A 52,798-nucleotide genomic window follows, 5' to 3' on the forward strand; every position below is an offset into this window, starting at 1 on the left:
GTTTACCAGCTCCTTGTTAGAATAATCCAGAATTAATTTCACTACCTTTCCCCACAATTTTCCCTTAAAAGATGTAATGATCTCAGCTTCAACTATTCCTGTGGCAAACCTTCCATGCTCCAACATCAGATGCTGCAACAACCTGAGGTGCAGAGAAATCTCTCCTAATCTTTCTCCTCACTTTTATTATCAATGTTATATTGATGCTCCCCTCACCACTGACCCTCCAAACAGAAATAATAGTCTTTTTTCTATTCATTGTATCAAATATTCCTATTTTCAAAAAATAATGCATCAGTTGATGACATTGTTTCTTCTTTTGTATGGACCTATTGAAGGGGAAGGTGTAGTTGGACACCAGTCACCCAGCATTTTGATTTGAAAGTGTAATTTGATCCAGTCAGGCTGAAAACAAACCGAGGAGCCTTCATGCAGAGACAGTTAAAGAAAGACTTAGATTCATATAGTGCCTTTCATAACCACTGGATGTTCCAAAGCATGTTACAGACAATCACAGAATCACAGTGCAGAAGAGGCCCTTTGGCCCATCGAGTCTGCACCGACACGTGAGAAACACCTGACCTACCTACCTAATCCCATTTACCAGCACTTGGCCCATAGCCTTGGCGTGCCAAGTGCTCATCCAGGTACTTTTTAAAGGATGTGAGGCAACCTGCCTCCACTACCCTCCCAGGCAGCGCATTCCAGACCGTCACCACCCTCTGGGTAAAAAAGTTTTTCCTCACATCCCCCCAAACCTCCTGCCCCCCTCACCTTGAACTTATGCCCCCTTGTGACTGACCCTTCAACTAAAGGGGACAGCTGCTCCCTATCCACCCTGTCCATGCCTCTCATAATCTTGTACACAATTGTACAACAATGGAGTGTCTTTTGAAGTGTGGTCACTATTGTGTTGTAGGAAAAATGGCACAGTTTGCGCACAGCAAGGTCCCCCAAACAGCAATGTGATAATGGGCGGATAATCTGTTTTTGTGATGTTAATTGATGGATAAATATTGATCAGGACAATGGGAATAACTCCTAGGGTCTTCTCTGAAATAGTGCCATGGAACTATTACACCCACTTGAGAGAGCAGATGGGCCTCGGTTTAATGTCTAATCCAAAGCACACCACCTCCGACAGTGCAGCACTCCCCTACTACTGCAGTGGAGTATCAGTCTTGATTTTTGTGCTCAAGTCCTGCATAGACCAGTGGGCCAAATGGCTTATTTCAGTGTTGTTGAGTTAATATAAAATGCACCTCTTTGTTTAAACATTTGATCAACGATTCTAACAGACCCTTCTTTGGTTCAGCATCCATTTTTTGTTTATGCGTCTTTGCAAAAAGTACTATACACATTATTTTTGTTGATAATTACAATCCTGTTCCTAGGCACATTTGAAGCAGATTTTCTTGTAAATAGCTATATTCGATGCTGCATTGATAATTTACCCAGGATTTACCTTACATGAGGGATATGGAATTGGGGAAAGTATTGGATCAAAAACTGATTAGAAGAGAAGAAAGAGTGTAGAAGTAAAAGGGAGTTCCTCAGGGTAGTTCAATGTGGCAGCTTCCTATAGGAATCCTTTCTGGCATCATTTCTGCTGAGTGTACATCAATGATTTGGATATAAGACATGAGAGAATGGTGTGCAAATGTACAGAGCAAACAATAAGGTACCCCATAAAAGGGTACTGCACAAGAGCTATGGTGTTGGGACTGAAATGTTTACAAGAATAGAGAGTTGGCTAACTAACAGGAAATAGAGAGTCAAGATAAATGAATCATTTTCAGGTTTGCAAACGGTAACAAGTGGAGTGACACATGGATCAGTGCTGGACCTCAACTATTTACGATCTATATTAATTACTTGGATGGGCCGACTGTATTGTAGCCAAATCTAGATATAGTGGGCACAGTTTAAAAATAAGGTGTCTCCCATTCAAGATGAACATGAGAAAGAATTTCTTCTCTCGGAGGGTCGTTAGTCTTTGGGATTTTCTTCCACAAAGTGTAGTGCAGATTGGATCATTGAATATATTCAAGGCTGAATTAGATTTTTGAACTACATGGGAGCTAAAGATTATAGGGGGCAAACAACAAAGAGAAGTTAAGGCCACAATCAAGTTAGCCATGATCTTATTGAATGACAGAGTAGGCTTGATGGGCCAAATGGCCTGCTCCTGCTCCTAGTTCTTATGATCTTAGATCAAAGGAAGCGACAAGATGGTGGAACAAGCAAAAAAAGTAACAGATAGAATTCAATGATAGGAAACATAAGCTGGTAAAATTTGATGGAAGAATAAACTTTGAATGAGGAAAAATTACATGATGTGTAAAACCAGAGGGATTTCTGGTTCATGAGGCACTAAATGCAGCACATCAAGTGGATAAGGACATAATAAAACTTAATGGGATACAAAGTTTTATTGCAAGAGTTGTAAGAATATTAAGGTCGAAGTGTAATGGTGAAATTATATAAAGCCTTAGTAAACCCACATTTGGATAACTGCATGCAGTTTTGGTTTCCACATTATGGGAAGAATATTGAGGTGCTAGGAAGGGTATAGTGAAGATCCACTCAAATGTTGCCAGGTATGAAATACAAAGAAAGATTTTTTTTTTAAATGGGGCTGTTCTCATTACACAAAGCAGCTCGTAGGGTGATTTAATTAAAGCATTTAAAATAATGAAAACATGGAACTGTGTAAATGGAAACAGGATGCTTTCAATTATTGAGGAGTTGAGAAGGCAAGATTAAAGGTAAATGGGCAAAATGCTTTTGTTTTACACAGAGGCTCAAGAGGCTGCCAAATACACAACTAGAGTTTGTGAATGAAGCAGAGACCGTAACAACATTTAAAAATAGCCGATTGAAAAAAAGCGTAGAGAGACATAGGAATTGGACATGTACAGGGATTGGGACTACTACTATCGCATTGCAAGATAAACACTAGGCTGAATAACTTGATTTCATGTTGTAATTTCTATGCAATATTGACAAATGTACAAAAAATAAAAATTTAATTTCAAGACATGCTGGAAGCTCACTTCCATGCCAGATAGCATTTTTACCTTTGCAATATTTATTATGCAAAACTAGATCATGACTCCTCTCAATCATCTATTCGCTGTTGAAATTTCAGTTCTGTGAATATCTCTTCCTGTAAGCCCAAGAATCACCTTTTAATTTTCTCAGAACCCTCTCAAATAGATAATGGTATCCATGGACTGTGACACTCTATGCTAAGCACATTGCCCTGATGACGTAGTCTTATACTGGCCCCTAAACTTCTATCATCCCACAAATAAATTTTGGCCTTGAAAGGAATTAATATCCACCTTATACATAAGCAGAGATGTAGCCACAAATATATGGGTGTATATTTAGATAGATACAAATATAGATACATATATGCGAATATAGCTATGGGTACAAATATAGAGTTTGCAAAGCCGAAGATATGAACAGACAGTGCAGCTCAGCTATAGACTCTAATTAATATAATGGATAAGGATTGCACCATGATGGGTATAGATTTCTTTATTGATTTACGCAAAAGGTTTAGATGAGGGACATCCATTTCTTCACTTATATAATGACATTGGGTAAGGAATATGGATATTTTAGTACATTCAATTAATTTTAAATATTTATTTTATCTTTAAGCAATGTCAAGGAACGTGAACTTGTAGCTTCAGATGCAAATATATTCTCTGATATAAGAAATACAGTCAGTCAATATCACTGTCACAGAAAGACTAAACATGGGGATTTGCAAATAGTTAAGCTACATCTGTAACTGCCAACATTTTCGGACACATTGTTTATCCAGCAGCTTTCCTTAAATTTAAGGAATTGGTGGTTCCCATGTGGTAGCGCTGTGCAAGCCACAGTTTCCACTTCAGTCTACAAGGCAGGCCTGTGCTGCTGAATGAAAAGGTACCAATTGATCAAAAGTCCAAGATTATTTTCTATATAAAATAAGTATTTTATAGTCAAATGGGTCACAATTTTGAAAAACTAAATTTATATTATGCAGTGAGAATAGAGAAACTATCATGAAAAGGTTTTTGGCAGCAAATCTTCCCTCAGATCCTCAATTTTCCTCCCTCTCCTGAAGGCATTGGTTTATTAGGGATTATGGGACCTTCAATTGTTAACATTTGAAGCCAGGAATTTGCACTTTGATGGTATATTATGAATTGATGTATCATAAATGTTATGTTAGCTGTTTGCATTGACCTGAAAAATGGTCAATCAAAACAAACTGAAGAAATAATTTAGGGTAATAAAATTTTATAGCACAGAAAAATAGGCCAATAAAGTGTGTGCAGATGTATTTTATCTACAAAATCACAATTGGCTGGCAAAGCTCAGTTTCTGCTCAGTTGCTGATCAAAAGTATTTGAAGAAATTATCTGAAGAGGAAACATTTGCAGCATTACCAAAATAAGGCCAGGTAGTGGGACTAGCAGAGAACCAGCACAGACACGACATGCTAAATGGCCTCCTTCTGTGCTATAACCATACTATGATTCTAATCTATGATTCCAAAAAGGCTAGAGGACAAAATTCAAAGGTTTTGTTCAGGTACGTAAAATATCATGGATGTACTTTAAAAAGTTCTAGTGTTAGTGAAGGAAAGACTAATGAAAAACTGTAGTTTTTGATCTGAGTTCTAAAAATTTCAGAAAATGCATTTAAAATCACAGCCAATTTGTCTGTTCAAAGAGCCATGGGGTTGGGTCCTGGTGCAGGCAGGATTTGAAAATTGCAGTCTCAGAAGTTATTTCAGGATCCTGATACCTCCAGGAGCCTTAAGGAGCTCGTTAAGGGACCTGACCGGAACAGAATGCAATTTTCAAAACATTTTTCACCGAGCCCGAACGATCCTGTGCCCGTCAGTCGGGTTTGCCGAGCGGCCCAAATAAATTTCTTTGGAGTTGTTTTTAAGAGATATCTGTTGGGTCAACTACTGCTGGCACAAGCACTGGTCCTTACCCTGTTACGCAAGACCATCATCCACCTCGTTTAACCTCCATAACCTTTCCAGGAGCTGCCTGCTCAAATTGGTAAGGCAGAGGCAGCTCCCAACCAGATTGTCAACTACCTTTGGCTCTGGTGCCAGGCAGGCATCTCCCACCTTCTGTGTGCCCTCAGTGCTTCAGATTGGATGCCAAGCTTGCCTCCTGGCCAATTAGCCATTTACATTTGAAGAAGTAACATATGCTGTGGATAAAGGAGAACCGATGGATGCACTATACTTAAATTTCCAGAAGGCATTTGATATGGTGTCACATCAAAGGTCACTGCAGAAAATAAAAGCTCGTAGAACCATAGAAAAGTTACAGCACAGAAAGAGGCCATTGAGCCCTTTGTGCCTGTGCCGGCCAAAAGAAGAGAAAAAAACGAAACTAGCTACTCATTTTAATTCCACTTTCCAGCACCTGGTCCATAGCCTTGCAGGTTACAGTACTTGAGGTGCAGATCCAGGTACCTTTTAAATAAGTTGAGCTTTTCCGCCTCAACCACCTACTTGGGCAGTGAATTCCAGAAGCCCACCATCCTCCGGGTGAAAAAGTTTTTCCTCATGTCCCCTCTAATCCTTCTACCAATCACCTTAAATATATGCCCTTGGTAATTGATCCCTCAGCTAGGGAAAACAGAGTTTTCCTGTCTATCCCATCTAGGTCTCAATTGTACACCTCAATTAGATCACTCCTCAGCCTCCTCTGTTCTAAGGAAAACAACCCTAGTGTATCCAATCTTTCCTGATAGCTGCAATTTTCCAGCCCCAGCAAAGTTATTGTAAACCTCCTCTGCACTCTCTCCAAAGCAATTATGTCCTATATGTAAAGTGTACACAAAACGTGTACACAAAATTCCAGCTGTGGCCTAACCAACATTTTATACAGTTCCATCATTACTTAACTGCTTTTGTATTCAATACCTCATCCAATAAAGGAAAGCATTCCATATGTTTTCTTTACCAGCTTATCCAACTGCTCTGTCACCTTCAGGGACCTGTGGACATGCACTCCAAGGTCTCTCACTTCTTCAACCCTCAAAATCCTCCCTTTTATTCAGTATTCCCTTGCTTTGTTTGCCCTTCCCAAATGCATTACCTCACACTTTTCTGGATAGAATTCCATTTGCCATTTTTCTGCCCACTCAAGCAAACCATTGATATCTTTCTGGAGACAACTATCAACTGCATGGACAATTTTTGCATGATCGACAAATTTTCCAATCACGCCTCCCAAATCATTAATATATACAACAAGTAGCAAGGACCCAAACACTGTGCCCTGTGGAACACCACTAGAAACCGCTTTCCATTCACAAAAACATCCATTGACCTTTGTTTCCTTTTGCTGAGCCAATTTTGGATCCAACTCACCACCTTCCCTTGTATCGCATGTGCTCTCACTTTTCTGACCAGTCTGCCATGTGGGACTTCGCAAATGCCTTACTAAAATCCATGTAGGCAACATCCACTGTAGTACCCTCATTAATCCTCCTTGTTACTTCCTCAAAAAATTCTATTAAGTTAGTAAGACACGATCTTGCCCTAACAGAACCATGCTGACTATCCCTGATCAACCCATGCCCTTCTAAGGGACAGTTTATCCTGTCTCTCAAAATTGATTCCAATAATTTGCCCACCATCTAAATCAGAATGACCAACCTGTCCCTCCCCCATTTTTAAAACATTGGTACAATGTTCACAGACCTCCAATCCTCTGGTATTTATCTAGTGAAGATTGGAAAATGATCCTCAGAGCATCCGTTATTTCCTCCCTAGTTTTCTTTAACAATCTGGGATACAATCCATCTAGCCCTGGATGTCAGTTCCTCCAATACTCCCTCTCTCATTATGCTTATTGTATCTAATATTTCACACTCTTTAACTAAAATATCTGCATCATCCTTCTCCTTAGTGAAGCCAGAGACAAAGTACTCATTGAGAACCCTGCCCACATCTTCTGCATCAACACACAAGTTATCATATACATCTCTGTTAGGCATTATTCCATTTCCTTAGATATTGTCTTGCTCTTTATGTACTGGTTTAACATCTTTGTGTTTTCCTTGATTTTACTTGTCAATATTTTTTTGTATCTTCTCTTTGTTTCTTAATTGCCTTTTTTATTTCACCCCCATTTCTGTACTCCTCTAGGCTTTCTACAGTATTAAGCTTTTTGTGACTGTTGTAAGCTTTCTTTTTCTGCTTTATTTTACCCTGTATGCTACTGGATAACCAGGGGGTTCGAGATTTGGTAATACCACCCTTTTTCTTTGAGGGGACATGTCTACACTGAGCCTGTAGAATCTCACTTTTGAATACCTTCCACTAATTTGATACAGCTTTCCCTTCTAGTAGCTGCATCCAGTCCTCTTTTGCCTGTTCACCTCTCAGATTTGTAAAATTTGTCTTTCCAAAATTCAGAACTTTACTCCAGTTCAATCTTTGTCCTTTTCCATAGTGACCATATTAAAGTTAGATTTAGCATCATGATCTCCAAAATGGTCACCCACAGCTACTTCATCCACTTGCTCAGCTTCATTTCCTAAGACTAAATCTCTCATTGGGCTTACCAGTTGAAAAAGGTTCTCTTGAATGCAGTTCAAGAATTTTGTGCCCTCTGTGCCCTTCACACAAGAGCAGGTCAGAGGCTAGGAATCCTATGACGAATAACTCATCTTCTGACTCTCCAAAGCCTGTCCGCCATCTACAAGGCACAAGTTAAGAATGTGATGGAATACTCAGCACTTGCCTGGATGAGTGCAGCTTCTACGACACTCAAGAAGCTTGACACCATTTAGGACAAAGCAGCCCAGTTGATTGGCACCACATCCACAAACATTCACTTCCTCCACCACCCAAGCACAGTAGCAGCAGTGTGTACCGTCTACAAGGTGCATTGTAGGAATTCACCAAGGCTCCTTAGACAGCATCTTCCAAACCCATGACCACTATCATCTAGAAGGACAAGGGCAGCAGATAAATGGCAATAACACCACCTGGAAGTTCCCCTCCAAGTCACTCACCATCCTGACTTGGAAATATAGCTGTTCCTTCACTGTCGCTGGGTGACAGTTGATATTAGGGTAGTTGAAGTCTCCAACTATTACTGCCCTATTGTTTTTGCACTTGAAAATTTTCCCACATATTTGCTCTTCTAAATCCCTTCCACTATTTGGGGGCTTATAGTACACTCCTAGCAATGTGGCTGCCCCTTCTTTATTTCTGAGGTCAATCCATATGGCCTTATTAATTTTTTATTCATTCACGGGATGTGGTCTTCACTGGCTGGGCCAGCATTTATTGCTCATCCCTAGTTGCTCTTGAGAAGGTGGTGGTGAGCTGCCTTCTTGAAACACTGCAGCCCCTGTGGTGTAGGTACACCCACAGTGCTGTTAGGAAGGGAATTCCAGGATTTTGACCCAGTGACAGTGAAGGAACAGCTATATTTCCAAGTCAGGATGGTGAGTGACTTGGAGGGGAACTTCCAGGTGGTGGTATTGCCATTTATCTGCTGCCCTTGTCTTTCTAGATGATAGTGGTCATGGGTTTGGAAGATGCTGTCTAAGGAGCCTTGGTGAATTCCTACAATGCACCTTGTAGACAGTACACACTGCTGCTACTGTGCTTGGGTGGTGGAGGAAGTGAATGTTTGTGGATGTGGTGCCAATCAACTGGGCTGCTTTGTCCTGATGGTGTCAAGCTTCTTGAGTGTCGTAGAAGCTGCACTCATCCAGGCAAGTGGAGAGTATTCCATCACATTCCTAACTTGTGCCTTGTAGATGGCGGACAGGCTTTGGAGAGTCAGAAGATGAGTTATTCATCACAGGATTCCTAGCCTCTGACCTGCTGTTGTAGCCAAAGTATTTATATGGCTGGACCAGTTCAGTTTCCGGTCAATGGTAACCCCCCCAGGATGTTGATGGTGGGGGATTCTGTGATGATAATGCCATTAAATGTCAAATGGCACCAGTTAGATTCTCTCTTGTTGGAGATGATCATTACCTGGGACTTGTGTGGCACAAATGTTACTTGCTGCTTGTCAGCCCAAGCCTGCATATTGTTCAGGGCTTGCTGCATTTGAACTTGGACTGCTTCAGTATCTGAGGTGTCACAAATGGTGCTGAACATGGTGCAATCATCAGCGAACATCCTCACTTCTGACCTTATGGAAGGAAGGTCATTGATGAAGCAGCTGAAAATGGTTAGGTCTAGGACGCTACCCTGAGGAACTCCTGCAATGATGCCCTGGAGCTGAGTTGACTGACCTCCAACAACCACAATCATCTTCCTTTGTGCTAGGTATGACTCCAACAAGCAGAGAGTTTTTGCTGATTCCCATTTATCCCCATTTTGCTAGGGCTCCTTGATGCCACGCTTGGTCAAATTCGACCTTGACTTCAAGGGCAGTCACTCTCACCTCACCTCGGGTGTTCAGCTTTTTTTGTCCATGTTTGATCCAAGGCTGTAATGAGGTCAGGAGCTGAGTGGCACTGGTGGAACCCAAACTGGGCGTCAGTAAGCAGGTTATTGCTAAGCAAGTGCCGCTTGGTAGCACTGTTGATGACTCCTTCTGTTACTTTACTGATGATGGAGAGTAGACTGATGGTGTGGTAATTGGTTGGGTTGGATTTGTCCTGCTTTTTGTGTACAGGACATACCTGGGCAATTTTCCACATAGCTGGGTAGATGCCAGTGGTGTAGCTGTACTGGAACAGCTTGGCTAGGGGCGCGACAAGTTCTGGAGCACAAGACTTCAGTACCATTGCCGGAATATTGTCAGGCCCCATAGCCTTTGCCCTAACCAGTGCCTTCATACATTTTTTGATATCACATGGAGAGAATCAAATTGGCTGAAGACTGGCATCTGTGATGCTGGGGACCTTAGGAGGATCATTCATTCGGCACTTCTGGCAAATGCTTCAACCTTATCTTTTGCATTGATGTGCTGGGCTCCCCCATCATTGAGGATGGGGATATTTGTGGAGCCTCCTCCTCCAGTGAGTTGTTTAATTGTCCACCACCATTCATGACTGGGTGTGGCAGGACTGCAGAGCTTAGATCTGATCTGTTGGTTGTGTGATCGCTTAGCACTGTCTATCGCTTACTGCTTATGCTGTTGGGCATGCAAGTAGTCCTGTGGTATAGCTTCACCTCATTTTTAGATATGCCTGGTGCTGCTCCTGGCATGCCCTCCTGCACTCATCGTTGGACCAGGGTTTATCCCCTGGCTTGATGGTAAAGGTAGAATGGGGGATATTTGATGCTCCATTTAATATATCAACCCTCCTTGCAGCTGTAATTGTTTCTTTAATGAAGTGTTTTTCCCCCACATTTTTTTTTATCCCTCTCTCTATCCTGCCTAAAATCTCCATATCCAAAAATATTGAGCTGCCATTTTTGCCCCTCTTTAAGCCTAGTTTCCATTATAGTGATGGCATCATACTGCCATGTATTTATCTGTGCCCTCAGCTCATTGGCTTTATTTGCTATACTCCTAGCATTTACATATAAACCTTTTAACACTGGCAAATTCCTGTGCTGTACACTTTTTAACCTGTGCTCCTTCTGTCTTTCAGAGTCACTCACTAATTTTCCAACTCCTCTTTCCTGCTCTGAATTTGCCTTCAGGTTCCCAGCCCCTTTCCAATCAAGTTTAAACCCTACCCAACAGCACTAGTAAATCTCCCTGTGAGGATATTCATCCCAGTCCTGTTCAAGTGTAGACCATCTAGCTTGTACAGGTCCTACCTTCCCCAGAACCGATCCTAATGCCTCAGAAACCAGATACCCTCTCTCCTTCACTAGCTTTCCAGCCACACACTCAATAGTTCTCCTATTTCTATACTCACTTGCACGTGGGGCTGGGAATAATCCTGAGATTGCTGCTTTAGATGTCCTGCTTTTCAATCTCCTTCCTAGCTCCCTGAAATTTGCTTTCTGGACTTCATCCCCTTTCCTACCTAAGTCATTGGTACCAACATGGATCATGACTTCTGGTTGATCACCTCCCCAGAATAATGTCCTGCAACTACTCCATGACATCCTTGACCCTGGCACCAGGGAAGCAACATACCATCCTGGAGTCATGTCTACAGCCACAGAAACACCTATCTATTCTCCTAACGAATCCCCTATCACTACTGCTCTTCTCCTCTTCCTTCCCTCTTGTACAGCAGAGGTGCCTATGGTGCAGTCAGAGCCAAGTTTGTGGCACCCCTCCAAGGAACCAACACCTTCACCAGTATCCAAAATGGAAAACTGATTGGTGAGTGCGATTCGTGCACTACTTAGGGGACATCCAGGACAGTAGTGGGGTCTGAGACTTCCCACATATTACAGGACACGCATTCATGGTGTAGGGGGTAACATATTGGCATGGATAGAAGATTAGCTAGCTAACAAGAAACAGAGAGTAGGCATAAATGGGTCATTTTCTGGTTGACAAGATGGTGTGTCACAGGGATCAGTGTTGGGACCTCAACTTTTAACAATTTATATAAATGACTTGGATGAAGGGACTGAAGGCATGGTTGTTAAATTTGCTGTTGACACAAAGATAAGTAAGAAAGTAAGTTGTGAAGGGAACATAAGGAGGTTACAAAGGGATGTAGATAGATTAAGTGAGTGGGCAAAGATCTGGCAAATAGAGTATATTTTGGCAGGAAGAATAAAAAAAAATTATCTAAATGGTGAAAGATTGTAGAGCGCTTAGATGCAGAGGGATCTGGCTGTCCTAATGTATGAATCGGAAAAGGTTAGTAAGCAGGTACAGCAGGAAAGCTAATAGAATGTTATTGTTTATTGTGAGAGGAATTGAAAATAAAAATAGGAAAGTTATGCTTAAGTTATACAGAATATTAATGAGACCACATCTGGAGTACTGTGTACCATTTGGCCTCCTTATTTAGAGAAGGATGTGAACATGCTGGAAGCAGTTCAGAGGTTTACTAGACTAATAACTGGAATGGGAGGGTTGTCTCAAGGAAAGGTTGGACAAGCTAAGCTTGTATCTATTTAGAGGAAACTTGATTGATTATCATACAAGGTCCTGAAGGGTATTGACAGGGTGAATGTAGAAAGGATGTTTCCTCTTATCACAGAGCAGAAGAGGCCCTTTGGTCCATCGCGTCTGTACCAACACATGAGAAACACCTGACCTACCTACCTAATCCCATTTATCAGCACTTGGTCCATAGCTTTATGGGAGAATCTAGAACTAGGGGTCACCCATTTAAGACAAGGATGAGAATATTTTTCTCGGAGGGTCAAGTATCTCTGGAACTCTTCCTGAAAAGGTGGTGGAAGCACAGTCTTTGAATATTTTTAAGGCAGAACTAGATAGATTCTTGATAAGCAAGGGAGTGAAAGATTATCAGGGGTGGGTGGGAATGTGGAGTCAAGGTTACTATCAGATCAGCCAAGATCTTATTGAATGATGGAGCAGGCTCAAGGGGCTAAGTGGCCTACTCATGCTCCTAATTTGAATGTTCATATGTATGAAAAACTTGGGTTGTGAGAGCAATGCAGCCTGGAAGCAGGGCCAGGACCCAGACATTGTCCAGGTTGTCAGGTTACCAACTCCATATTGAAAATCTGGCCCAATGTGCCTTCACCATAATTTGAATTTGCTTTTCCAAAGGTAGCTAGGTAACTGATGAAACAAGCAACAATATCAATAAGCATGGTACAAGATTTTTATACAGGTTACATAGAATTTACAATACAGAAATAGCCCATTTGGCCCAATTGGTCTGTGCTGTGTTTATGCTCCCCATGAGCCTTCTCCCACCCCTCTTCATTTTCACACTTATCTACCATACTCCTAAATGAATTTATGCTACTTACCTACTATTCACTGCCAGAGAAGTTGAAGGACTTCTACATTCTAACCACTCTCTGAGAAAAGAGGTTCCTCAGGAATTCCTCATTGGATTATTCTTGACTACCTTGTATTTATGGCCCCTAATTTTGAACTTGATCACCAAAGTAGTTATATCCATGATCTCTTCATCTTATTAAGTATGTATTTTCATAGGTTACAATCTCATTGATGTATGTCACCCGGAGATTTATTCTGAGACTGAACTGCAGTTGTTTAAACCCCTTACATACTGTGACTTGACTTAAAAGGGCAGTCATTAAAAAGACAAAATACCTTACCTTCTCCCAGATTGATTCAGATATATCTCAGAATTCCCTGGAGTACAAGGATCTGAATATATTAATTGATTGATGGAAGTTGTTTCTTGCTTGTCTTGGCTATGGCTTGACCAGTTAACTGTCAGGGAATTGTAACCCATGGGTGATACCATAAGCTCAATCTATTCATAAAAATACTTCTGCACATGCTTCTCTTTTCTATTATTTAAGTTGCTACACATGTTTATAACGCAACCGCTCACTTCAATTGTGACCTTTTGGCAATTGTGATTCTGCAGTGGCACCACTGGTAAAAGGATTTGATTACAGCATGAGTTATCATTTTAAAGGTGATTATTTGAATTTATATGAATGCAAATAAAAAACGGATAATGCATCTTCTGATCATAATTACACCCATCCTCTTAATTCCCTTCATCCGAGAACTATATTTGGTCTCCATGCCTTAATAAAAGCTACAAGTTTGCAAAGATCCCTGGGAACTGAAACTAGATCCAATATAGTACTTTTCCAATTAGCATATACTAACCAAACAAAAACCTCAAAATGATTGATGGCTAATTGGAGATTCCAATAGCTTGCAACCAGTCTACTGGAAGTACCAACATAATCTTGAGCAGCATTACCATCATACATTTAGTTGAATTAGTTAAGCTTAAAGGTCAGTGATTGGCTAACACTCTTTTTTAGAAGCATGTAAGCCTGATTAATTTCATTCTATTGTTGCTGTTCAAATAATCTTTGTCAGGTATGTACCCTTAGAGCCAAGCATAATTGGTATATTCTGCTACCTTTCTTCAGATTATTCATATATGTAACAATATATATGGGTGAGGCGCAGCAGCGGGAAAGAGAGAGAATGCCACCAGACCAGAAGTTAACTACTACAAGAATTCATGAGTTCTTGATATGTTGGTAGACAAAATTTTTCCCCTCTTGGTTGGGCTGTTAAATTTCTTCTAGATACAACTAGTGAATGCATACCTGGATAGTATGCAAGCATAACTTTATTCAGGATTTTTATTCAGATTCATAGAATGGGAGGCTGCCATTTGGTCCACTCAACAAATCCCATCGCCAAACTACACCCACCCACCACCCTTCAGGTGTTTAGTCAAACCCCTTTTAAAAGTCACAATTGAATCTGTTCCCATTATATTTTTAGGCAGCATGTTTCATTTTTGGAGGCCAAAACCTTAGTGCTTGAGTGTGCTCACCAACACCCTGTACAGTTGTAGCAAATGCAGTGCCCAGAATTGGACACAATACTTCAGTTGAGGCCTAACCAATGTTTTATAAAGGTTCACAGGAATTCCTCACCTTTGTACTCTATGCCTATATTTATGTCTTTTTAACAATTTTCTCAACTGCTTTACCACCTTCCAACAATTTACAGCACAAATACCCACAGGTCTCTTTTCCTGTAACCTTTTTAGAATTGCACCCTTTATTTTACACCCTCACTCATTCTTCCTACCAAAATGTATCAGTTCACACTTCTTCACAAATTTCATCTGGCATGTGCCCACCCATTCCACCAGCCTATGTCTTGAAGTCTATCACTATCCTTCTCACAATTCACAATATTTCCAATTTTGTCTTCTGCAAATTTTGAAATTATGCCCTTTAAATCCAAATCTAGGTTATTAATATTTATCACTAAAAGCAGTGGGCCAATACTGACCATGGGGAATCCCACTCTATACCTGTCTCTTTTACTTAATGAGCTACAACTTTGTTGACAAACCTATTATGTGGAATTTTATGAAACTTTTGGAAATCCATGTACACATCAACTGCAATACCCTCATCATCTCTCACTCCTCCATTAATAGATTCAATCAAGTTTGCCTTTAGCAAATTCCTGCTGGCCTTCCTTAATTAATCCACAGTTGTGACTGGATTATCACTTCTAAATACCAATGTATAAGATTATACAATTGTTGGTTTGATATCATGGATTCAGGTGCAGGATTGAACAAAGGATTAGAAAATAAGTTTATAATTTCCACCCTCAATGGAACTGTAGAATTTCCTGCAATGAAAATGGTGACAATTAAGAAAGCTTTCAGGTGGCTGCCTCAAGGATTCTTCCTGCTCAATTAATCTTGGCAAATAAGATGTATTTAGTCACTATCCTCCATCCTTCAATTCACCAGGAGTCATTTTCATACTCAGGTAGGCCTAGCCAGAGATATTTCCATTAACAGTAAAACCAATCTTTCATGTCAGTTTAGTTGCATTCACAACAATGTGTGGTATCTAGCCTACCAGATTACAACATGCACACACAAAAACTTTGTCTACTTTTTTTTATTTGTTCAAATTTCAGTTATATAGTTCCACAGCAATGAAAACTGCAAATTATCACTGACCAAATGCTGTAAAAAGGATGGCCACCATGTTGAAAAGCAACTAACAACATTTCTGGAATTCTGGTAAAGCTTAGTCATGAAAATTTGCAGTAATGACATAACGCACAACTTCTGGTTGAAGGGTTGGTTAGGTCATTTGACCTTTATAATCATGTTCCTTCACATGTAGAGGAGTTCATAGTCTATTTTTAATACACAACTACATAATAACTGGAATGTATCACGACTGGAGTTGGCTAAGCTTCCAGAATACAAGTTTGTGGGGGCACCATTCAGTCACAAGAACTGAAGAATGTACGAATGACATGGCCTGATCAAAGAAGACTGGTTTCTGCTTATGTCCAACCAGTGACAGTAAAATAAACCAAGTCCAGAATTGCGTATGACAGTTGAAGTTATCAAAGGTCATTATTACAGGATACAATTCACAACCATCTGTTGGAACATTACTTAGTCCAACCTGGGAACATAATGGTTTCTTTTCAGCATTCACTCTCAAATGATGTTCTGGTCTTTGCACCTATCAACTTATTACAAACCATCCTGTGCCTAATATTAATAAATGAAAATGGTTAACATGCTTCTGCCATCCCTTAATATTCAATATTAAGATCAAAGCTGGTCCAGGTATGACATCCTTATATTAGCAGAATATTCAAGTACTGTTCCTTCAACTGGTCTGTTTTATATCTCCAGTGCCACTTTGTGGGTAAGACGGTATTGATATACTTACACTAGAGAAAACGAGGCTAGTCAACATAGTGGCCTAGTACAATTACATGCCTCCAGGACCATCTAAACTTGGGTAATTTCTGTTACTGTTATATAAACCATATATTAAGCTGTACAGTAAATAAATCAAAGATCTGATCTTTGAAGGATGCCAGGACATGTCAAATACTTAAACCAATCTTCCCATCTTTAATTAAAACTACTGAAGTTGGCTATATTTCTAGAATACAAGTTTGTAGGCACACCATTCAGTTACAAGAACTGAAGAATGTATGAATTATGCAGCCTGATCAAAGGAAAGCTTGATTTCATCTTACATTCAACTAGTAACTTTACTATTATTCATTCATGCAGTAAAACTTACTTCCTTGCTCTCCAATTTATTTTTTCTTATTAGAAAATGAACTGATGGATTTAGTGGTCTACAAAGAATTCATTCCTCATTATTCATGCAGAATTGAGCTATTCCATCAGAACTGAGCCCAAACATAATTTGTGCTGGCCGATTTCACCCTCAGTGATCCAGATGCTGAGGCCATCATCAGTGTCCCAATTGCTGTTCCATTTGAAAGTTAACAGCACAAAGCAGCCATCAATTCTGATCTTGCAACCCAGTTAAACACAGTGATTTACATAAAATTTACAAAAAGAGGCCACTGGTCTATTAGCATAACCTTCTATTCCTTTTCCCCATTTGTTTACCTAGCTTCCCCTTCCATATTTATCCACCCAAATGTGTGTGTGAGACAGACAGACATGCGCACACAACAGAACAAGAGAATGCGTACATGCAGAGAATGGCTGGTGTGCACACACACAACACACACATGAAGAATAAAACCAAATATTGGGCCAGCGACTAATAAAACCTCCAGAAAGTCAGCATTGTAGGATATGGCAACTTAACCAAAATTCCATGGTCCCACGAATAAATGAATTACCTGCCAAAGCAAAAAAAAAGCCTTGTTCTGCCTAACTAGAATACAGTTATGAACAAAGCCCCAGGAAAAGAAAAACCTGGCAGAACTACTCAAAACAGGCAGAGGCAAACATTTTATTTGCGAATTTTTGTTGAGATTGCATTGTGCTGGAATTAACTTAATTTAAAATAATAATTGAATATTCTGTCTTTGGAAGTCAGGGCTACAATCCTTTTGATAAATTACCACCAAAAAATTATTTGATAAAGGATTCGCTTTTGGAAACCATGAGGAAGTATAATACTGATTGTGGTCTTGGTGCTTCAAATCTAATTACAACACGTGCAAGAGCATATACAGTAGTCAATGGACAGTGAACTTACATAACTTTACATTGGATACTTATGTGCCATGTTATCCATTTTCATCCTAAACTACAATCATGTTTCATTTGGAAACTGAAGAGATGCAAATGGGTCTGGTTAGCCTGCTCTCAAATGCACAAACATACCCTGTAGGAGTAATTTTAGTCTTTATTTTAACCTGGAGCCTTCAATACACATACACTTTTATAAACTCAAATGTGTTAGTGTAGCATTTTACATAAAGGCATTATGTCTTCGATCCCACATACAATTAAAATCTGAAATATTTCAATTCTTAGGTCACAAGTTTATTATGAAAAACAGCAAGTAGCGGAGCTCTGCCACAATTCTGTAAAGAGAAAAGAATGATTTGTTCCTTACAACTAATCAGATATGGACATTATGACAAAGTAAGTGGAAAAACAGTAGAGACAGAATTAAATTAAACAGTATTCCCTGAAACAAGATTTCAGTACTCTCACAAATAAAGAGGCCTTTGTACTTTCAAATGTTCTTTTAAGCTCCATTGATTGTTTACTGCTATTTTTTATCTACAAGTCATGCTTAGTAACGCTATAGCTAAATGAAAAATTATCACGAGGTGCAGGTTTTAATGTTTACATCTTTATCGCTGCAATCTCTGGAAAAAAGCAAAAGTAACTACAAACAGGTCTAGGCTCAAACCATGGCTCTCAACCCATAACTTTCACACATCAGCATGCATTGATGAACTGGTGCTCAAAAAGAACAATGTGATATTTGCAGACTGAGGCTTGTATTTATTATGGCACGTCTTTTGGTCCGTGAAGACAGCGGGTTTCTGAATGTTCGAGACTTTTTCTTGTAAGTTACTGTTGCTCTTCCAATTTTGTCAGGCCAACTTTTAATCCATGGCAATACTGTACATAAAAGATTTTACAGGAAGTAATCTGGGGTGCGACGGGTAACATGTGGTTCACCTCTGCGAGGCGCTGGATCAAACTGCAGGCTATTGAAGTGGGAAAAACAAACATTTTATTGTTCAAATATGTAATCTGAAAGCACAATTTAAAATCAATTGTCACATAAATTCTACTCAAGGACACTGATGCAAATGCTTGGGTGAATGGACACAAACAGCAAACAAATCTGGTCATGTGGCATTCTGACAGTTGGAATTAAGTTGAAAAACAAGCAAACACAGTAAACAAACATGCCTTATTCCTTCCATCCTAAAAGCAATAGCTAAATATATATGCAAGTATATGTACTCTTAAAACTAACACAAACAACAACTTCTAGTCATACAGGCGGTTAAGTTAAAAGTGCCGCTGATCCAAGTACTGAGAAATATCCCACTTAAGTTGGAAGATTGGGGTTCAGGAAGAAAGAAGAACTAGGGACTGGCGGGGATGGTGGGGAGAAGTTGGGTGGGCATGGAGCTGCAGGATCAACATAGCTAGTGGGAGCAGCCAGTAAAGGGGCGAGTCAAAGCTTAAGTCTTTACCTTTACTGTGGGTAAAGTGAAATACTTCTTTTCACCCACCAATGAGCGAATGAGCAACAAAGGCAGGAGTCACAACTCACAGGAAAAGATCAACTGAAGTATTTCAAACTGTAAAAATCACAAACCTGTACCCTCAATGCTATGATTTGGGGAACTCATCAAAAAAAAAGTTATGGGTCTGACTTAACAGAATTAAAACTGGAAGATCACTGATAGGGTTGGCAGGTCTTCAATTTTCTCATTTCAAAACGTTACATTTGTTCAACTCTCACCCAGGCATCATCAATTCTCTCACCCAACTTCCCATGATGTCAGAGCTTACCGTTTAATAAGAATCTTTCTTAAAAACATCAAAAAACTGATTACTAGTCTTAATACAGCTTCAACAAACAGCAATATACAACCTTCTAAGTACTTACAAAGAATATTTAAGGGTATCATCAAGTTCCATTATTGCAGCTTGATTGCCACAACGGTAACAGTAGTTTGGAGCACTGAAGATGGTTACTACATTGCGATCATGACACCAATTGTAACCCTATTAACACAAATTCAATTATTAATATTTTGCAACAAAACTGATAGTCTATTGTAACACTGAAAAAAGCACACTGAACACATGAAGGTTCTAGCTCAGTGACTCTTTATTCCACTGGCACCAAACTTAAGTACATAAATGTAAAAACTTAAAGAAACAAGCTCCATACAGTGGACGACCATTGCTCAGCACTCCAAATCAAAAAGAGAGCAAGTGCACTCGTGACATTTCTGTTGCTAATTCCACTCGAACCCATGAAGCACTAATTACCTTGCCATCCAAAGCATGAATGACACTTTCAACATCTCAAGGCTTCTTGAACTCAAGGGGGTTCCTTGCTAAGTCTGTCCTCATTGGTCCATAGTAGCTGACTGCATACTCCAGTTCCCTATTACTAGCACTGATATAGACCTTGTGCTGCACACCATGCTCCCCCTGCTGCCCACAGTTCAACCCATTGCTTGTGGTCCCTGACCCTGCCATTAAAACCACCCCCTACCCAAAGGGACCCCCAGGCACTGAAAAATTCCCCAACTCTGTGCTCTCTGCCCCCACCTGCTGGCAGGGACCCAACCGACAGCCACCACAGCAACCGTGGGACTCCATGTCAGGGAGACAGCATGACCTTCTCACTACACCATAGGTACTGCCTAATTCCAAGCTGCGGCCAACATGACAAGCCTCAGACTTTATCCATCTTGTTTCCAGGCCGAGTGCCAGCCATCTCAATTGCGGCAGAAGAATAAAATGCATTTTCATACAAGGAGAAAAGTTATTGCAACACAGCATGGGTCAATCAACAGTAAATGAGACAATAAGTTAAGGTGTTTAGTTGCTGAAGGAAGCATGGAGGAAATGTTACTCCTTGCTCTGGAGAGATCACCGATGTTGCAAAATTTCGATCCCAATGCTCTATCACTTTCCTTTGCTTTCCCCACCTCTCCAAAATAAATTCTTCCCAATCCATTCCATTGCCAACAAACAAGCAACACACGAGTACCAAGGAGGTAATAATAAGACATGGTGTAAAATTCCTCTCCCATAAGAAAGACATCTAAGAATTTCCTGTCAGTTGTAAACATTGTAGAAACATCTGCGGTCACAAAAACAGCACTGCAACCCTTTGTAGTTAATTGCTATTAATGTGCTCATAGGCAGCCTGAAATGGGCTATCAGCTGATCACCTCCTATTGAATGAATAACAGGACAGAATCATTTTGATGTTACATAGATCACTAAAGATTCACAAGCAATGCAGCAAAGATGTAATTAAAGCAAACAGGTTATATATAGGGTTGCATTAATGGAAACATTCGGTTCAAATCAAACAGGCACCACTCAGCCATTTGCAGATCATTGGCTATGCTGTATCTGGAGAACTGTGCCAAGTTTTGGTGCCCTTACATGGCAGGTAATAGTTCGAAAAAGTTCAGAGGAGAGCTAAGAGAATGATTTCTAGCTTAAATAATCTTTCTCAGATGGGCTTAAAGAAATGATTCTATTTACTATAGAACAGTGCAGACATGATAGAGATTTGTAAAAGAAGGGCTCGACAGCATTGTCTTTTAACAAATTGGGAAGAATTACAAAAAAGTAGCAGCGGACTGGATGTTAGATGGCGGTTCTTTTCCCAGAGAATAGTGAGCCTCTGGAGTGCACTGTCAGCTTGTGTAGTGTATGTTGACTCTCTGCATGCCTTCAAGATGGAGTTGAATAAGGTTGCGGTTGCAGTTTTAGAAGTGTCCATTCATGATGCTCCAGCTATGAGTGGGGAAGGCTTGATGGATCAGCTGTTTTTATTCTGACAGGTGTTTTCATATGTTAGTGGCGGCAGGGTCATATTTCACTTCCTTACGACCGTGTAATGTTATTCATCTTTAATTAATGCAAGTGTGCATGCTAGGTAGAAATAAAATATTAAAAAGTGCCTTGTACCTCCATTACCAGCTGGTGAGCTCGTGAGACCAATGTAAGGCCATTGGCATGGTTAAAAGTCTCAGAAATATCCTGACCAAAGGTGTAACCAGCACCCCTAGGAGAAATGCCCCAACCTCCACGGTCATCTGGATCTGACCATAGCAAGTCACACATTGGACCCTGAAAATACAAGAGGAAAAAATTAAAATCAAAATATTCATTAAATAACCAGCAAGTAAATACTGCTAACAATTCTGAAAGCACACCTCATGTGGAACCTCCTGAAGGCGATCAAGTGCTCGAATGTGATCCAGTGTATCTATAGAAGGAGAAAGGCCTCCATGGAGACAGAAAATCTAAGGGAAAAAACAGAAGCAGCATTTATTTTAAAGACATGTCAGCCTGTAAATGTACATTACTAAAGCTTTCAGAACTTAATACTGCAACAGGGATAATTGTTAGATATAGACATATATATCTATAACTTTGTGTAATTTCAAAATCATGACAAAAGGTTTTTTACAGATTGTATGAACAGCAGATAAGGATTGGGCCTGGGTACTATTGCAATCTTTTGGCATCCACTGTAAATAAACATTCAATGCTGACATTTGCAAATCACATTAGTTACACGCTTATTTCATTTTTTTTCTTTTATTTGTATAGATATTTAATTACCAATTTTAATCAAAGGCTCTTCATCACTATTACACAAATAGACTTCAGTGTCTGGTCCTGGGTTATGTAACACATTGAAAAGCTATTCACCTGACCATCAACCAAGGCAGTGAGCGGAAGATAATCAAAGAGATCTGTAAAATATTTCCACACATTGGCATTTCCATATTTCCTTAAACATTCATCATAGAAGCCATATACTTGTGTAATTTGTCTGCTTTCGTGATTCCCTCTAAGTATTGTGATACGCTCACGATAACGCACCTGAAACAAAATCACCTTTAAATTAGTAAAGCCACATACAACAATTAATCTTTGACAGTAAAAAGGAGTGCTATAATTCATGAGAGCAAACACTGAGTTCCTGTGTACTTGTTTGAAAGTGATCTTTACATAGTAAAGATGCATATTTCATTTCAATCCTACAATAATTAAGCATATTAATTCCCCTAGACACCCATACTATCAGCATTTAGCCATCCTAAATTGCTACATCCCACCTGAGGTTCAAAACACACAGGGGCAGACGGCAAATTTGGCCTTCAAGCGTCACAAGTCGTCCATGAAAAAAGCAAAGGTGGGGGCAATAAAGTTTAAGAAAGGTCGCCCCACCCCCATACAATACTAACTTTAATTATGACTCCTCCAATCACAGGTTCCCTTTATTCCCATCTTGCTGCTCCTCCAGGGGCAGAATTTATGACTGGAAGAGCAGGAAGTGCGGGAGGAAGGGAACCTGTGATTGGAGGATCTGGGGCAGCAGCATAGGAGACACATGGGGAGGGAGGGGGAGCAAGAGGGTGATCCAGAAAGGGGTGGGGTGAAGAGACAGAGAAGACAGGAATGGGCTGCACATATACACCAGCAACCTTTTGTTCTATAGGCCCTGTGCACAGGAAGGGCACTAAAACCTGGGTCAGGTGTCTGGGTGTGGAGTGCCATATTCAGGAATTGTCCCAGAGAGATAGACAAGGGAGAAGTCCCAATAAGTGCCCCAGAAGCAGGGACAGGTCCCAGTTGAGTTAAGAAAAGGAGAAACAGTCTTCAATTAAAGGAAGTGTTGCAGGGAGCAGTGAAATGGGCTCAGGAGAAATCCCAGTAATCAAAGAGGGCTAAGGAGAAACCCTGAAGATCCAAGGCGGCAGCCGCAGGTTGGTGACTCTGTGCTTCAGGCCATCGGGGCAAAGGTACCGCTTAGGAGCAGCAGTATGTGGCTTGGCACAGCTGAAGAACTAAAAAAATTGTGCTTGTAATTTGATGTTTAAGTAACTCGGGAATCCAGGGAAAGGAATCTCGGAAGGTGAGACTGAAACCCTGCAAGTTCGGTCATTGTTGGAGTGGCTTTTGGAGAAAATTCCAAGGCAGGATCTTCGACGTTGAACACTGAAAACCCTCATGGTACACTCAGGATATACATTGTGTTTACAGTTCATTAGCATAAGTTGCATTTAAATAGCTTTAGATTTAAGTGTTAATAATTTGACAGTGTTAAAATTACACTGTCAAATTGTAAGAAACAAAAGTATGAAGATGAAAACAAATTTTAAGCCAGAATGGGAGGAAGGCTTTGCATTCATCGAGTCTTCTCTACAATGCATCACTCACTCATTATAAAGCCAGTGACTTGAAACGCCACTATGAACTGAATCACAAAAACTTTCCGTCTGAGTATCCTCCAAATCAGAATTAAGGCAAAACAAACTGTGTTAAAAACATACCCAAATTACTTTCAACATTCAGTAAGGAAACTGACAACGACTGAAGCTAGTTTTGTTGTCATGGAATATTGCTCATGCTAAGCATCCATACTCTGATGGTGAATTTGCTAAGAACATCGCTGAACATGTGGCAGTTTTAGATCCAAATAACAGAGAGCTTCAGCAACTAATAACACAAATTCCAATTTTATGCCACACTACGGAGAGGTGCATCTCCCAGATCAGTGCTGATGTTGCAAGCAAGATACAAAATGATCTGAGCATTCAACTGAGCTCTTGATGAATCCAGGCATACGAAACAACCCACAACTTGTGATATTTGTTCGTTATGTTCCCTTGGATGTAATTATGAAAGAAGAAATGCTGGACTTAGTGGCACTAAAAGAAACAACTCGTGGTGTTGACATAAAAAAGGCACTTGTCAGAGGGCTGATAAATGCCGATGTACCACTGGATAAATTTATCAGTGTTGCAATGGATGGAGCATCAGCAATGGTGGGGAAAAATGTAGGCCTAACTGCACTCTTGAAAAGGTGATCCCAAAGTTCTGGAGTTTCTCCCCATTCATTGCATCATTCATCATGAACATCTAATAGGCAAATACTTCCAAGTCCAAAAACATGATGAAAACGGTCCTTGAAATTGTCAATTTCATCCGCTCAATTGAGAAGACTCACAGCCAATTCAAAAATTTTATTGAAGAGCTGCATCTCGAAGACAAGCCTGACCATGTCCCTTTTCTATTACATTGTGAGGTGGCTGTCAACCAGCAATGTCTTGAATAGGTTTGGGGAACTGTTAAGAGTCTATCATTGCTTTTGTTGAAGAAAGAAAAAGATCCGATCCACAGCTGGAAGATAATGAATGGCTGCAGGATCTGATGTTTATTACTGATATTATGAAATATCTACAAACTCTCAACATTAGCAGTCCAGGGGAAGGATAAAATGTCTGACCTTACTCAGACAATTTTCAGCTTCCAGAATAAAGGATTTTGCGAAGATATACTGTCAAGAAGTTTCAATCACTTTCCCCATCTCAAAAGGAGGGCAAACACATTCCCTGATATTGAAGTAAAAAATTACAACCTCAAAGTATACAGAGAAAATTACAAGGACTGCTTGATAATTTTCGAGGCAGGTTTAATGACTTGCAGAAGTTGAGATCATGCTCCGCCTTTCTTGTAAACCCTTTCATGATTGTCGTCAATGATGGTTGTCCAATTCTCGAACCTCTAGTTACAGAAACACCTGCTGTCGAAATGGAACTGCTGGACTTCCGGGAGGACCAAGGTCTAAAGATGATGCATAAATCGCAATCTACAATCAAATATGGAAGCAAGTTCCAGAAACAAAATATCCTCAACTCAAGAAAACTAGTGTGCGACTCATTTCAATTTTCAGCGCAAGATAATGCTGTGAATCGGTGTACTCCATAATGAAGTCAAAACATTGTGCAGTCCTTACTAAACAACACCTGAGGGAACTCCTTTTACAGCCCTAACAACAATCAGCTGGATTTTCAAAGACTTACTGCCAAGGTGGAGGCCCACAAGGCCTCTACTAGCAGTAATTAGCCTTTGTAAAGTTTGTTCATGACTTGCAGCACTAGAACACCTGAAGATTAGCAAATACAGCTCTTAGGCTCAGTAAGTTTGGCCATCTCTATTCTACAAAAGTGTCTGTCATATACACGCCTTTTTTTAGGCAGTCATTGTAGCTGTGTTTAAAAAAAGTTTTGAGGTGTGGAAGAAGTTGGGAGTCCAGTAGAGCCCAACCTTTCAGGCCTATAGTTTGCTTTAATATTAGCCACTGGAGGACAACAACGGGGTAAGGTGTGGAGGTGGAAGGTGAAATAAGAAAGACTGATTGATTTGTGGATCTTGGCTGCTCGCTCAACACAGTGTCTCTTGCTTCTTTAATATCCTTTAATGGAGACGTGGAGCGAATTTGCAGAAAAACTTAAATCTTTAGATCTAAGGAGCTCCTGAAAAAAAATCAAAAAGAGCAGTCGAAAGAAGTACTTTGGTTTGTACACCTGAGGCCTAAACCTGCATCAGTCCTAGGAAATTACTCTGATGTAGTTTTGATAATCATCTGCAGAAACACTGCCATATTTTCTCAAGGTAGCCAAGATCAGAAAGCAATAGTTTCATATTGGTGGCAGCATGGGAGTTATATATATTTTTTAGATTACATCAGATAGAAATCAAACTGCACTGACTTTCTGAAAAAAAAACTTCAGTTTCCTTAAGGGAGGGTTAGGTAGACAATCTGCCCTGAAGCAATGTCAAATTGACTAACTGAATCACCAAATGAAGAATCACAGATCCCAGGATCATTCTATGGTGAAGTACAATGCCAACATACGGTCACAAAACATCTGATTAATAAACCCACGTAGAAGATAAATATTGCATGGAATTGTTGAGCCAAATGGCTTGTTTCTGAGTTTTAAATACTATGCAAGGTACTAAACCTTCATGTCATACTGAAATGAGAACACAGAAGCTTGCCTTTATTGCTACATACTCAAGAACCCTACCTCACAAACTCAATGCATGTATTAGAGCAGTATTCTACAAATGCTATAACCTTATGAGGTAACCAATTAAATTGGAAACCACAGATCATTATCCAAAATGCCACACATTTCAAGGTTTGTTCAGAAATACAAAATTTGCAGTGTCATATCTGCTATATTTTACAGAAAAGCAGACTTCATAGAATCGACTAGAAAATGTTAGAACTTTATCATAAACAAAAGAATATTGATACCTTAAGAGCTACAAGGAGTGTAACTGTTTCAACTGAATAATAACCTCGGTCAACATAATCTCCCATAAAAAGATAATTTGTGTCTGGTGATTTGCCTCCAATTCTAAAAAGTTCCATGAGGTCATGAAACTGCCCATGGACATCCCCACAGACTGTGACGGGACATCGCACGTCCTGCACATTTGATTCCTTTGTCAAGATTTCTTTAGCCTAAACAAAAAACAAAATTGAAGAAATTATCTCAAAAGATGTTGGCACAACTAAATAGAGCAATGCAGTTGCTGATTTTATTAATATTAAGCATTTCCAAAAATATAAAAACAAATCAGTTAGGCTACTACATGACTAATATTAATTGCAAGATTAAAGTATTTAAAGATACATTTTATATTTTTAACTTTTTATTCTCAACAAGAAAAATATTTTGAAATCAGAAAGTCAAATATTTTTCATCACAAGTAGATATTTTCATTAATGGCCATAACTACAGTTTATTCCCAATTGATGAGGGGTGCCAAGTTAGTTTTATTTTAAAACAATTTATGTCACCATGTTGGTGTGGTATTCTACTACACCATTCATTCATATGATAAATTCCCATGTTTGGCAGTGCACTTACCCTAGATATAATAAGGGAACAAATGGAGCATCCTTATCAGCAGAATTTGGTAACGTGATAAATAAATTAATACTTCCCAGGAACCAACCTGTAGTTCCTGAAAAGTGAATATGAATACTGACTGCCAGGATTATGTGCACCACTCCCTCTCTGATGCATTAAAAAAATTGGAGTGTCAGATTCCCCTTTCCTCACCCACTCAACTCCAATTTGTGGATTCCTGCACTTATAAAGATTTTGTAAACCTCATGACCAACCATCAAATAGCTGATGGTTCAAAGAGTTGCTAACCAGCATGAATATTTTTAGAATGCTAAAATTAGTCAGAATTACAGCATAAAGAGTGCCAACTCATGAATATTTTTAGGGTTCAGTACTGCCAAGAATTATTTAATCATATGAATATTTAGTACATAGTACTGAAGACACCTATTGGATAATTGATTTGATACTTTGGGAATAAAATTAATTTTTAGCCATGGCTTAGTTGGTAGCTGAACCCTGAACCTTGAGATTCAGAGGCAAGTCCCACTAAGTTTGAGCACAAAAATCAAGGCTGGCACTGCACGGCAGTAGTGGGGGAGCACTGCACTGTTATAGGTGTCGTCTTTCAAATGCGATGTTAAACTGAAGTCCCATCTGCCTACTTGGGTGGATGTAAAAGATTGCATAGCACCATGTTGATGAGCAGGGAAGTTATCCTCAGTGTCTTGGCCAATATTTATCCCTCAATCAACATCACAAAAAGATTATCTGGATATCACATTGCTTTTTTGAGGGAATTTGCCCAGTGCAAATTAGTTGGCATGCCCCCTGTATTACAACAGTGACTGCACTTCAAGACCCTCCCTGTATCGCCACCTCGATGTGGTGGAGAGGCGTGCTTCAACAATCCCTTGAGTAATGGCATGGGAGCTCTTTGCTCCTGGTAGGACTGCGCAGGGAAGCAAGGTGAAGCAAAGTGGGGAGGGGGTGCACCAAGTGCACTCCAAAAAGTCAATAGCAGAACAAACAAAGGAAGACGGCATCTCAACAACTCTGAAGGTGGAAGGAGGCTGCAGCAGCAAGGTGGTCCTGGTCATCACATTTTGACACATCACCAAAATCTGATCATCAACCCATCGAGGTTGTGTGGAAAATGACAGTGCACCAAAATCCCCTTGTTTTAAACAAAGTCATGTGCAAGTTTCTACCAGGGCAAATTTGTCAAGTAATGTGGCTTGATGGAGAATTGGGAATGGGGACAGGACTGCGAACCTGGGAGTCTCTAGTCAAGAATCTGCAACAAGGTGACATGTGCATGAAGGTCATCAGACACCTGTGTTAGGACAGAGGCGTCTTTGGTTAGTAGCACTTGTAACTGAGCAGTCATCTTCCAGAATACCCACTGCTCACCCCACGTGTCAAGGGGCCAGAAAAGATTCCCTAAAAATAGGCTGGCCCACTTTCTCTTGGTTGCGGATCCACCCTCTTTGTGGTCAAAGAAAGAAAACTTTAATTTCGCAATTGGGAACATTAGAACACTTATGGATAATCTCAAGACAATCCGGAAAGAAGTACTGCAATTGTATCATGCGAGCTATCAAGACTCCAAATTGACATCGCCGCACTCAAGTGAGACCCGCCTTCCTGGGGAGGGGCAGCTAAAAGAACAAGCAGGACGATACAACTTCCAATAGAAAAGAAAGGGTGACAGGAACTGTCATGTCCAGAGTCGGTTCTGCCACCTGGAATAGGATCTTGGATGCACTGTCGTAACTCTCCAATTGTATAAAAGGAAAGGCTCATGATACTTTATTTAGAGTTCAGCTGTAATCAACATGTCACCGTCATCTGAGCTTAAGCCCGATCCTAGATGCCAATGAAGATGTCAAGGTAAAGTTCTATTTTGACCTTGCCCTCACAGACATCCCAAAAGGACAAAAAAATGCCGGGGTTGGCCATGATGCCAATGCCTGGAAAGGAACTACTGGGGTAAACTGGGGGGGGGGGTGTTGGGGGGGAGAACCAACGCAAGTGGTGTCTTCCTGCTAACAAAGCGTGCTCAGTATAGTCTCATTATATCAAACACCCTCTTCTGCCAGGGCAAATACAAAGCCAAATGGTGGCATCCTAGATCAAAATACTGGCACATAATGGATTATGTCATTGTTCCAGTGATTGATATAAGTGATGTCTACCACTCGATCCATGTGGGAGACTGATGCCTGCTGGACAGATCATCGACTTGTTTGATCGGTGATGAATATCCACCTAGCACCAAGGCATTGCAAGGTCTGAAAGTCCAAGAGGAAGATGATCAATGTCTCAGTGCTAAAGGAGCCTGACCGAAGAGAGGAATTCCATGTACAGCTCACAACCAATCTGGAAACTTAACACATCCAGCTTAGTTTCAGAACAGTGGATCAAATAACCAGCTGTACTAGTCTCCTGTGTCCAGACCATTGGGTTCAAGCAGCATCACCACCAGGACTGGTTCAATGAAAACAATGTTGAAATACATGACCTCCTAGAATAAAAACGATCAGCCTTCATCGCCTGGCAGAATAACCCAAGCTTGCAAGGAAGCAGCATTCCAACAGTTCAAGCCTGGCACCGAAAGATAAATCTGGAAGAGAAAGCCCGAGATCCAACAATATGCTGACCGTCATGACGTGAAGCTTTTTTTTGAAGCCACCAGGGATAATTTATAGTCCAAGATCAAATGGACAAAACCCTCTTCGCTCAGAATGGTGCCCCTCTTCTTAAGGATGACAATTCCATCGGTCAATGCTGGAAAGACATTTTCAACAACTCCTCAGCCACGAATCCACAGTGGCAGCTGATACTCTTCAGGCTATTCCCCAGTATCCTGTGGTAGAAACCATGGGTGTGCCACCATTGATGAAAGAGCTGCAAGAACAACAGATGAGCAACAAAGCCTATGGCCCCAATGGTATTCCAGCTGAGATCTTTAAAGTTGGTGGACTTTTCACACCCGTTCAATTGGCCTCTACTTTGTTTCCCACCCCCTCAAAGATGTTGTCAGTCAGATTCAGTTCAGTTAAATTTTAAAAAAATTGCCTCACAGCCTGAAATCCATGACAACACAGGGTTACAATGAGAACTGTTGAAGAGGAGTTGATTGGAATACCCTTTCCAGATCACAACAGTGAGCTCCTGAACAGACAATAAGCAAAGGCGCAAGGGAGTGCTTTGCGACATTACCATTGTCCATGCACTCATCCTTTGGATTTGGGAGGAAAACGACCCCCCTCAACCATCCCCAACTGCAGGAATGTGACAATTGTAACTATCTTCAAGGGACACAATCATGCTGTGGAAACTACTGAACCATTTCCCTCTTGTTCAAAGCAGGGAAAATCCTGACACGCAGTCACCTGAATCACTTAATTCCTATGGCTAAGGAAATCCTCCAGGAGACAGTATGGCTTTAGACCTTCCAGGGGAACCTGTGACATGGTCTTTGTTGCCAGACAAATCAAAGAAAAATGTTGAGAACAACACCAGGAACCCTACATTGCATTCATCAATTTGACCAAAGCACCTGACAAAGTAAATCTTGAGGCTCCATGGATTGTGCTCCAGAGATTTCCATGAACAAGAAACTTCTTCACAGTTCTGCAATGGTTTCATGATCACATGACTGCAACTGTTTTGAGTGGGAGATCTGAAACACTCCTCCTCAAAATCCGGACTGGTGTCAAGGCTGAGAGATAGCCACCGTACTACTTACAATCTACCTGACAGTGGCTATTCACCTTAAAGATCAACACCCCTCTGTCTAAGTATTAAATACCACCTAGATGGAAAACTCTTCAACCTCTATTGCCTCTGTGTCAAAACTAAACTGACGACCACAGACATACATGATCTGCCGTTCGTGATGACTGCAGTGTGGGTGCCCACTCTGCACCAGATTTGCAAGCCACTCTCGATCTCTACAATTCTGCATACAAGAGATGCACAGCCTGTCCTTGAATGTTGCCAGAACAAAATTCATTTCAACCCAGACCTGCTCAGCCAAATATTCCACCTCCCATGCAGAAGGAGTGACTCTGGAATATGGTGAGCACTTCACATATCAAGACAGCCACCTCCCTCAAAAGGCCACCATTAACGAGGAGTTCCAAAACCAGTTCAGCTGCGTCGTCAGTCTTCTACAAGCTACGATAGCGAGTGACTGACAACAAAGACCTCCGCAAGTCAACAAAAGTTCTAACGTACAGAGCAGTTATTGTCACCACACACCAACACTGCAGTGACGCCTGGACTGTGTTTCATTGACACATAAAAGCACTAGGGAAATTCCAACAGCAATGCCTCTGCCACATCTACTGGATGATCAAATAAACGCTCTTATCCTTCTTGAAGTCAGCTCCACATGCATTCTGGCAAAACTCCCGCAAAATCAAAGATAAACTAGACACCGTCCGGGTGGCTGAAAAGCATCACCCCGACTAGGTCCTGCTTCCTCAACTCTCAAACAGCAAGTGTTCCAGGGAGAACAAAGAAAATGTTATAAAGACGCTCTGAAGCTCTCCTTGAAGCCTAGCAGCACGGCATTAATGACTGGGAGGACCTATCAATCGTAGCATCCCTAACTGCCCTTGAGAAGGTGGTGGCGAATTGCCTACTTGAATTGCTGCAGTCATGTGGTGTAGGTACACCCACTGTGCTGTTACGGAGGCAATTCCAGGAGTCTGACCCAGTGATAGTGAAGGGTCAGCGATATATTTCCAAGTCAGGATGGTAAGTGGCGTGGAGGGGAACTTCCAGGTGGTGGTGTTCCCATGTGTCTGCTGCCTTGTCCTTCTATATGGTAGTGATCATGGGTTTGGAAGGTGCTGTCTAAGGAGGCTTGGTGAGTTCCAGCTGTGCATCTTGTACATGGTACACACTACTGCCACTGTGCGGTGGCGGAGGGAGTGAATGTTTGTGGATAAGGTGCCAATCAAGCAGGCTGCTTTGTCCTCGATGGTGTCAAGCTTCGAGTATTGTTGGAGTTGCACTCATCCAGGCAAGTGGAGAGTATTCCACTTGTAGATGGTGAACAGGCTTTGGGGAGTCAGGAGATGAGTTACTCACTGCAGGATTCCTAGCCTCTGACCTGCTCTTATAGGCACAGTATTTATATGGCAAGTCCAGTTCAGTTTCTGATCAATGGAAACCCCCAGGTAGTTGATAGTGGGGGGATTCAGCGACGGTAATGTCATTGAATGTCAAGAGGCAATGGTCAGATTCTCTCTTGTTGGAGATGATCATTGCCTGGCACTTGTGTGGCGTGAATGTTGTTTGACACTTCTCAACCCAAACCTGGATACTGTCCAGATCTTGATGCATTTGGACATGGATTGCTCTAGTATCTGAGGAGTTGCAAATGGTGAACATTGTGCAGTCATCAGTGAACATGCTCACTTTTGACCTTATGATGGAAGGAACGTTATTGATTAAACAGCTGAAGATGGTTGGGCCTAGGACACTACCCTGAGGAACTCCTGCAGTGATGTCCTAGAATGGAGATGATTGACCACCAACAACCTCAACCAACTACCTTTGTGCTTGGTATGCCTCTTGTTTTCCCCCTGATTCCCACTAACTTCAATTTTTCTAGGAGGCTTAGATGCCACACTTGGTCAAATGCAGCCTTGATGTCAAGGGCAGTCATTGTCACCTCACCTCGGTTGTTCACTCTTTTGTTCATGTTTGAACCAAGGCTGTAATGAGGTCAGGAGCTGAGTGGCCCTGGTAGAACAAAACTGAGTGCCAGTGAGGTTATTGCTAAGCAAGTGCCACTTGATCGCACTGTTGACGGCCCCTTCCATCACTTTACTGATGCAGAGTTAGCTGATGGGGCAGTGATTGGCCAGGTTTGATTTGTCCTGCTTTTTGTGTACAGGACATACTGGAGCAATTTTCTACTTTGTTGGGTAGATGTGTGTTGCAGCTGTACTGGATTGGGTTGGCTAGAAGCACTGCAAGCTCTGGAGCACAAGCCTTCAGTACTATTGCTGAAATGTTGTTAGGGACCACAGCCTTTGCCGTATCCAGTGCCTTCAACTGTTTCTTGATATCACATGGAGTGAATCAAATTGGTTGAAGACGGGCATCTGTGACGCTGGGGACGTCTGGAGGAGGCCGAGCTGAATCATCCACTCAGCACTTCCTGCTGAAGATTACTGCGAATACTCGGCCTTATCGTTTCCATTGATGTGCTGGACTCCTCCATAATTGAGGGTGGGCATATTTGTGGAGCCTCCTCCTCCAGTAAGAGTAGTTTAATTGTACACCACCATTCACGACTAGATTTGGCAGGATTGCAGAGCTTCGATTTGATCCGTTAGTTGTGGAATCTATCACTTGTTGCTTTTGTGGTTTGGCACACAAGTAGTCCTGTGTTGTAGCTTCACCAGGTTGACATCTCATTTTTAGGTATGCCTGGTGTTGCTCCTGGCATGCCCTCCTGCACTCTTCATTGAACCAAGGTTGATCCCCTGGCTTGGTGGTAATTATAGAGTGGGAGATATGCTGGGCCATGACGTTATAGATTATGGGAGAGTACAGTTCTGCCTCTGAGGCCCACAGTACCACGTGGATGCCCAGTCTTGAGTTGCTAGATCTGTTAGAAATCTATCCCGTTTAGTACGGTAGTAGTGCCACACAACACAATGGAGGGTATCCTCAATGTGAAGGCGGGACTTCGTCTCCACAACGACTGTGTGGTGGTCACTCCTACAGATACTGTCATGGACAAATGCACATTGGGGAGACGAGGTCAGGTCTGTTCTTCCCTCTTGTTGGTTCCCTCACATCTGCAGCAGGCCCAGTGTAACAGCTAGGTCCTTTCGGACACGGCCAGCTCAGTCAGTAGCGGTGCTGCTCAGCCACTCTTGGTGATGGGTATTCAAGTCCCCCACCCGGAGTACATTCTGCATCCTTGCCACCCTCAGTGTTTCCTTCAAGTTGTGTTCAACATAGAGGAGTACTGAGGTCGGAGGGTACATGGTAATCAGCAGGTGGTTTCCTTGCCCATGTTTGACCAGATGCCATGACACTTCATGGGGTCAGAGTTGATGTTGAGGACTCCCAGGGAATCTCGCTCCCAACTGTGTTGCCACCTCTGCTGTTGGGACAGGACATACCACCATCATCATCCTTGGGTATCTGGGACGTTGTAAGGTACTTTTCTGTGATTATGACTACATCAGGCCATTGCTTGATTAGTCTGAGACAGCTCTCCCAATTTTCAGCAATACATGTTTGTAAGGAGGACTTTGCAGGGTCGACGGGGTGAGGTCGCTGGTGTCGGTTCCGGTGCCAAGATTGATGTTGGGCGGTCCATCCTGTTCCATTCCTTTCTATTGACTTTATAGTGGTTTGATACAATTGAGTGGCTTGCTAGGCCAATTCAGAGGGTAGTTAACCATCAACCACATCACTCTGGGACCAAGTCACATGTAGGCCAGACCAGGTGAGAACAGTAGATCTTCCTCCTGTGAACCAGATTGCTGACAATCGACAGCTTTTTATCGAATTCAAATTTCACCACCTGCCATAGTGGGATTCGAACCCGGGTCCCTGGATTACTGGTCCAGTGATAATACCATCGCCACCATAAGCATTTAGACGCAAGTGTTTCCTTTTTTCATTTTCTTTCTATATTTCATCTTTTAAGTCCCCAAACCCTGTGCCCATGTTTTCCAATCTACTCCTACATCTCCATCATTAAAAGATGTAAACTAGGGAATCTTCCTCATCAATGATCAGAAATAATTATGTATTAACACCCTTCTTCCCTTTAGGTGTCGGGTTCTTATAGTTCAGGAAATCTATTACTATCAGCTACCAGTATAACAAAGGTTCCAATTCTTTCTCCAATGAGTCCTAGGTGGACTGGCATTTCCTGATCAATTCACCATTAAATTAGTGGCTAAATTTTTGGTGTTAAAGGAAACCCCAGTAAAATTTCCATTCTAAGAGATCTCCTTTCTGAACTTCCAAAAGTTAGTTCCAGGTATTGAAAGCAAAACATTAGCATTTCTCAGAAACATTCAATAATATACAACAGAAATAACAAATTATCAAAGCAGATTTGAGTCAGGATAAAGATATTAAGTAACTAGTTAGAAGGAACGAAAGAGGTAAAAACTAAGGGTGGTTTCTCAAAATGGTGGTTCAGTGGGTAGTAGCATCCTGTAGGGTTCTGTTGTGTACATCAATGATGCATATATACAGCTAGAGAAATTGGTGTCCAAATTTACACAGTAGTAAATTAGGTATACAAGTGAGTATGAAAGAAAGATATAAGATATTGATCTGACAGTGATATAGGCGAACATGTGGCAGATAGAATACAATGACAGTATGAAGTGCAACGTCCTGGTAAGAAAATAAATTATTATGCTTTGAATAGGGAAAGCCCATGAACCAGTCTATGGAGCTATAACAATCAACCAAAGCACAGCATACATCTGTAAGCTAACAGCAAAACACATTGTCAACTACATCCAATGACATCTCCAATATATGGCGGAATTTGAGACACCAGCTGGCACTCGGGTGCAGAAACTCTAAAGTCCCAAACAAGAAGTTGGAAATACTGTTAAATTATTCTTATTCACCTACACTGGCCAAGCCAGTTTTACTAGCTTTTAGCTGAGTCACAAAATGAAATATACTACCTTTCGCAACAGAAGAATAAACCAGATTAGTCCCACCTCATTTGGCATAAAAATATGTGAGTTGCCCAGAACAAAATGGTTTAGTTTGCCTTTCTAATTGTTTTTGACTGACTTAAAGGTTAAGTGTAATGGTCATGTAATTATTCAATATTTTACCAATATTAGGAATTTATAAGCTTTGAAATACACTAATTAGTTAGCTCAAAAATTTAAAAACACTACTTTTTCAAAATTCATTCATGGGATGTGGGCTTCACTGGCTAGGCCAGCATTTATTGTCCATCCCTAGTTGCCCTTGAAAAGGTGATGGTGAGCTGCCTTCTTAAACTGCTGAATCCATGTGGTATAGGTATGTGAGGAACGGAGTTCCAGGATTTTGACCCAGTCACAGTGAAGGAATGGTGATATATTTCCAAGTCAGGATGGTGAGTGACTTGGAGGGGAACTTCAAAGGTGCTGGTTTTCCCATTTATTTGCTGCCCTTGTCCTTCTAGATGGTAGTGGTCATAGGCTTGGAAGGTGCTGTCTAAGCAGCCTTGGAGAATTCCTGCTGAGCATCTTGTAGATGGTACACACTACTGCTACTGTGCGATGGTGGTGAAGGGAGTGGGTGTGATGCCAATCAAGCAGGCTACTTTGTCCTAGGTGGTGTCAAGCTTCTTGGGTGTTGTGGGAGCTGCACTCATCTAGGCAAGTGGGGAGTATTCCATCACACTCGTGACATGTGCCTTGTGGATGGTGGACAAGCTTTGGGGAGTCGAGAGATGGGTTACTTGTCACAGGATTCCTAGCCTCTGACCTGCTCTTGTAGCCACAGTATTGATATGGCTAGTCCAGTTCAGCTTCTGGTCAATGGTAACCCTAGGATGTTGATATTGGGGGATTCAGTGAGGTAATGCCACTGAACATCAATGGGTGATGGTTGGATTCTCTCTTGTTGGAGATGGTCATTGCCTGACATTTGTGTGGCACAAATGTTACTTGCCACTTGTCAGCCCAAGCCTGGATATTGTCCAGGTCTTGCTGCATTTGGACATGGTCTGCTTCAATTTCTGAGGAGTCGAGATTGGTGCTGAACATTGTGCAGTCAGTAGTAAACATCCCCACTTCTGACCTTATGATGGAAGGAAGGTCATTGATAAAGCAGCTGAAGATGGTTGGCCGGAGGACACTACCCTGAGGATCTCCTACAGTGATACCCTGGAGCTGAGATGACTGACCTCCAACAACCACAACCATCTTCCTTTGTGCTAGGTATGACTCCAGCCAGTGGAGAGTCCCCACCCCGGCCTCCCAGATTCCCACTGATTCCAGTTTTGCTAGGGCTCCTTGATGTCACACTCTGTCAAATGCTGCCTTGATGTCAAGGGCAGTCATTCTCACCTCACCTCGGGAGTTCAGCTCTTTTGTCCACGCTTGAACCAAGGCTGTAATGAGGTCAGGAGCTGAGTGGCCCTGGAGGAACACAAATTGAGCAGTGAGCAGATTATTGCTAAGCAAGTGCCGCTTGGTAGCACTGTTGAGGACTCCTTCCATTACTTTTACTGATGATCGAGAGTAGACTGATGGGACGGTAACTGGTTGGGTTGGATTTATCTTGCTTTCTGTGTACAGGGCATACCTGGGCAATTTTCCACATAGCCGGGTAGATGCCAGTGTTGTAGCTGTACTGGAACAGCTTGGCATGGGGCGTGGCAAGTTCTGGAGCACAAGTTTTCAGTACTATTGCCAGAATATTGTCAGGCCCCATAGCCTTTGCAGTATCCAGTGCCTTCAGCCACTTCTTGAAATCATGTGGAGTGAATCGAACTGGCTGAAGACTGGCACCTGTGATGCTAGGGATCTTAGGAGGCCAAGATGGATCACCCACTCAGCACTTCTGGCTGAAGATTGCAGCAAATGCTTCCACCTTATCTTCTGCACTGATGTGCTGAGCTCCCCTATCATTGAGCATGGGGATATTTGTGCAGCCTCCTCCTCCAGTGTGTTGTTTAATTGTCTACCACCATTCATGACTGGATGTGATGTGGCAGGACTGCAGAGCTTAGATCTGATCCCTTAGTTGTGGGATCACTTAGCTCTATATATCACTTGCTGATTATGCTGTTTGGCATGCAAGTAGTCCTGTGTTATAGCCTCATCAGGTTGACACCTCATTTTCAGGTTATGCCTGGTGCTGCTCCTGGCATGCCCTCCTGCACTCTTCATTGAACTAGGGTTGATCCCCTGGCTTGATGGTAATGGTAAAGTGGGTGATATGTTGGGCCATGAGGTTACAGATTGGGATCGAGTACAATTCTGCTGCTGCTGATGGCCCACAGCGCCTCATGGATGCCCAATCTTGAGTTGTTAGATCTGTTCGAAATCTATCCCATTTAGCACTGTGGTAGTGCTACACAGCACGATGTAGGGTATCTTCAATGTGAAGGCGGGACTTCGTCTCCACAATGACTGTGTGGTGGTCACTCCTGCTGATACTGTCATGGGCTGGTGCACCTGCAGCAGGCAGGTTGGTGAGGATGAGGTCAGGTATGTTCTTCCCTCTTGTTGGTTCCCTCACCACCTGCAGCTGGCCCAGTCTAGCAGCTGGATATGCTTAGTTTGTGTGAAATTTTCAGTGACCCTGAACTGCTAGGAATTTCTTTACTTTTCCAAAGAATCACATAATAGGACAGAATTTAGCTTCTCAGTCAAGAGAGTTTGAGAATTCTGAGTTGGTTATGACATAGTTATGTTCATCTATTTGTACTTGTACTAATCCTGTTAAAAATGCCTTGGGTTGGTTTGGAAAGGGCTGTCTTTTCAGTGGCTAAATCCTAAATTAGAAGAACTGCATTTTCCGATTATGATATATGAAAATTATTGGAAGCATTATTTAAAATGTATGCATGGTACGTGAGCACCATAGCATAAGAAGTAGCCCAACAGCTTGGACAGTCTTGGGTTCATAGCATTCAGGTTTGAAAAATTCTATTCTGATCAGTTACAACGTTAACCGCATTTGTATTCTTAGTTTGTGCTGTGGTCAAAAGATCAATTATGGAATTATCTAGCCTCAAAACTTGCCATTTGCCTGTTTGCTCCTGCAGTTGATCAGAATCAGTTACGCCAAGTCAAAATAATCATATAACACAGAAGCTAAAAAGATAAAGCTACAGGAAATGGTTACCGTGAAATGAATATTTTAGCCAGTTTTATTTTAATGTAGTCCACCATGCTCAACTCTATTGATTTAAAAGAAACATTATCAGTGTTTACGCAACATTAGTAAGATCATATTCATTGTCAATTCTGGTACAAGTACCTTGCAATGAAGGGCATTAGTAGTCAATCACGTAGTGTGAACTGATTTCACATGTAGGTCAGAAGCTGCTGGGTTTTCACGATTACTAATCCAATTTCAAACACTAATACTAATCAATGAACAGATTTAGAAAGGACAGATTGCAATCTCAAATCTTGTTTAAACACAAGTAATAGGATTGTTTCAGACCACTCAATCTTTACATTTGCAGCACTTGACCATGGATCAAATCATTTCCATGTACACATGCAGAGCATCCCTGTGTTTAGTGTCATACTGTTTGCTCCTGACTACATAGCTTGACTTGTAGAGATATTAAGTCCTTTAAAAGAGATATTAAATTGGATCTGTACACAACTGTGGCAAAGATACTGACCAGCTCACATGTGGGCCTGACCAAGTAAGGAAGGCAGATTTACTTCCCTAAAGGACATTAGTGATCAAGATTTTATTTTTCTGACAACCTGATGGTTTCATGGTCACCATTACTGAAAGTAGCTTTTAATTCCAGATTAATTAATTGAATTTTGAATTCCACCAGGTGCTGTGTTTCCGGGATTTGAACTCATCCCTGCATTGTTAGTCAGGACCTCTGGACTACTAGTCCAGCATAAATGATCGTATGGCTGGGGAAGCAGTTATAATTTGATGTTGAGGTTAACAGTCCATTCAATAGCTTCAGCTGTGCAGTGTGAACGGTTTTGATATCTCAGGGCAGAAGTTCAATATGTGGCTCGGATGGCCACAGTCACAATTTGAGCTATTGCTCATGTTCCACTTGTAGACCAATGGACACATCTTCCCTGGCCTGTCCAGGTTTTCTATGTAAGGTTGAAATCTGGGGCTTCACCACTCAGGTCAGTTACCAGGTTGCAGGTGACGTTTGCAATCAACCAGGTGGTGCTCCACCGGGAGGCGTCATCAGTTTGCTGGGTGTAGAGTGTATTCTAGTCAGGCCTGAAGGATTTCAGATGAGTGGGTGGGATTTTTGTGGATTTGTGTCAGAGAGAGTGCTTCATTAGCTGTCAGCTGATGGTGTTCTGCGAGGAGAACGTTTTCCCTGCCAAAATCAGGACATTCACTGAATGTGTGCTAGTACAGGAAGCCAGTGTTGGTCTCAATGTTCCATAAATAATTCTCATGACTTCCCAGAGGTGGATATCTACCATGTTTGTGTAGTGGCTCCCGAGTCAGGTTGAGCAGCAGTACTCTGCAGCTGGGTCAACCAGGGCAAGTGAAGCAGTGCGCATCTGCTGCCCCAGATGGTACCTGCCAGTTTTCGTATGAGATTCTCTCGTCTTGATCTTAGCTCCAATGTTCTGGACATGTTGCCAGTAGGTCAATGTACAGTCAAGAGCGATACCAAGATATTCTGGTGTTGGGTTGTGGATGAGTAGCTCCAGTGACATTACCACTACACCACTGTCCTCCTGGTGGGCAGCTGTCCACTAACAAAAAAATGAATGTATGCACCAGTCAAGCCACATTCAATACTATCCCTCTTCTTTTCCTCCTACCAAAATAAAGACAACATTGTACATCTTGCTTCCCAAATAATCATCCACTAGTGCAGGAGTCTTCAACCTGAGGACATTTAACATCCAGTCTGTGGTTCCCAACCTTTTCTAGATGGATGGCATTAACATGAAAAAAACCTAACAAAATTAAATCCAGAAAAGTAAGAGCCGTGTTCTTATCGTGAGGATAAAAGGTGAGTGCTGCACTTTACAGCTTCAAACCATTTTAGCAAAAAACATCATCGTGCTCTAAATAAACCATAATAGAGCAGTATAGCTACACCATGGTATAATGCCTTTGGTTCATGGAACAGGTTTTATGGTTGCGAGCGTTACTGTTTCTAATATATGAGATGTTAATTATACCAAATGTGCTATTAGAAGCTTATAAAAAGAAGAATCAATAGTCAAAAAAATTGTCTTATATGCCAGATTTCAGGCCACGAGCAGTTCGAGTCATGGGTCACTTGGAGTGCAGGAACAGACCAGCTCACAAGCAGGGAAGCGGATAAATAATCTGGCGTCACATCGCACCAATGCAACACCTAGCTGAATTGTCCAAGTAAGGTATTTTTAAAAATTTTATTCAATTAAAATTGATGCATGGCACATTCTAAAAATGTCTTCAGACAGCTGGATTTGAGACACCATACCTGCATATGCCAAATTATGCATTCCACAGTGAAATTTTGCAATTTACCAAGATTTAGTTTTGAAATGCCAAATTTTTATCTTGTGTTTCCCAGTTATTCTTTTAGGCAATTTTTTTTTTTAAAAAAAGGCTCTTTAAGTAATAAGGCTGGCGAACCCTGCACTAATGAAAAGGATGACAAGAGAACAATCCAGCAATTCAGTTTATTTATGCCTAATTTATAGCCATGCCTATGACTTTTTTGTTTTAGTTTAAATATTAACCATAGGGTTAGATTTCAAAAGGACACTAAAACCTCAAAATTAAGTGATTCAAAGAAACTCTGAAGTTGACAAATCTGGACAACCCCCCAACAGATTAAACAGGGATAGAAAATCCAGTTTAATTAGATAATTTTGGAAAATAAGTGTGGTCTTCAAACAAATGGAAATCACAATTTACAAAAATAAGTTGTAGCACTGATACCGTCTTGTATCAACGGTACAAGATCCTGATTTTGGGATGACTTCTTGAATCATGCATCACATTAGCACAAACCTGACCCACGTTTTATCACAGCCACTCAGCTTATTTGGGCCCTTTCAATCACACTTGCATACATCCAAGAAGTTCATTACTGTCATCCCATGGCACAGATGGGCAGCCAGTAAAAAGTTTACTCTGACACCACAGCACTTAATTTGGATTTGAGGTAACTTGATATTGATGTATTAAAATATTTAATTCCATTTATTCCTTCATTTAAAGAGGACAGATAGAGATTATATGGACAGCACCTCATCAAGCCACACTCTACATCCCAGAGCAATCTTCAATTAACTTATGAATTATTTAATTAAATAACTTATGAAGCCCAGTTTAACACAAATGAAAACACAACTGCCAATTTGCACACTTCATGGTCCCAGAGATAGACAGGGCATCAGTTCAATGTCTCATCTAAAAGGTGGCACATCTGACATTGCAGCAATCCTTTAGGTATTAAGTCTCGATTTCTGTATGCAAGTCAGGGTGGGCACAAACCCCTAACCAATGTGCCCACAAATGTTTTGGTTGTTTGTGACCAACTTGTAGGCTTTTTAATTTTTTTTGTGTGATTGAACAGTAATATAAAGGGATTGACTTGTGCGCGAATGTGCAGCTTAAAAGGAATGCTGCCCCAAACCCTTTCTGACAAGTGAGCCAAGCTAACACTTAAAAGGCTTAAACTGACAATAATCTATTACTTCTCTCCTCACTGACAAACGATGAGAGATTGTAGGAAAAAATTAAGCATATCAGACCAAAACTCCTTTAATTTGTACTTATAAAAATACTATTGGTATTTTATTTACTAAACATGTTCGCTCTGAAGAGTCATACAGATTCAAACAGTTAACGCTGTTTCTTTCCCCACAGATACTGCCGGACCTGAGTTTTTCTAGCATTTTCTGTTTTTATTCCAGATTTCAAGCATGTGCAGCAGTTTGCTTTTATTTTGGATTTTTAAGATACTGATTTTTTAAAAATTAAATTGATGCTAGCTTTTAAAAAGCAATTTAGGTCCTCAAATTTTCTTGATTGGATTTGAACTCAAATCCTCTGGATCACTAACTCAATAACTATGACAGTACCATTTCCCCAATGTCAAATAACCTGACACTAAATCAAAAAGCAGAATTTGGCCTTTTGTCCAAGAAAAAAATATGATTCCTCTGTAGCTTTCAAGTTCATAGGGTGATAAATTTGGTGGAAAGCACTTCACCATAGCTCAGAATCATTCTCACAAACTTAATATGAGGCAAACAATATGCACTTCCTGGCTCTTCCTCCTTTGACCAATCATATGACACGCCACTTAATCAGTCCTAAACCAGACGTGAAGCACCACATTATTACAATAATTACACCTTTTACAGTAATAAAATCCCCATTGCCAACAATTATCACATCTTTACAAATCAAAATTATCTGAGGCCAAGTCATTTTTCCAGGTTCTCAACAGAAAAAGTACTACCAGCCAAATGAAGGCTCAAACTTCTCTCCTATAGGAAAGATAACACTGGTCATTTAAATCCAAAGCCAAGGTAAAAGACAAATATTTCACTACACTGTATTCAAATTACATTCATAGATTCAATGATCAACAAAACAGCCAAATCTCAAGCTTTATGATGGTGACAGCAAAATTTAGGACAGAATTTTCCGCACCCATCCGCCGCTGGGATCTTCCAGTCCCGCCGCAAGTCAATGGACTTCTGGCTGGGGCACTGCCTCTCGCCACGGCGGGGCTGGAAAATCCCAGGCTTAGTGTTTTAATTTTAAAAAAGCTACCCAGTTTGTATTGCAGGTAACTGGTTTGGGACTTTGTTGTTTGAGGCTACAGGGTCTTACCACCATTACTTCCAAGTTGTCTAGATACTTTCCATACTTCCTTTAATAACCCAAATCTTGTTTCCTATCTTGCCAAGTAGATTTTTCCTAACCATTTAGCACTCTTGGAAGAAAGTTCTTTCTAGAACAATATCAATGTTAACATCATTGTTTACTTAATGATCATTTATGTCACTAAATTCTAATCCTTCATATTATTTTGAAGTGATAATGTGCATGCACTTCACTAATATAGTACACAATACATTTTGATTAGTTTTCCTTAGTTAGGGCCTTGATGATAAATCCACAGGTTTCTTCACACTGCATTGTAAAAGCATAAGCAGAACTTCAGTAGTCTCAATATTTCATTGTTTTGACAAACATCCAAGTAATGTATTTGCTTAACTTTAAAGAGCATTACAATGACTGAACATTTAAATTGGAGTGTCCATTACCCCAAGTCCCTTTCTAAGTCTGCCCGTGATAAATCTTCACATTAATAATCTCTAATTTATCCAATCTATCCGCTCTTTTGCTGAAAACTTCACCCAATAGATTAAATAACTTGCTTTACTTTGCATGCTCAATACATACATCCAGTATTCTTCTCAATACAATGCCTCAATCTTAATCTTTCCATCAAATGTTCCTTAGGTCTCCCTCATCTAACAACTTTGGTCTTGCTATCTACCTATACCATCAATGAAATGCACAAAAGTTGCCTCGGAAAAAAATGTTGTCTTTTTCATGACAAAGCATGTTTTTCCTTTTAATAACTCTAAAGCACAAGCTGATGTCAGCAGCCTGACAGCTTTCTCCCTTCCCTAGTTAAGAAACATCAAAGCAATTTGTCAGCCCCCAGTCAAGCCAAGAAAGCAAATAAGACAAGCCCACCCCCACTCTCCCCCCATCTAAATGACCAATAACATACATGCAGTGAATTTAGCCATTAGATAATGTAAATCTGAACTTCAAATTAATAAAATAAAATTTATTAAAAAATATTGCTGCTCTGATGAAAGTACTCCACAACCTGAAACAATATTTCTCTCCACAAATGCTGCCTGACCTGCTGGCTATTTCCAGCATTTTGTTTTTATTTCAGATTTCCAGTATCCACAATATTTTGCTTTTATGTTATAAAAAGTATTCTTAGCATAGAAGACTAACAACGTATGGTACTACAGTGCTAGAACACAGCTGATTCCCGAGATGAGCTTCCAACCTCATATTCATGCCATCACTAAGATCATCTATTTCCGTCTCTGTAACATCACCAGTCTCATCTCATTTAGTGCTGAAACCAACATTTATACCTTTTTTTAACCTTTGGATTTCACTATTCCAACATACTCCTGGTTGGTCTCCCACATTCCACCTTCTGTAAACATGAGGTCATCCAAAACTCTACAACCTGTGTCTTAATTCGCACAAAGTCCAATTCGCCTATTACCTTGTGCTCTCCGCCGGCTCAGTCAAGCAACATCTTGATTTTAAGGCTCTCATCCTTGTTTTCAAATCCTCCCCATGGCTTTGACCCTCCCTATCTCTGGAATCTCCTTTAGTCCCACAACTTTTTGAAATATTTGCACTGAAGTAATTCTGACCTCTTGAGCATCCCTGATTTTAACCACCCCACGGTGGCCGTTCCTTCAGTTGCCTAGGACCTAAGCTCTGAAATTCCCTTTCTAAACCTCTTCACCTCAATTTCCATTTTTAAGGCACTCCTTAAAACCTATTACTCTGGCCAAGTCTTTTAACATCTGACCTAATATGTCTTATGCAACTCAGTGCCATACTGTTATGCTCCTGTGAAGTGCCCTGGAATGGTTTATAATGATGGAGCACCTTTAACAAAATAAGTTACTGTTGTTGCTGCAGGCTGTCAAAATTCCAAACCTCAGCCACATGGATAAGCTGAAAAAAGGCTGGTTGTGTAGTGCAGTATTGACAGATCAACCACCATCCTCTTTATTGCATGTCGCTGTGTGACCCAGGGGGGAATAAAGCTAGTCTTGGTTGAGCAGCAGGAACATTGAGAAATTTCACCATTTTAGGCACAGAGAAAATTCACGTGGGGTTGTTGGCAACAAAATGTTCTACCAGCTCAGTCATGCATCAATAAATTTTACCACAATAGGTAACTATGTTTACCTATTGCCACAATAGTAACTATGCCTCAACAAGCTATTAAAAATCTACCTGCAAGACAAAACTGACTGACACTGAATGGCCAAACCGCTCCCTGTCAGAAATAAATAGGTCAGAATTAATTCTGGCACAGCTTTAGAATACACTGCCAGTTACACATGCAAATGGAAGAAAATGCTTCAAAGGCATCAAAATGGCAAAGACATGTCACAAGGCCTATTCAGCCAATTTAACTTAAATAAAAACAATGTTTTTAAACATTTAAACAAAAATCTTGAGAATACGCAACAACCAGTTACATATGATCAATATTTGTATCCTTGAGGCTGCCTGTCACATCACGAATTTAGAATCCAATAGCTATGGGGGGCTTAATGCCAGAAAATTTATATAATCTTACTTTCAGGTTAAATATTAAGAAATACCTGCCACTTGATTTATCAAAAAAAGTCAATGGGCTATTAAAAAAAAGCATGATGCATACTGCTGAAATGCAGCAATGGCAAAAAAGCTGGCTTTAATGTTTTTTAATTAAAGTTAGAGAAAACAGGTTAGTATACTGAAAATGTAAGCATGTGCATTCCATTCTTCAATGACGTCAATTTGTTTTCAAAATACACACCTTCCTGTACACCACTGTTGCTTAATGATGTAACTTCAAAGGGCTATGATACACCCATTGATAAGTGAATGAACAGCATTCAGTGCCAAAAAAAATCAACGCCCAAGTCATGAATTTTCATACACAAAATTCCAGTGAAGGGCCAAACGTGGGATGATAGTTGAGTTAAAGTACATTAATCAGAACAAAATAACCCAAGTATTTCTGGACAAACATACATTACCTGGTATTAGCATTAATATTTTCATAAGGAGATACCCTACAAGTACACTGTACACTGAAATTTAAAGGATATAAAGCCGTTTTCTTTTCTTTCACCAGTGCAATCCATTTAGGATGATGTATGCAATATCTGATCATTTGGTTAGACAATATGATTTGTCACTTCCTCCTCCTTTCCCCTGTTACGTAGTCAAATAATCGTATACTTTCCGTAGCATTATAGACATACACAAAAAAAATTCCGTAACATGAAAGACATACTCATCAGAGTGAGCGACAGACATTTACGAGCCGTCCCAAGATACATTACAATTTTCAGGATCGCCCAGAAATTAAAACCAAGATGGTAAAAAACGGTATATAATGCAGTTATACGGTGGGATATGAAATACGGTGAATAGTTATTTTGTTTTTGGTAAAGGTGTGGGTAGAGAATGGGCAGTACTTGAAGCTATTATCTCAGACAGGAATGGATTTCTTTTGCTCAGTGCGCTCGGTTCCAGCCGCTGGAAGTGCAGCCCCGGAAGGCGCCATTTTAGGTTTTGAGTTTCTGCCGCAAACAAATGCCGGCTCCCTCATCCTGGGAGCCCCGGCAGATAAACCCATATCTCAATCCTTCGGCGGATCGATCGCTTACAATCCTCGGGCAAGAGAGGGTTAGGGAACGAACCCCTGGTCATGAAGCCGCTTTAGGTTTAATCCTGAGTCGGCCAACAATTTCCGACGGGGGCTCGGGCACTAGGCCGCCCGGCGGGGCGGGGGAAGCCAATCAACGAGCCGCTGGCCGCTTGTTTAAAGGAGGTTAAAGATAAAGCCGGCCCGCGGCCTCACCTTCTCACATAGCGTCTTCACTTGGCTCTCCGTCAGCTGCTTACAGTCGTTGAGCTGCTCGATCCACTGGTCCAGCTCCTTGGTGAACGCCTTCTCATCCATGATTCACTTTATTCCGATCACCCGCTGAAGCAACCGACTCACACAGGACGGCAAGAGGTGGATCTTATATCAAGGAGCAATATTTCCCCCCCCCACCCTTTCCCCCTTTATTTGAAAAAATATACAAATAACTTAAAAAAACTGCCCGGCAGCGGAGAGGTCGCAAAAGTGAAAGTTTTGCTGTGGAGCCGGTGCAGCAAGCTGCCGTTGGGACCCGGTTCCCAAACCCTCTCCCTCTTCCCTCCGGCTCCAGATTCTGTTCCACAAAATGGCCGCCAACCTGCAGTCAGATCCGCGCAGGCGCGCTCCTGTACCCGCCCCCACCGCTGACAGCCGAGCAAGCGCGGCAGCTCCCAGTCAGCAGCATTACAACCGCTGTCGTACAGTCCAGCATCACTGCCTGTGGTGACTAATCCAACCCACCCCCCTCCCCTCCCTACATACACACATCCAACTGATAGAAAAGTTGCCTCTAGTGCAATTTTAGTTTATGAATGCTGAACTCTATTGACAACGAATTCAAAAGGTTTCATTGCTAGGTTCAACTCCTTAAAGGGGGTTAGTTTGGGGTACATTCATTTTTGCACTGTTGAGCAAAATTCTGAGTTTATTTCAAAATTCAGGCAAAACCTGGTTTTGGCTTCGGAGGTGTGAGGAAGGGAACCTCGCTTGAGGTTGATGCTCTTTGGAATCCTGGACACCCCACTTAAGCAACCTGGAGTTAGGTTCAATAATTACATAGAGGGAATATTGTCACTTCTGCTTTCTAACTATTTCAATTTGAATTACTGGGGGATGGACTCTGCATTCCTGCAATAATTGAGTTATTTTCTGGCAGGAGAGTTGGAATTCAATTTAGGCTGTGTAAAATGCTTCAACGATTAGTCTCGATGGTACCAAATCCACCTCCTTACAATGACATTTATTGTGGAAATAGTATGGTTATAAAACTCTTTGTAATGTTTTCATTGATTTTTACATAGATATCAGATTAACTGAATGGCAGTACCCTTACCCACGAGTCAAAATAAGTCCTGCGTTCATGCTATTCTCCATTGACACTTGAATACAGTACTGAGGGAGAGTTGTACTGTGGAGGTGCCAACCTTTTGATGCAGCATTAAACGTTAGCCCTCAGGTGGATGTAAAAGACCCTACCACACTCTAGGAAGATGAGTAAGGATGTTCTGTCAGTAGAACACTTTATTTATCGCTTAAACAGATAAGCTGGTCAATAACTCATTGTTGTTTGTGGAACTGTTATGTGCAAATTGACATCTGCATTTCCCTACATTCCCTACTTCAAAAGTACCTAATTGACTGTAAAGTAGTTTGGAACTTCCTAAGGTTTTTTCTTCCTTACAAAAACAGCAGTATAGAATACAAAGAAAAATTGAATATGAATTTACATTTTCTCATTTTGTATTTTTCACTAATTTCATTCATTTGAATCCCTTCATGTGCTATCTTTTATCAATATTTCCATACATAAAATCAGCAAAATACTGACAAAAACTGTGTGAAGAGGTTTTAAGTGCTGGCCTGCTGTGCAAAGAAAAAACCTTTTCGGTTGTAGTTGGCAGTGGTGGTCGGGTGGAGAGTTGACCCTTTGGCGCATTCCTGGAGTTTGAAAGCATGGGGGAAGGGGCAGACTCGGGTTTGTAATTTTCTACGTCTTTGTAAACATTGATTTCATTGTTTTGCAATTGATTTGTAATTCTTGGAAAAATACTGTTTTCCTCAGATTAATCAATATCACCTGGCTGTTTTAATAAATGTTATTTTTATGTGTAAGTAGCACAATTCATCCAGCAATTTTCCATCTCCTGGAAAGTGGGTGTGACTTCAACCAACATCTTCTGTAAATGGTCAGTCTTTCCGTTAATAGTATGTAATTCCAAAAATTATCTCAAAAACATTGGACCAGAATTTGTTGCCAAACTAATGGCGAGTTTAATGCTAATTACCTTTATTAATATGTAAACCATCCAGCAACTTGTGATGAGGAAGAAGATACCCTGTGAATTATGAATTGCAATCCAGCAACTTGCACCATTTCACCATTAACTTTACGAAACAGTATCTCTCCCTTAATCTCCCTGTTATTTTAAGGAACATGCACATTATTTGTCAGTAAACGTGCCACAGAAAATAAGTCTAGTAATTAATAACATAAATACAATATTAGGATCTCCATGGAGACAGGTAACTTTTTAAAATAAATTTGAACTTCCAGTTAATAGTTGAAAAGATAACATGATAAGATTGCACATTTTAAGACTTTTACTGCAGCAAAAAACTAAAAGCACCATTGACTAAACACTATCTTTGTAGTAACATACTTTATACCACAGATCAGAACTTTATCCTATTTACTTTTAGCACAACCAAAAAAAACACACTTCACAAGTATACTTTACACTGTCCTTTAAGTAGACATTTAATTCTCCCAGAACCAGTCCAAAGTGACTTATAGTTCCCAAGTGTTTACTTCTGTTCTCCTTTCTTAGCCTGGAAACTTGTAATCTCAGAACTGCCTTTCACAGTGAGGTTTTCCTCCCCTACATATTGTAAAGCCCCTCTCTTACATGGGGTTACACTCTGCCTAGGTTCTAGTCCTGCTCCAGGTATACAACAGGGCAGAACAACAATGTGGCTTAATCAAGCTTTTCTTTATTGAGTATTACAAATTGCTATAGGTATACTCACAGAACTGGCTATTGGCCTCCCGCGTGTAAGTATCCATCTCTTGGTGGTCAATCCATTGAATGAGACTTCTTCACGTCTTTAGTAGCTGACCAGGCCACTACTTCCTGATGATCAAGTTGATGCCCTCGGGCTCTTGATGTTTATAGTGTGAAATATGTCACACGCCATGCTCATGCCTCTCTGGGATGTCAGACAGCAGTGGCACATATCCCTGTTCAAGTTCATAAAAGTTCAACCTTGAGCCAAAAACAACTTCAGCGCTTATTCTCCCTTGTCTGCAGGAACTTCATGAGGGTAAACAGTCACAGTTCTTACCTTTCGCAGGTGGACTATTTTGTCCGTTAAGTGAAAACAGAAAAACACATTTTTAACATCCAATTAAGCAATCATGTTGTACACTTTGTATTTTTTAATTTCTTCAGTCATGCTGTTCACTACCCTTTGTCCATTTCTGCACACAGGACTGCCAAGTGTCATTTACAGGTGTGAGCATCGTATCTAAAGCAATTTACTCTATAAGTATTAGTAAAAATTAGATTAAAAGAAAACCTGGGTTAAAAATGGGATTACAAAAAGTTAAAAGAAAATGGGTTGATCTTAAGTCTTACAAGACTCTTCCTCTAGCACAGGGTAGGCAAATTTTCCATGTTCATTTTACCTTCTCATGAATTTGGTCTTGTCAATCCGAGTGTAAGCTCCCACCTGTATTCCTGTGCAGTGAACCATAGAGACTTTGGGACTTTAGCTGCTTTCTCTCTCCCAGACCTAGCAGACTAACAAATCTGTCTGTGAGATTCAATGATTTTTTTTAGGAAAGCCTGTAACCTGATATCACAATGGCTTCCTCTTTATCCTTCCCCTCTCAAAGCCCATCACCATCGCAATGTGAATCACATAGTCATGTATCCAGGTAGAAATGCTGATTAACTGTTCTTCAGACCACAACTCAATTGTGGAATCAAATGGACAGTTTAAAGCACAACTGTTTGCAACCTGACATTTTTTAACACCTTTCTGGGACTTTGGAGACTAGCAGTCTGACCACTGTAAACACAGATGCTGCTGCCATTGTCTCCTTGTGTGAACACCTTACATCTTATTCCCAGTAAAACAATCTAAGCCTTCCTTTAATCTTTAACAGCCCTGTACCCAGGCCTGTTGTGAGGCAGATTTCAGCACAGGTCACATGATCCCCTTCATTTTATCCTAAATTAAAGATGCAAAACATAATAATCTTACAAATCTTATAATTATAACAACGATTTTAGCAACATGAACAACAAGAAACTTTGTTTCAATGTTTCATTACTTGTCCTTTCACCATCTTCTTGGCTTGCACCATTGTACCTTTTGTCACTTAAACCTGCTTACCCTTCCACTCTATTGTAAATCTTCCCATTTTTTTCTTTTCTTCCTCCCCATTTTCCCTGCCTCTGAACTTGCTTAAAACCTGTTACACCTCTAACTTTTTCCAATTCTGATTAAGGATCATTGACCTGAAATGTTAACTTTGTTTTTCATTCGACAGATGCTGTCTGACCTGCTGAGTACTTGCAACATTTGCTGCTTTTCTTTCACTTGATAGCACATTCACTGCTGAGTCATGACATTGTGGGTTCATTCCCCAGTCCAAAGACTTGAGTGCAGAATCTAGGCTGACAATCCAATGCATACTGAAGCAGTGTCACACTGTTGGAGGTGCCATTTTTTGAATGAGCCCTTAAATCAATGCCCTATATTCCCGTTCAGATGGACTTTAAAAGATCCCATGACATGATTCAAGGATGAGCAGGGAAGGTCTCCCAAGTGTCCTGGCCAATACTTATGCCTCAACCTACATCACTAAAAACAGTGTGTCTGGTCATTATCACATTGTTATTTGTGGGACCTTGCTCGGCATAAATTGGCTGATTATTAGGTCAGTAATTAGCCATTGTCTGTGAGGGACAATAGGCATCTCTTCCCTTTACAGAGAGGGAGAGAGAGTGGTCATATAGCTTGAGGGGCACCACTGCACATCAAGCATGGGACAAGACAGGAGGGTGGCTCCATGAATTACCACAGCTGGTTTTGGGATTAAAACTCTGCAATTGGTATCATTTGTACCACACTCTAGCCATCTAACCAACTGAGCTAACCACCCCCATCCACATTCCACCAAACCCTGTTGCTGTTGGCTGTTGTGTTTTCTGCATTACAACAGTTGCTACACTTAAGATAGCACTTCATTGTCTATAAAGCACTTGTACTTCCCGAGGCCATAAAAAGTGCTATATAAATGCAAGTCTTTCATTCTTTATCCTATTGTTCTTGCCTATTATTTGTTTCT

The 52,798-nt window shown here is 40.9% G+C and overlaps 1 protein-coding gene across 1 annotated transcript; it reads right to left on the reverse strand.

Moving 5' to 3' along the window:
- Positions 1-17,740: 17,740 nt before the first annotated feature.
- ppp2cab (protein phosphatase 2 catalytic subunit alpha b) lies at positions 17,741-48,048 on the reverse strand. Its single transcript, XM_041193078.1, has 7 exons — positions 47,659-48,048; positions 26,705-26,914; positions 22,300-22,473; positions 21,798-21,887; positions 21,550-21,711; positions 19,496-19,614; positions 17,741-18,578 (listed from the first exon to the last, which is right to left on the reverse strand). The coding sequence occupies exons 1-7, from the start codon at positions 47,758-47,760 to the stop codon at positions 18,506-18,508; spliced, it is 930 nt and encodes a 309-aa protein (XP_041049012.1). The 5' UTR covers positions 47,761-48,048; the 3' UTR covers positions 17,741-18,505.
- Positions 48,049-52,798: the final 4,750 nt, after the last annotated feature.

This window comes from Carcharodon carcharias, chromosome 8 (assembly GCF_017639515.1).
Source record: "Carcharodon carcharias isolate sCarCar2 chromosome 8, sCarCar2.pri, whole genome shotgun sequence".
Taxonomy (NCBI): domain Eukaryota; kingdom Metazoa; phylum Chordata; class Chondrichthyes; order Lamniformes; family Lamnidae; genus Carcharodon; species Carcharodon carcharias.

Coding starts and splice junctions, on each gene's coding strand:
- ppp2cab (XM_041193078.1), bottom strand. CDS start 47,760: ATGGATGAGAAGGCGTTCACCAAGGAGCTGGACCAGTGGATCGAGCAG. Junction 22,474..26,704: donor CACTCCTTGTAGCTCTTAAG/GTATCAATATTC, acceptor ATTTTGTTTCAG/GTGCGTTATCGTGAGCGTAT. Junction 21,888..22,299: donor CTGCCTTGGTTGATGGTCAG/GTGAATAGCTTT, acceptor TTTTTCCCTTAG/ATTTTCTGTCTCCATGGAGG.